The 72,089-nt window shown below is 42.6% G+C and overlaps 3 protein-coding genes across 3 annotated transcripts; 1 reads left to right on the top strand and 2 right to left on the bottom strand.

The window, feature by feature from the left end:
• Positions 1–19,997: 19,997 nt before the first annotated feature.
• LOC106613849 (RNA exonuclease 1 homolog) lies at positions 19,998–29,817 on the bottom strand. The gene is made up of 16 exons (XM_014216522.3): positions 29,474–29,817; positions 26,993–28,980; positions 26,688–26,789; positions 26,379–26,595; positions 25,901–26,058; positions 25,669–25,806; positions 25,371–25,494; positions 25,040–25,165; positions 24,797–24,934; positions 24,589–24,702; positions 22,829–22,902; positions 22,483–22,593; positions 22,248–22,363; positions 21,992–22,130; positions 21,339–21,459; positions 19,998–21,233 (listed from the first exon to the last, which is right to left on the bottom strand). The coding sequence occupies exons 1-16, from the start codon at positions 29,658–29,660 to the stop codon at positions 21,145–21,147; spliced, it is 3,942 nt and encodes a 1,313-aa protein (XP_014071997.3). The 5' UTR covers positions 29,661–29,817; the 3' UTR covers positions 19,998–21,144.
• A 2,277-nt stretch (positions 29,818–32,094) lies between these two features.
• LOC106614015 (uncharacterized) lies at positions 32,095–42,642 on the top strand. The gene is made up of 3 exons (XM_082956591.1): positions 32,095–32,389; positions 40,352–42,384; positions 42,629–42,642. Exons 1-3 carry the CDS (start codon positions 32,181–32,183, stop codon positions 42,640–42,642), a joined length of 2,256 nt encoding a protein of 751 aa, XP_082812717.1. The 5' UTR covers positions 32,095–32,180.
• An 8,293-nt stretch (positions 42,643–50,935) lies between these two features.
• Positions 50,936–68,301, bottom strand: LOC106613848 (MAP kinase-interacting serine/threonine-protein kinase 2). The gene is made up of 14 exons (XM_014216520.3): positions 68,149–68,301; positions 67,320–67,524; positions 66,767–66,854; positions 66,497–66,598; positions 66,294–66,391; positions 63,853–63,932; positions 63,549–63,622; positions 63,252–63,356; positions 62,795–62,850; positions 62,475–62,570; positions 55,654–55,848; positions 55,252–55,416; positions 55,082–55,122; positions 50,936–54,937 (listed from the first exon to the last, which is right to left on the bottom strand). The coding sequence occupies exons 2-14, from the start codon at positions 67,368–67,370 to the stop codon at positions 54,664–54,666; spliced, it is 1,425 nt and encodes a 474-aa protein (XP_014071995.2). The 5' UTR covers positions 67,371–67,524; positions 68,149–68,301; the 3' UTR covers positions 50,936–54,663.
• Positions 68,302–72,089: the final 3,788 nt, after the last annotated feature.

Here is a 72,089-nt window from a genome sequence, read left to right as displayed (position 1 = left end):
TATCCGTAGAGCTCCGAGACATGATTGTGTGGGAACAGATCTGGGGAAGGGTACCAAAACATTTCTGCAGCATTGAAGGTCCCCAAGAACACAGTGGCCTCCATCATTATTAAATGGACAAATTTTGGAACCACCAAGACTCTTCCTAGAGCTGTCAGCCTGGCCAAACTGAGCAATCGGGAAGAAGGGCCATGGTCAGGGAGGTGACCAAGAACCCGATGGTCACTCTGACAGAGCTCCAGAGTTCCTCTGGGGAGATAGGAGAATCTTCCAGAAGGACAACCATCTCTGCAGCACTCCACCAATCAGGTCTTTATGGTAGAGTGGCCAGACGGAAGCCACTCCTCAGTAAAAGGTACATGATAAGACAATTACTAATATGGAAATCACAGTCCACCTAACAAAGTTTATTTATTCTCTCACCAAAGTCCTGGCATACAGTACCAGTGCATTGTGACCCATTCCAAATTATAAACCGGTGTTTCAAACCCTGAATGCTGATTGGCTGAAAGCCGTGGTATATCAGACCCTATACCACAGGTATGACAAAACATTTTCTTATATTGTTCTAATTACATTGGTAACCAGTTTTATAGCAGTAAGGCACCTCTGGGGTTTGTGGTATATGGCCAATATACCACGGCTAACGGCTGTGTCCAGGCACTCCGCGTTGCTTAGTGCATAAGAACAGCCATTAGCCGTGGTATACTGGCCATATACCGCACCCTCTCGTGCCATATTGCTTAATTATAACACTCTCCAATAAGATCATCTCAAATAACCTAGCTCTAGCTTTTGGCTGAAGGGTTTGTACATGTAAATTCCACTAAGGCCTTGGCAGAGGGTGGAAAGGCAAAGCAATCAGAGTGAGAGATTATGCCACGGGTATCAGTTGTGTCCCAGAGTCTGAGGGTGTTTCACCCTAACACAGGGTTTCACAAACTCAGTCCTGGGGCCCCCCCTGAGTGCACGTTTTGGTTTTTGATGAAGAGTTGGTTATTTTAATCAGCTGTGTAGTGCTAGAGAAAAATCCACCCTGGGAAGGGCGATGGAGGAGGGGGGGCAGAACCAAGTTTGGGAAACCTTAGGCTAACACACACCAAATACATCAGCCAAATACAGTCAGGAGAGGAGAACCCATTACCACAGAAAAAGTACACAGCATATTTGCAGGTGTTAAAATCTTGGTGTTGAGGTATACAGTGTCGTGAGTGTTATATCTGAGTGCTGATTCCAGTGGGGCTAACACCAGTGAGATTGAAATTGACGACACTTGCAGAGAATCAATGAAGTGTTATTTGAATTCACCGTATAATGTTTTTTTCTCAGGTCAGTTGACTGAGAACACATTCTCAGCAACAACCTGGGGAATAGTCACAGAGGAGATGAATGAGCCAATTGTAAGCTGGGGATGATCAGGTGACTATGATGGTATGAGGGCCAGATTGTGAATTTAGCCAGGACACCAGGGTTAACACCCCTACTCTTACAATAAGTGCCATGGGATCTTTTGTGACCACAGAGAGACAGGACACCTGTTCAACATCCCATCTGAAAGACAGAACCCTATACAAGGCCCTGGGGAGTTGGGATATATTTCTTAGGCCAGAGAAAAGGGTGCTTCCTACTCAAATCAAATTTTATTGGCACTCCAACATCACTTCCAACTGCAACTGGTCTCCCACCCAGGGACTGACCAGGACCAACCCTGCTTATCTTCAGAGGCAAGCCAGCAGTGGGATGCAGGGTAGTATGCTGCTGGTTTATATCAACACTTTAACTTCCATTAACTCTTTCAGAGTGAAAAATTAATGGGAGGTGCCTCAAAATCATATTTCCCAGCATGAAACTAAGAAGATGACTCCCAAAGAGTGGCTGGGGGACCAATACACGCATCAACTTCGGGTCACACTTGTGACTTGAATGATGCAAATCAGTTTTCACTTTTAAATACTAAAACAAGCGTGAAATTCAAATGAACAAATACCCCTGTCATTTTACAAAATATAAACCTTAGTAACAGCTAAACATTTAATTTGGGAGGTATTTAATCTGTTACATGTGTCAAATCTCAAAATCAGACAATAACACATGGATGTGGCATATAATTAATCACACCTCTCCATTCTTTTGTATTACCATGCACTAACTCCAAACATATCACAGTGCATGTGAGGCGTGCATGACAACGCAAATGAGGGCAAAGGGGAAGGGACTGATTTTGGTGATAACTAACACAGTCATGGGTGGGTAACTCTAACATTCACTCGAAAGGTACCCTGGGAAATATGCAAATAAGACTTTGCACCATACAGTCTTAAAACAACACTTACTAGAAATACTGTAAGACTACATGTGTTATTCTCTTACACATAGAAATTGTAACTGCATCAGCTCTAATAAAGTGCTAATTTAAGTCGGAATATGCAACACCCACGGTGTTAGGAACCCAGTACTCTGTTAGTTATCAACACTTTGTCACTCCTTGACCTGACCATAGAGGTGTAGTAGGTCAGGGTGTGACTAGGGGGTGTTCTAGTTTATATTTTCTATGTTGGTGTTTTTGTATGGTTCCCAATTAGAGGCAGCTGGTAATCGTTGCCTCTAATTGGGGATCATATTTAGGAAGCCCTTTCTCCCACCTACATTTGTGGGATATTATTTTGTTGAGTGCTGAGGTGCGCTCTGTGCTTCACTTTCGTTGTATGTTTATTGTTTTTTAGTTGAAGTTTCACGGTAATAAATATGTGGAACCCAACACACGCTGTGCCTTGGTCCGTTCTTCAAAATGATCGTGACACACTTTGAAAAGTGTTAGTTCAACACTATATTGTTGAGTCACATATCATTTCTAAGAAAGTGTTGAATTTCACACTGTGGGTGTTACAATTCTGATCTCAAATACAGTGCATTCGGGAAAGTACTCAGCCCCTTGACTTTTTCCACATTTTGTTACGTTACAGCCTTATTCTAAAATTGATTAAATAGTTTTTTCCCCTTGTCAATCTACACACAATACCCCATAATGACAAAGCAAAAACTGTTTTTTAGAAATATCACATTTACATAAGTATTCAGACCCTTTACTCAGTACTTTGTTGTAGCACCTTTAGCAGCGATTACAGCCTTGAATCTTCTTGGTTATGACGCTACAAGCTTGGCACACCTGTATTTGGGGAGTTTCTCCCATTCCTCTCTGCAGATACTCTAAAACTCTGTCAGGTTGGATGGGGAGTGTTGCTGCACAGCTATTTTCAGGTCTCTCCAGAGATGTTAGATCGGGTTCAAATCCGGGCTCTGGCTGGGCCATTCAAGGACATTCAGAGACTTGTTCCGAAGCCACTCTTGCATTGTCTTGGCTGTGTGCTTACGGTCATTGTCCTATTGGAGGCTGAACCGTCACCCCATTCTGAGTTCCTGAGTGCTCTGGAGCAGGTTTTCATCAAGGATCACTCTGTACATTGCTCCATTAATCTTTGCCTCAACCCTGACTAGTCTCCCAATCCCTGCCGCTGAAAAACATCCCCACAGCATGATGCTGCCACCACCAAGTTTCACTGTAGGGATGGCGCCAGGCTTCCTCCAGACATGACATTCAGGCCAAAGAGTTCAATCTTGGTTTCATCAGACCAGAGAATCTTGTTTATCATGGTCTGAGAGTCTTCAGGTGCCTTTTGGTAAACTCCAAGCGGGCTGTCATGTGCCTTTTACTGAGGAGCGGCTTCCGTCTGGCCACTCTACCATAAAGGCCTGATTGGTGGAGTGCTGCAGAGATGGTTGTCCTTCTGGACATGGTTGTCCTCCCATCTCCACAGAGGAACTCTGGAGCTCTGTCAGAGTGACCATTGGGTTCTTGGTCACCTCCCTGACCAAGGCCCTTCTTCCCGATTGCTCAGTTTGGCAGGGCTGCCAGCTCTAGGAAGAGTCTTGGCGGTTCTGAAATTTGTCCATTTAAGAATGATGGAGGCCACTGTGTTCTTGGGGACCTTCAATGCTGCAGAAATGTTTTGGAACCCTTCCCCAGATCTGTTCCCACACAATCATGTCTCGGAGCTCTACGGATAATTCCTTCGACCTCGTGGCTTGGTTTTTACTCAGACATGCACAACTGTGAGGCCTTATATAGACAGGTGTGTGCCTTTCCAAATCAAATTGATTTATATAGCCCTTCTTACATCAGCTGATATATCAAAGTTCTGTACAGAAACCCAGCCTAAAACCCCAAACAGCAAGCTATGCAGGTGTAGAAGCACGGTGGCTAGGACAAACTCCCTAGAAAGGCCAAAACCTAGGAAGAAACCTAGAGAGGAACCAGGCTATGAGGGGTGGCCAGTCCTCTTCTGGCTGTGCCGGGTGGAGATTATAACAGAACATGGCTAAGATGTTCAAATGTTCATAAATGACCAGCATGGTCAAATAATAGTAATCACAGTGAACAGGTCAGGGTTCCATAGCCGCAGGCAGAACAGTTGAAACTGGAGCAGCAGCACGGCCAGGTGGACTGGGGACAACAAGGAGTCATCATGCCAGGTAGTCCTGAGGCATGGTCCTAGGGCTCAGGTCCTTCGAGAGAGAGAAAGAAAGAGAGAATTAGAGAGAGCATACTTAAATTCACACAGGACACCGGATAAGACAGGAGAAATACTCCAGATATAACAGACTGACCCTTGCCACCCGACACATAAACTACTGCAGCATAAATACTGGAGGCTGAGACAGGAGGGGTCAGGAGACACTGTGGCCCCATCCGATGATACCCCCGGACAGGGCCAAACAGGCAGGATATAACCCCACCCACTTTGCCAAAGCACAGCCCCCACACCACTAGAGGGATATCTTCAACCACCAACTTACCATCCTGAGACAAGGCCAAGTATAGCCCACGAAGATCTCCGCCATGGCACAACCCAAGGGGGGCGCCAACCCAGACAGGAAGACTCAACCCACTCAAGTGACGCACCCCTCCTAGGGACGGCATGGAAGAGCACCAGTAAGCCAGTGACTCAGCCCCTGTAATAGGGTTAGAGGCAGAGAATCCCAGTGGAGCGAGGGGAACCGGTCAGGCAGAGACATCAAGGGCGGTTCGTTGCTCCAGTGCCTTTCTGTTCACCTTCACACTCCTGGGCCAGACTACACTCAATCATAGGACCTACTGAAGAGATGAGTCTTCAATAAAGACTTAATGGTTGAGACCGAGTCTGCGTCTCTCACATGGGTAGGCAGACCATTCCATAAAAATTTAGCTCTATAAGAGAAAGCCCTGCCTCTACCTGTTTGCTTAGAAATTATAGGGACAATTAGGAGGCCTGCGTCTTGTGACCGTAGCTTACGTGTAGGTATGTACGGCAGGACCAAATCGGAAAGATAGGTAGGAGCAAGCCCATTTAATGCTTTGTAGGTTAGCAGTAAAACCTTGAAATCAGCCATTGCCTTAACAGGAAGCCAGTGTAGGGAGGCTAGCACTGGAGTAATATGATCAAATATTTGGGTTCTAGTCAGGATTCTAGCAGCCGTATTTAGCACTAACTAAAGTTTATTTAGTGCTTTATCCTGGTAGCCGGAAAGTAGAGCATTGCAGTAGTCTAATCTAGAAGTAACAAAAGCATGGATTAATTTTGTGTTACGTAAATGGAAAAAAGCTGTCCTTGAAACAGTCTTGATATGTTCGTCAAAAGAGAGATCAGGGTCCAGAGTAACGCCGAGGTCCTTCACAGTTTAATTTGAGACGACTGTACAACCATCAAGATTAATTGTCAGATTCAACAGAAGATATTTGTTTCTTGGGACCTAGAACAAGCATCTCTGTTTTGTCCTAGTTTAAAAGTAGAAAGTTTGCAGCCATCCACTTCCTTATGTCTGAAACACAGGCTTCCAGCGAGGGCAATTTTGGGGCTTCACCATCTTTCATTGAAATGTACAGCTGTGTGTCATCCGCATAGCAGTGAAAGTTAACATTATGTTTTCGAATGACATCCCCAAGAGGTAAAATATATAGTGAAAACAATAGTGGTCCTAAAACGTAACCTTGAGGAACACCAAAATGTACAATTGATTTGTCAGAGGACAAACCATTCACAGAGACAAACTGATATCTTTCTGACAGATCAGATCTAAACCAGGCCAGAACCTGTCCGTGTAGACCAAATTTGGTTTCCAATCTCTCCAAAAGAATGTGGTGATCGATGGTATCAAAAGCAGCACTAAGGTCTAGGAGCACGAGAACAGATGCAGAGCCATTAAAAGGTAATTTACCACCTTCACAAGTGCAGTCTCAGTGCTATGATGGGGTCTAAAACCAGACTGAAGCATTTCATATACATTGTTTGTCTTCAGGAAGGCAGTGAGTTGCTGCACAACGGCTTTTTCTCAAATTTTGGAGAGGATTGGGAGATTCGATATAGGACAATAGTTTTTTATATTTTCTGGGTCAAGGTTTGGCTTTTTCAAGAGAGGGTTTATTACTGCCACTTTTAGTGAGTTTGGTACACATCCGGTGGATAGAGAGCCGTTTATTATGTTCAACATAGGAGGGCCAAGCACAGGAAGCAGCTCTTTCAGTAGTTTAGTTGGAATAGGGTCCAGTATGCAGCTTGAAGGTTTAGAGGCCATGATTATTTTCATCGTTGTGTCAAGAGATATAGTAGTAAAACACTTGAGTGTCTCCCTTGATCCTAGGTCCTGGCAGAGTTGTGCAGACTCAGGATAACTGAGCTTTGGAGGAATATGCAGATTTAAAGAGGAGTCTGTAATTTGCTTTCTAATGATCATGATCTTTTCCTCAAAGAAGTTCATTAATTTATTACTGCTGAAGTGAAAGCCATCCTCTCTTGGGGAATGCTGCTTTTTAGTTAGCTTTGCGACAGCATCAAAAGGACATTTCTGATTGTTCTTATTTTCCTCAATTAAGTTGGAAAAATAGGATGATCAAGCAGCAGTGAGGGCTCTTCGATACTGCACGGTACTGTCTTTCCAAGCTAGTCGGAAGACTTCCAGTTTGGTGTGGCACCATTTCCGTTCCAATTTTCTGGAAGCTTGCTTCAGAGCTCGGGTATTTTCTTTATACCAGGGAGCTAGTTTCTTATGACAAATGTTTTTAGTTTTTAGGGGTGCAACTACATCTAGGGTATTGCGCAAGGTTAAATTGAGTTCCTCAGTTAGGTGGTTAACTGATTTTTGTCCTCTGATGTCCTTGGGTAGGCAGAGGGAGTCTGGAAGGGCATCAAGGAATCTTTGGGTTGTCTTAGAATTTATAGCACAACTTTTGATGCTCCTTGGTTGGGGTCTGAGCAGATTATTTGTTGCGATTGCAAACGTAATAAAATGGTGTTCCGATAGTCCTGGATTATGAGGAAAGACATTAAGATCCACAACATTTATTTCATGGGACAAAAGTAGGTCCAGAGTATGACTGTGGCAGTGAGTAGGTCCGGAGACATGTTGGACAAAACCCACTGAGTCGATGATGGCTCCGAAAGCCTTTTGGAGTGGGTCTGTGGACTTTTCCATGTGAATATTAAAGTCACCAAAAATAAGAATATTATCTGCTATGACTACAAGGTCCGATAGGAATTCAGGGAACTCAGTGAGGAATGCTGTATATGGCCCAGGAGGCCTGTAAACAGTAGCTATAAAAAGTGATTGAGTAGGCTGCATAGATTTCATGACTAGAAGCTCAAAAGACGGGGTTTTTGTCAATTGAAATTTGCTATCGTAAATGTTAGCAACACCTCCGCCTTTGCGGGATGTGTGGGGGATATGGTCACTAGTGTAACCAGGAGGTGAGGCCTCATTTAACACAGTAAATTCATCAGGCTTAAGCCATGATTCAGTCAGGCCAATCACATCAAGATTATGATCAGTGATTACTTCATTGACTATAACTGCCTTGGGAGTGAGGGATCTAACATTAAGTAGCCCTATTTTGAGACGTGAGGTATCACGATCTCTTTCAATAATGGCAGGAATGGAGGAGGTCTTTATTCTAGTGAGATTGCTAAGGCGAACACCGCCATGTTTAGTTTTGCCCAACCTAGGTCGAGGCACAGACACGGTCTCAATGGGGATAGCTGAGCTGACTACACTGACTGTGCTAGTGGCAGACTCCACTAAGCTGACAGGCTGGCTAACAGCCTGCTGTCTGGCCTGCACCCTATCTCATTGTGGAGCAAGTGGAGTTAGAGCCCTGTCTATGTTCGTAGATAAGATGAGAGCACCCCTCCAGCTAGGATGGAGTCCGTCACTCCTCAACAGGCCAGGCTTGGTCCTGTTTGTGGGTGAGTCCCAGAAAGAGGGCCAATTATCTACAAATTCTATCTTTTGGGAGGGGCAGAAAACAGTTTTCAACCAGTGATTGAGTTGTGAGACTCTGCTGTAGAGCTCATCACTCCCCCTAACTGGGAGGGGGCCAGAGACAATTACTCGATGCCGACACATCTTTCTAGCTGATTTACACGCTGAAGCTATGTTGCGCTTGGTGACCTCTGACTGTTTCATCCTAACACCGTTGGTGCCGATGTGGATAACAAAATCCCTATACTCTCTACACTTGCCAATTTTAGCTTTAGCCAGCACCATCTTCAGATTAGCCTTAATGTCGGTAGCCCTGCCCCTTGGTAAACAGTGTATGATCGCTGGATGATTCGTTTTAAGTCTAATACTGCGGGTAATGGAGTCGCCAATGACTAGGGTTTTCAATTTGTCAGAGCTAATGGTGGGAGGCTTCGGCGTCTCAGACCCGTAACGGGAGGAGTAGAGACCAGAGAAGGCTCGGCCTCTGACTCCGACTCGCTGCTTAATGGGGAGAACCGGTTGAAAGTTTCTGTCGGCTGAATGAGAGACACTGGTTGAGCATTCCTACAGCATTTCCCTCCAGAAGCCATGAGAAAGTTGTCCAGCTGCGGGGACCGTGCGAGGGGATTTATACTACTATCTGTACTTACTGGTGGCACAGACGCTGTTTCATCCTTTCCTACACTGAAATTACCCTTGCCTAATGACTGCGTCTGAAGCTGGGCTTGCAGCACAGCTATCCTCGCCGTAAGGCGATCGTTCTCCTGTATATTATGAGTACAGCGACTGCAATTAGAAGGCATCATGTTAATGTTACTACTTCGCTTCGGCTGTTGGAGGTCCTGACAAACCATGTCCAGATAAAGCGTCCGGAGTGAAAAAGTTGAATGAAAAAAAGTTGAGTGAGGGAAAAACTAAAAATATAAACGGTAATTAAAAAGTAAAAACCGTAAAGTTGTCAGGTTAGCAACAAAACGCACAGCAGCACGTAAACAAGTCTGCAAATCAAGTCTCTCAAATCGTGTCCAATCAATTAATTTACCACAGGTGGACTCCAATCAAATTGTAGAAACAACTCAAGGATGATCAATGGAGACAGGATGCACCTGAGCTCAATTTCGAGTCTTATAGGAAAGGGTCTGAATACTTACAGTTGATGTCGGAAGTTTACATACACCTTAGCCACATTTAAACTTAGTTTTTCACAATTCCTGACATTTAATCCTAGTAAAAATCCCTGTCTTAGTTCAGTTAGGATCACCACTTTATTTTAAGAATGTGAAATGTCAGAATAATAGTAGAGAAAATGATTTATTTCAGCTTTTATTTCTTTCATCACATTCCCAGTGGGTCAGAGGTTTACATACACTCAATTAGTATTTGGTAGCATTGCCTTTAAATTGTTTAACTTGGGTCAAACGTTTCGGGTAGCCTTCCACAAGCTACCCACAATAAGTTGGGTGAATTTTGCCCATTCCTCCTGACAGAGCTGGTGTAACTGAGTCAGGTTTGTAGGCCTCCTTGCTCGCACACACTTTTTCAGTTCTGCCCACACATTTTCTATAGGATTGAGGTCAGGGCTTTGTGATGGCCACTCCAATACCTTGACTTTGTTGTCCTTAAGCCATTTTGCCACAACTTTGGAAGTATGCTTGGGGTCATTGTCCATTTGAAAGACCCATTTGCAACCAAGCATTAACTTCCTGACTGATGTCTTGAGATGTTGCTTCAATATATCCACATCATTTTCCTGCCTCATGATACCATCTATTTAGTGAAGTGCACAAGTCCCTCCTGTAGCAAAGCACCCCCACAACATGATACTGCCACCCCCGTGCTTCACGGTTGGGATGGTGTTCTTCGGCTTGCAAGCCTCATCCTTTCTCCTCCAAACATAACGATGGTCATTATGGCCAAACAGTTCTATTTTTGTTTCATCAGACCAGAGGACATTTCTTCAAAAAGTATGATCTTTGTCCCCATGTGCAGTTGCAAACCATAATCTGGCTTTTTTATGGCGGTTTTGGAGCAGTGGCTTCTTCTTTGCTGAGCGGCCTTTCAGGTTATGTTGATATAGGACTCGTTTTACTGTGGATATAGATACTTTTGTACCTGTTTCCTCCAGCATCTTCACAAGGTCCTTTGCTGTTGTTCTGGGATTGATTTGCACTTTTCGCACCAAAGTATGTTCATCTCTAGGAGACAGAACATCTCTAGGAGACAGAATACGTCTCCTTCCTGAGCGGTACGACGGCTGCGTGGTCCCATGGTTTTTATACTTGCGTACTATCGTTTGTACAGATGAACGTGGTACCTGCAGGCGTTTGGAAATTGCTCCCAAGGATGAACCAGGTCTACAATTCTTTTCTCTGAGGTCTTGGCTGATTCCTTTTTATTTTCCCATGATGTCAAGCAAAGAGGCACTGAGTTTGAAGGTAGGCCTTAAAATACATCCACAGGTACACCTCCAATTGACTCAAATGATGTCAATTAGCCTATCAGAAGCTTCTAAAGCCATGACATCATTTTCTGGAATTTTCCGAGCTGTTTAAAGGCACAGTCAACTTAGTGTATGTAAACTTCTGACCCACTGGAATTGTGATACAGTGAGTTATAAGTGAAATAATCTGTCTGTAAACAATTGTTGGAAAATTACTTGTGTCATGTACAAGGTAGATGTCCTAACCGACTTGCCAAAACTATAGTTTGTTAACAAGAAATTTGTGGAGTGGTTGAAAAACGAGTTTTAATGACTCTAAGTGTATGTAAACTTCCGAGTCCAACTGAATGTTAATAAGGTATTTCTGTTTTTATGTTTGATATATTTGCAAACATTTATAAAAACCTGTTTTCGCTTTGTCATTATGGGGTGTTCTGTGTAGATTGCTGAGGGGAAAACAATTAATTCATTTTAAAATAAGGCTGTAACGTAACAAAAGTCAAGGGGTCTGAATACTTTCCAAAGGCACTGTATGCTGTGTGAAAGTCTGGGACACTGATAAACATTTAAAGAAGTATGTTTTCGTTATTGCACTTGATTCCACTATTTGTGTAGGCTTTGAATTGCCTAATGACCTGATTTTACCTGAATAGATTTCTCATACCTCTTGGCTGGTTCCCTCACTATCAGGCATGTTTCTGTTCTAATTTCTGCTGAATATTTTCAGTGACCCACATAGTCAGTCTCAGAGGTCACACAATCCCTTTTATTATGAGCTCCACTACCCTATCTTGCTTATAGCCTATCATGCACTACACAAAATATTACATCCTTATCTGCCTAAAAAGGTTGTTGTGAACAAATGCACATATTCTGTGTAGATAAGCATTTCAATTTGACAGAAAATGTAAATGTTTTGTTCATACTTGTACACCATCCAGATTCCTAAAATATGTGAAATCTTTTCTATTTTCTTACCCCTTGCTTTTCTCTGTTCTTGGCTGTCAAGCTATATTAGTGTCTGATAAAAATAAGTCATTTAGAACAGGCTCTGTAGGCCAGCCCCTGAACCCCACTAAAAGCTCCAGGATTAGGTCCCAGAGGCCTTTGTCTCCTCAGCCCGCAGGATTAGGGGAGATTTACTGCTAAGAAAAAAAGTAGTTATTTCATGGCACTTTCATGATGAAACCTGGCCAAAGCCGTGTTGGCTGGGGGGATTAAAGGCACACAAAGACTCTGGTTGTGTGCCACCCCCTCCCCATAGCCACCACCCTAACTCACTGTCCCCCTGGAAACCTTCCCCTCCACAGGCACACCTCCTCCCCTTGTCACCACCACCACTTCCCAGGCACCACCACAGCACTGTGGGTCCACTCTAAATTAGTGATGCCCTTACTGATTCCTCCCACCGTTCCAAGTCATTAAAAGTGCTCCTCACTGATTGCTTTGTTTGTCTTAAACCCCACACACCACCCACTAAGTAGTAGGACGATAGAACTTGAAGAATACACAGTACTGATGTCCAATGACATTTGCGTCTCTAAGCAATGACTCAAAATTCATAATTTGAGACTGGATTTATCATGATTCATTATGATTCACATGCTACTTCTTTTCAACACAGTTGAGATTATTATTTCAGCAAATAACCTGGATTACTGTAAATAAATTACTGACTTGCAGTCCCTCGTTTAAAAGGGCTTAAGAGAGTTATACTCTTCCTGGTGGATCCACTTACACATGCACAGATTACTAGCACTAAAAGACAAAGGTTATCTTTAGTAAGTCACATCACAATGGTCTCACCATCAAGCAGGTAAGTCTTTGCAGACCGAAATTAGGTTTAATAACTGTAGTGGATAGACATGGTATTACTGGGAATTTGGATACTGATTGGGTCGAAAAATACTGTTGGAAGGGTGAAAAATATAACCACTGACAAAACATTAAAACATTTTCCTGTTGCATGGAATGTTGCATGCAAAGAAAGTACCAAAAAGTTTTTTTTTAAGTAAAATTGTGTGGAAAAGGTCACAAGAAATGATTGTGTTGTAAAAGCAAAATGTTTACTTTCATATTTTCATGGTAATCTTATCAAAAGAAGACAGAGCAAGTTCATAACTCCTGATATCAGACACATTGAAGCAGGAACCGTTTGAAGAACAAAAAACTATCCGTTTATACAATGTTTCTTTTATCTCGCCCATCCACTGAATTGTGTTTTAATATTCTTCAGATTGGTAAAAACTACAGGGGAGCCAGAGAGGGCGGAGGGGGCAGGTTTTGTCTTCTAAGTGTTTTTGTTCATGTCTCCTGTTTAACAGATGTTTCAGTTGGAGAGCAGCAGTCAGAGGAGCACCCCCTAAAGCACCGCTTTCTCTTTTTCCCTGTCTTTAATTACTTATCAATAGTGGACATTTGTATTGACAAGCACCTGTCAAGAGGCAAGCTTTGTAGTTGTCAGTTATCTGTGGGAGAGCTGCTCAAAGGAGAGGCCCTTTGGACACCAACTGGATCGATCGGCACGCAAACACAATACAGAGGCTTTCAGGCCTGCCTTGTCAGGGCTGTGGCATGAGGACCAGAGGAGAGCGGGGAAGGGGCTAAAGACTTCTTCATTGGAGGAAATCGATGGGGCCGGCTGCCCTTTGACCCATAGGGGACAGGAATAGCGAGCGGCGGGTCAGTAGCCCTTCTTAAGCCCCAGTGAGTGTTAGGATCATGCTGTGAGCCCTGACACTAGCTATGACACACACACACACACAGCTTAGACTGACAATGACCTCACATACACACCTAATAATGGAGCTATAGGGGCATCTGTGTTGTCCCTGTAACATAGGATTACTGCTTTAGAATAGAACTTGACTAAAACTTATGTGGAGTAATACTGAATGCTCAGGACATAGAACCAGAACAGCATATCTTGATGCCAATGCAAAGTTTTGCAAACCTCTGCGGGCTGATTCCTACCAGTTGCTCTCAAATTGTCCAACCAGCCTCTAACCAATCTATCATTCTCATCTAATAGATCTACAGTTGCGCATTGAGATCTCTGAAACTCATTGATTTTGGTAAACTGGCCACTAGTAATTCCATTCTTATGAAGCCTAGAGACATTAACTTCATATGATCTCCACCCAAACCCTAGGGAGCTTTGCCAGAGGCAGCTCATCTGACAGATCAATATGAGAGACTGAATAAAGAACAGTCACTTAGTTGGGCAGCATGAGTCTGAGTTAATGAACCGAGAGCGGGACAAGCGGCTGCTAGGCCGTCTGGGGGGTCAAGGGCAGGAACGGAGGGCCGGCTAGAGGCTGGCTAGGACCAAAGAGAGCACACAAGTGACCTTTTAAATGGACTCGCCTATTATGGGCTATAATCCAAACTCTCAACAAAGGCTTCAGTCAACTTGCAAGCAGCCGCTATGATTCATACAGATTTGGAAAAAGAATTGAAATTATATTTTTCAGTTTCTGTGCACAAGTCATTTCACTGTATGAGACAATTGAAATTGCTAGCTTTTCGTTCAATATGAAATTCTAATTCACAAAAGCTTGACCCCTTTTTAGTCTTCAGCACCAACACAAATATGCTGCCGTCACGATATGTGCAATTCCACAGTAACAGAGTGATGCTGAGACTCAGATTTTTCACTTGTATGCCAAACAAAAATTTGTTTTGCAAAGTTAAACAAACCATACAACTCTATGCACAAGGACTACTGATGACGGCACAAACAGCACAAACTGTCATTCTGTTAACAAATTTTGCATCTGCACTATTCTTCAAGTAAACGTGTTTTTGTAAAATCTTCAGGAAATTGTTAAAAGTAGGTCTTGTGCGTAGAGTTGTATGGTTTGTTAAACTTTGCAATCACTGTTTTTTGTTTGGCATACATTTTAAAGTGAAAGATACGAGTCTCAGCATCATTCCATTACTGTGGAATTGCCCATTATGTTCTTGATGCACAGTAGAACTGGCATAATACAGGAATATGTTATACGAAGTAATATTTTTATAGATATATGGAAACCTAACCAAAGTTGATGAAATGTTTAAAACCAGTAAGAGTGAGAGGGATGTGGTCAGTAGTTTACCTTGAGGGCAAACCCAGCTTTATCCCAGCATGGGGTCATGTGTGTGCTCCCGCAAGCAGTCGCCAACCCCGGCACCAAGCGACCCCCAGCAGTCAAAGGTGATCAGAGAGCACGCACTGATCGATTTTGATAATGAAGAAGACCTCTAAGCTGCTTCGCCCCACATGCTCAAATCGCTGCCACACTCAAACACTAGGAATCTCCTCCCTGTCACTAGAACATTGTGTGGTTATTGATCTGTGCTAACTGGGTCTTTAATACCTGGGGACTAGAAGATCTCTGGCCTGAGTTGGGGAAATGCATGCTGACACGTGACGGGAGAAGCTCAATAGGCAAACATGCAGAGCCTGGTGAAAAAGAAAGGATGGGCCTCTCCATTTAGCATTTTTGTCCCGTTTTGTATCCCACACAATCATCTGCTAAGAAAAGGAGACTTAATACCAGCGCACCTGCCGTAAGAGTATACACAAAAGGAAGAGACTTATACTGTACAGTGCCTTCAGAAAGCACACCCTGTGACCTTTTCCACATTTTGTTGTGTTACAGCCTGTCATAGGCGTCGTAAGGGACAGACCAAGGCGCAGCAGGTATAGTGCTCATCTTCCTTCTTTATTAGAGAGAACACTCAAACAAAATAAACAAACGACCAAACAGTTCCGTAAGGCACACGGCTATACAGAAAACAACCACCCACAAACCCAAAGGAAAACAGGCTGCCTAAGTATGGCTTCCAATCAGAGACAACGAAAGACACCTCTGCCTTTGATTGGAAACCATACTCGGCCACACATAGAAAACGAACATAGAAAATGAAAACTAGAACAAATCCCCTCTAAATAAACCAACCGCAAAACACACAAAAACAACACCCCCTGCCACGCCCTGACCATACTACAATAACAAATGACCCCTTTACTGGTCAGGACGTGACACAGCCCAAATGTTTTATTAACTGAATTGAGATTTTGTGTCACTGGCCTTCACACAACAACCCCATCACGTCAAAGAGGAATTATATTTCGATTTTTTAAATGTATTATTAATTAAAAATTAAATGCTGAAATGTCACTAAGTCAATAAGTACACAACCCCTTTATTATGGCAAGCCTAAATATGTTATAGTCATATACAGTTGAAGTTGGAAGTTTACATACACTTAGGTTGGAGTCATTAAAACTCGTTTTTCAACCACTCCACAAATTTCTTGTTAACAAACTATAGTTTTGGCAAGTCGGTTAGGACATCTACTTCGTGCATGACACAAGTAATTTTTCCAACAATTATTTACAGACAGATTATTTCACTTATAATTCACTGTATCACAATTCCAGTGGGGCAGAGGTTTACATACACCAAGTTGACTGTGCCTTTAAACAGCTTTGAAAATTCCAGAAAATGATGTCATGGCTTTAGAAGCTTCTGATAGGCTAATTGACATAATTTCAGTCAATTGGAGGTGTACCTGTGGAAGTATTGTAAGACCTACCTTCAAACTCAGTGCCTCTTTCCTTGACATCATGGGAAAATCTAAAGATATCAGCCAAGACCTCAGAAAAGAATTGTAGACCTCCACAAGTCTGATTCATCCTTGGAAGCAATTTCCAAACACCTGAAGGTACAAAAAGTGAAAATCAATCCCAGAACAACAGCAAAGGACCTTGTGAAGATGCTGGAGGAAACAGGTACAAAAGTATCAATATCCACAGTAAAACGAATCCTATATCGACATAACCTGAAAGGCCGCTCAGCAAGGAAGAAGCCACTGCTCCAAAACTGCCATAAAAAAAGCCAGACTATGGTTTGCAACTGCACATGGGGACAAAGATCGTACTTTTTGGAGAAATGTCCTCTGGTCTGATGAAACAAAAATAGAACTGTTTGGCTATAATGACCATCGTTATGTTTGGAGGAAAAAGGATGAGGCTTGCAAGCCGAAGAACACCATCCCAACCGTGAAGCACGGGGGTGGCAGCATCATGTTGTGGGTGTGCTTTGCTGCAGGAGGGACTGGTGCACTTCACTAAATAGATGGTATCATGAGGCAGGAAAATGATGTGGATATATTGAAGCAACATCTCAAGACATCAGTCAGGAAGTTAAAGCTTGGTCGTAAATGGGTCTTCCAAATGAACAATGACCCCAAGCATACTTCCAAAGTTGTGGCAAAATGGCTTAAGGACAACAAAGTCAAGGTATTGGAGTGGCCATCACAAAGCCCTGACCTCATTCCCATTGAACATTTGTGGGCAGAACTGAAAAAGTGTGTGCGAGCAAGGAGGCCTACAAACCTGACTCAGTTACACCAGCTCTGTCAGGAGGAATGGGCCGAAATTCACCCAACTTATTGTGGGTAGCTTGTGGAAGGCTACCCAAAACGTTTGACCCAAGTTAAACAATTTAAAGGCAATGCTACCAAATACCAACTTCTGACCCACTGGGAATGTGATGAAAGAAAGAAAAGCTGAAATACATCATTCTCTCTAATAATTCTGACATTTCACATTCTTAAAATGAGGTGGTGATCCTAACTGACCTAAAACAGGGAATTTTTACTTGGATTAAATGTCAGGAATTGTGAAAAACTGAGTTTAAATGTATTTGGCAAAGGTGTATGTAAACTTTCCATGGACTCACTCTGTGTGCAATAATAGTGTTTAACATGACTAGCTGATCTCTGTACCCCACACATAATTGTCTGTAAGGTACCCCAGTAGAGCAGTGAATTTCAAACACAGATTCAACTACATAGTCCAGGGAGGTTTGCCAATGCCTCGCAAAGAAGGGCACCTATGGGTAGATGGGTAAAAAGGATGGTGTATCAATACACCCAGTCACTACAAAGATACAGGTGTCCTTCCTAACTCCATTGCTGCAGAGGAAGGACACCAATCAGGGATTTCACCATTAGACCAATGGTGACTAAATAAGTTACAGAGTTGTTGGCTGTGATAGGAGAAAACTGAGGATGGATCAACATTGTAGTTACTCCACAATAATAACCTAAATGACAGAGTGAAAAGAAGGAAGCCTGTACAGAATAAATAATATTCCAAAACATGCATCCTGTTTGCAATAAGGAACTAAAACTGACAAAGAAATTAAATGTATGTCCTGAGTACTAAGTGTTATGTTTGGGGCAAATCCATCACATCACTCTTCATATTTTCAAGCATGGTGGTGGCTGCATCATGTTATGGGTATGCTTATCATCGGCAAGGACTAGTGAGTTTTTTTATGATAAAAATAAATGGAATAGAGCTAAGCACAAGCAAAATCCTAGAGAAAAACCTGGTTCAGTCTGCTTTCCAACAAACACTGGGATACAAAGTCATATTTCAGTAGGACAATAACCTAAAACACAAAGCCAAATATACAGTTGAAGTCAAAAGTTTACATACACCTTAGCCAAATACATTTAAACTCAGTTTTTCACAATTCCTGACATTTAATCCTAGTAAAAATGCCCTGTCTTAGGTCAGTTAGGATCACCACTTTATTTTAAGAATATGAAATGTCACTTAGTATTTGGTAGCATTGCCTTTAAATTGTTTAATTTGGGTCAAACGTTTCGGGTAGCCTTCCACAAGCTTCCCACAATAAGTTAGGTGAATGTTGGCCCACTCCTCCTGACAGAGCTGGTGTAACTGAGTCAGGTTTGTAGGCCTCCTTGCTCAGACACGCTTTATCAGTTCTGCCCACAAATGTTCTATAGGATTGAAGTGGTCATTATGGCCAAATAGTTCTATTTTTGTTTCATCAGACCAGAGGACATTTCTCCAAGAAGTATGATCTTTGTCCACATGTGCAGTTGCAAACCGTAGTCTGGCTTTTTTATGGCGGTTTTGGAACAGTGGCTTCTTCCTTGCTGAGCGGCCTTTCAGGTTATGTCGATATACGACTAATTTTACTGTGGATATAGATACTTTTGTACCTGTTTCCTCCAGCATATTCACAAGGTCCTTTGCTGTTATTCTGGGATTGATTTGCACTTCTCGCACCAAAGTATGTTCATCTCTAGGAGACTGAACGTGTCTCCTTCCTGAGCGGTATGACGGCTGCGTGGTCCCATGGTGTTTATACTTGTATAATATTGTTTGTACAGATGAACGTGGTACCTTCAGGTGTTGGGAAATTGCTCCCAAGGATGAACCAGACTTGTGGAGGTCTACAATTTTTTTTCCTGAGGTCTTGGCTCCATGATGTCAAGCAAAGAGGCACTGAGTTTGAAGGTAGGCCTTGAAATACATCCACAGGTACACCTCCAATTGACTCAAATTATGTCAATTAGCCTACCAAAAGCTTCTAAAGCCATGACATAATTTTCTGGAATTTTCCAAGCTTTTTAAAGGCACAGTCAACTTAGTGTATGTAAACTTCTGACCCACTGGAATTGTGATACACTGAATTATAAGTGAAATCTGTCTGTAAACAATTGTTGGAAAAATTACTTGTGTCGTGCACAAAGTAGGTGTCCTAACCGACTTGCCAAAACTATAGTTTGTTAACAAGAAATTTGTGGAGTGGTTGAGAAACTAGTTTTAATGACTCCAACCTAAGTGTATGTAAACTTCCAACTTCAACTGTACACTGGAGTTGCTTACCAAGAGGACATTGAATGTTCCTGGGTGGCCTAGTTACAGTTTTGACTTAAATCTGCTTGAAAATGTATGACAAGACTTGAAAATGGCTGTTTAGCAATGATCAACAACCTTGAGCTTGAATAATATAAAAAAATAATGTGCAAATATTGTACAATCCAGGTGTGCAAAGCTCTTAGAAACTTACCCAGAAAGACTCACATCGCTGTCAAAGGTGATTCTGACATGTATTGACTCAGGAGGTTGAATACTTATCTAATCAAGATATATTAGAGTTCAATTGTTTTTTTGTATTTTTTTATTTTTTACAAATGTTTAGAATTTTTCTTCCACTTTGACAGAGTATTTTGTGTAGATCGTTGACAAATTGTTTAACAATTAAATCCATTTTAACCCCACTTTAACACAACAAAATGTGGGAAAAGTCAAGGGGTGCGAATATTTTCTGAAGGCACTGTATATGTACAGGATAGGCACTAATATTTAAGTAAACCACCTACATTTGGTCAACTATACACAATGTTTATTATGCTTTGACATTGGCAGCAAAAATAAATTACATAAACCAGATCTTTTCAATCTTTTTAATAGAAAAAGATAAACCCCCCCCAAAAAATACAAAAAGGAAACAACTTACAGCATATATACAGCACAAGTTTTTTTTACCCTCATATGTTATACCATATTTAACACAAAATTATAGCCGTTAGCTACTATAAACAATTTGATATCTGTCTGCATTGAATAACTAATTGTTGCATAATGTGGACATAGTTTTCTACATACCCTGGGAGTAATAGGTTCTATCTGTGTGGCTATAAAAATAGCCCAAGTTCACTTTCATGCAGTGCACAGGACACAGAGATAGCTAGTGAGTTTTGATGGTCAAGCTATTCAACACAATATCTCTAATCAACCATACCAGGACAATTTTAGACACATAAATATTTCTGTTTTGGGGTCTGACCGTCATGCTTAATCAAGTTTGAGAGCCGACAAAATACTAAGAGATTGACCACATTTCATCTAACAGCACAGATGTGGTACAAACCCCAACACCGAGTGCATGTATGGTGGCACCGTTCCATGACTGAGAATAACCATGTTTAGACAACGATGTAGCAAGTTCTTCAGTACCAAGTCTTCAGTACTGTATTCATTCAACACAGATGAGGTACTTTAGCCCAATAGAGAAGAGAGCATTTCTATAGTGCAAGTTGGGCCAAGGATGCAGCTCAGCAGCAATAGAATTTTGTCTTCGTTCACATAACATACTGTGAACAAGAACCCCCCGTCTTTCAGAGTTAGATCGCCAGAGGAGAAGAATACATACCAACAAAAACTGGTGACAATCATGATCATGGATTTTCTAAATAAAACAGGAACAGTAAATGAAAACACTGTTGATTTCTGCCTTTTACCAACTCACTCTATCGAGGGCTCTGGCTCTGCTGGCACTCCAATGTACTCCAGCAGAACCTGTCCACTATGGCCCACCTGACCAGGCAACACAGTGACTTGGCCATCCCTGCAGATCTCTTTAGAGGAGCACATTCTCAGCATCTTGCGCTCTGTCACTGCCAAGGTCCCACCACAGTAGAAAAGTGCTGGGCTGTTGGCCTCTCAGACAGACAGCTCTCTCCAGGGCCCTCAGCTTCCCTTCTCTCCCCCTCCCTGTCCGTCTCTCTACAGCGGTCCGGTCAGAGGGGAGCAAAAGTCATCTCTTTACCTTGGCGTCTTCTCGGATCTTCCATATCATGAGCTCCATGCAGGCGCAGGCGTCCTCACTGGAGTCATGACCTTCAACTGAAACCAGAGAGGGAAATGGCCTACTAGTGATTTGTTGACATGTGACCAATGTATATCATACAGAGGAACAATAAACAGTGTAATGAGGGCTTAGCTGCTCACCGCTGTCCTGTATGATGCGTTTGAGGTGGTCTGCCATGAGGTTCCTCAGGGCCCGCTTGTATGGCAAGCCCAGGCGATGGGGGAACACGATGGCTGTGTCCACTATAGTGCCGTGTATGACCTACAAAGACAGCATGAGATACAGAGTGAGGGCCATTACACAGACACACCTACCTACGTCGTACTATACTTGTGAGGATTGATTCCCATTCAAAATCCTATTTTCCATAACCCCTTAACCTAATCCCTAAACAGCCTTATTTTGGTATTTTACCACTTTTCTCCCCAATTTCGATCTTGCCTCATCGCTGCAACTCTCCAATGGGCTCGGGAGACGCGAAAGTCAAGTCATGCGTCCTAGTGATGGCCATGGGACTCCCGGTCACGGCCGGTCGTGACACAGTCCGGGATTGAACCCGGGTCTGTAGTGACGCCTCAAGCACTGCAGTGCCTTAGACCACTGCGCCACTCAGGAGGCCCCACTAAAATAGCTTTTTTACAACTGAGGACTGTCAAAATGTCCAAACTTCTCTGAATTGTTATTGGTTTTCTATTCGTGTAAGGACTTCTGGTACTCACACGAATAGTATAGTAAAACACACACACGTAATGACCAGAGGGCAATCAGATTAGGGGAGTGTGTGCGTGTGTACCTTGAGGGCGAAGAGGTCACTCTCCAGGCTGTGTCCTATGAGGATGGACTCAGTGCTGAACATGTTGAGGATCACAGCCTGCACGTCTCGCAGGGTGATGGTCGCATTCTCCAGGTCCTCCTCTGTTACACCCGAAAACCTGCGCAAACCATGATGAAAACGTATTTCTTATTTGTCCTAGCGTGTGTACGCGCATATGCTAGATATTGTACATCTCCACACTCAAGATTGAAAAAAGTTTCTCTCGATCCCTTACCGTGTGTTGTAGTCAACCACTTTGCTTTCGGGTTTGACAAACGTGTCATAGATGACTTTCAGCTCAGAGTTGATAACAGTCACCCTGGTCAGCTCCAGACCCTGCTTTGTGTAACACTGTTACCGAGGAGAAAGAGAGCGACAAAGACGACACATTATATAGGGTATTAAGAGGCCCTCTCAGCACTCATACAGCTAATTCTGCCCAAAGAAAAGCAGTGCAGCAGCAAGCTCACCATCTCACAGTCCAGGGCGTAGACTCCACCGTTGCCGTCTGGGGGCAGCTGCTTATCAAAGGTCTGAACATAGCCGTCCAATGATTCTTTGCGTCCGTCCTGAACGTGTTGCTGTGGACAGACAGGAGGCAAGGTGAAAAATCAAATGGCAGGTATTAGTTGATTCTTAAAATGTAACATAAACAGAGAAAGTATTCTGCTTTGAATGGAAGTCATCAAGCTCAATAAGTAGCTGTCACGATGTGCCTTGCACAACACTGCCCCCTTGTGTTCCCATATGTTTCTCAGTTGAAACTCAGTATTGACATTATTACTGATCACACAGCAGAACTGTTAGGTGTGTTACCTTAGACACAGAGCAGCCAGGAGAGCCCACAGGCCCTGAGCAGCAGTTGTAGTTATTCTCCCAGCCTCCCGACACTGTTTACCACAGACACACAGAAGCTCTTGCTAGTCCAATTCAAAATATGACACTACATTCAAATCCTAACATTCCTTTTACAACATGCACAAATTCAATAACTGCAAAAGTTCATAGACAGACAAATACAGTAAGCTCCAAAAGTATTGGGAGAGTGACACCATTTTTGTTGTTCTGGCTCTGTACTCCAGCACTTTGGATTTGAAATGATACAATGACTATGATGTTAGTGCAGACGGTCAGCTTTCATTTGAGGGTATTTTCATCCATATCTGTGAACTGCACTTTTTGTACATAGTCCCCCCATTTAAGTTTGTTTTGGTTGTGTTACAGATATATTTGTGCCCAATAGAAATGAATGGTAAATAATGTGTCATTTTGGTGTCACTTTTATTGTAAATAAGAATATAATACAATAAAACAGGGAAGGTTAGCATTTTTGGGGGGATATGATATTTGTGCTTGTAACGTTCTTACTCATCATTATTCATTCAGGACTATCCGTAATCATGGTAGCAGCCACATGAATCTAGAAATGTTTAGGAACATATTCTATTCTTATTTTCAATAAAAGTGACTCCAAGATGACAATACATTATTTAGGAATATGGGACCAAATACCGAACTTTTGACTACTTTAACACACACAAGTGAATTTGTCCCAATACATTTGGTGCCCTAAAATGGGGGGAAGACTATGCACAAAAAGTGCTGTAATTTCTAAACGGTTCACCCGATATGGATGAAAATTACCCTCAAATGAAAGCTGCACTTTAACCCCAGTCATTGTTCCATTTCAAAGTGCTGAAGTACAGAGCCAAAACAAAAAAATTGTCACTAACCACATTTCCACCCAGCCATTTCATGCGGATGAATTACCAGGAAAGGGCCTTCCCCAAACTGTTGCCACAATGTTAGAAGTACAGAAACATTTAGAATGTCATTGTATGCTGTAGCGTTAAGATTTCCCTTCACTGGAACTAAGGGACCTAGCCCGAACCATGAAAAACAGCCCCAGACCATTATTCCTCCTCCACCAAACATTACAGTTGGCACTATGCATTTGGGCAGATAGAGTTATCCTGGCATCTGCCAAACCCAGATTTGTCAGTCAGACTGACATATGGTGGAACTTGATTCATCACTCCAGAGAACACGTTTCCACTGGTCCAGAGTCCAATGGCAGCGAGCTTTACACCACTCAAGCCGACGCTTGGCATTGCGCATGGTGATCTTAGGCTATAGCTGAGACTGAGTTAATGGAAAACAGACAGAACGTTTTCACTTCATTGGAAAAATTGTCTTCTCTAAGAGCAGTGGATTCATATCACAGAAAGTGGACCCTGTTACCTGCCTTCTCCTGCCATCCCCATCGCCAATGGCTGTGTGTTCGATTTTATACACCTGTCAGCAACGGGTGTGGCTGAAATAGCCAAATCCACAAATTTGAAGGGGAGTCCACTTGCTTTTGTATATATAGTGTATTTTTATGTGCACTACGTCATCACGCACAGCCTTTTATCCGCAAAAAGTAAGTTTGCTCGAAACATCTCTGGTGGGAAATGCCAATATTGTTTTATGCAGATTTTAGAATATTTGCATGAAAATCTGTTGGAAATTGGATGGAAACCTAGCTAGTATCCAAATACTTTTGAAACTCACTGTATACATACAGACAGACCTACCTTTATGTCTGCGCAGACGGCCCCAGTGATGATTACACTCCTCCTTGCGAACACAGTTGCCGTTGGCGTTGATCTTATACTCGGCCCCACATCGACAGCACACCTTGGCAAAAGCTTTGAATAAATCAAAATATCTGTTAGTCTGGCAGAGAAGGACTTGATCCAAAACAGACTGAGGAGGGTGTGTGTAGGTGCTTTGTAGACTTACGGTCAACATTCTTCTTTTCTGGGATGTTGTGGACCACGGCTCGACCTGAGCGCTCAGGGTGTGGCCTGGGGTATCCATGCTCCTGCAGCTGCTCCTCCGTCATCAGATAGTCCCTCAGCTTCCTGTACAGCCTGACACCTGCAGCCGTGCAGAAACATAGCTAGAATACAAAGCCCCTCCTGCCTAATCAAACATCTACTGCCTGTAATACCAGCTCCAACCAGAGGAGGACTAGCTACTAACCACTGAGTTTCTCCTCCTGTTGCTTGCCAGTCCTGTTGATGGTGAAGCTGGTCTTGGCAGCGAGGCGTCCCCCCAGCACTTCCTCATGGGACTGGGCCTTCCTGTTCCCCACCACTGCAGGGCTCCCTGAAAGAAGACAAGCAGGATGATTAGACTCTGATCTAACTCAGTTTGGTTCTTTTTCACCTAAAGGTAAAAGGTTGCCATTTTTGGAGGGAGATTTTATCCTAGATCTGTGCAAAAGGGCAACGACTTACAGAAGCGCTGCAACTACACCAAACACCATCTGTTTGTAATTGCTACATAGTTAATGTATGTGTCAGTGACATACTGGCAACGGGTGAGGTGGGGGAGCTGCTCTTGCTGCGTAGCTTCTTCAGTGTGTTGACTGCCACGTTGAGGTAGATGTTCTTACTGCTGCTCCGGTCATACACCACCTTCTCCTCCTCCAGGGCCTAGAGAGACAGTCCACTGTTAGAACTTCAACTCACATCAAATATTTCACAAACATAACTCATCCACCCTTTTCTAAAATGGGATACCACTAGCAGTGCTATGAGCACACATCCTTAACTGTAGACATGGATAGATTAAATGATGAATCAATTCAACCCTGTGTGGTCTCATACCATTTGGAAGGCCAAGTCTTCAGAGGGGCAGAACTTCATACACTCATCTATAAAGTTGTTGAGGTATCGCTGGCGGACGTTGGTGGGCACTTTGGCTCCAAACTCAGTGGGAATCACTGGGCGCTTCATTGCAGAGCTCTGAGAAGAACATAAAAAATAATGTCAACTAAATAGACACAAATATTATGTTTTCATGATAATGTTCTGACATACTATAAATTCCTGCCGTTACCTTCATTGTGGGAGTGTGTGCCACCCTCTTCTGTGCAATAGTGGTGGTGGTCTTTGACAAGATGCCGGCTGATGTCTGGGCCTTCACAGAGACACCTCCTGGGAGGGTCCTGGTGGGCGACAACACTCTGCTGCCTGCTAGCTTTGCCTCGACAAGACCTGCAGCCAGATAAAGAAAGTTTTCTCAACAACACAGTCCTTAAATGACACTTTTCTGGTCTCATATTTTTGTGCTATCGTAATGCATACAAACTCCGTGTTAGATCAGGGTTTCCCAAACTCAGTCCTGGGGCCCCCGTGTGCACGTTTTGGTTTTTGCCCTAGCACTACAAAGCTGATTCAAATAACCAACTCATCATTAAGCTTTGATTACTTGAAAAAGGCAGGGGGGGCAGAACTGAGTTTGGGAAACCCTGTGTTAGATGACATGACCATATATGGGGTGAACGATAGAAAGACCTTAGGCCAAGCATTCTTACCAGACTTGGAGGAGGATGGTAAAGGGATGGGGCGGTGGGCTACTCTCTTCCTCTCCCCAGGGAAGGGGCTGAGGCTTGGCCTGGGTCTGGGTGTAGAGGCAGTCTTCACGGCTGCTGCAAGCTGAGAGGCCTGCTGCTGGGCAATCTGCATGCGCTGGTAACAGATCTCCTGGGCAGTCAGTCTCCTGTACGGTGGAGGCTTTGGCGTTGCCTCAGTCTGAAACACAGAATCCAGTTTGTATTCAATGAAAGGCTTTTTGCTATGGTGGTTACCATAGAGATGGGGTAAATTCCAGAGAACAAACTCACACTTCCTTTGGCGGAGAAATGTGAAACCCTCTTCTTCTGCCCAGGAAAGAGAGTAGTTTGATTGCTGTCTGTGGCATCCTCATCATCAGAATCTTTAGAGGGCTGGGAAGGGAAAGGAAAAACTGAGCAGATTTACATTTCACACAATATTTCATGAACAGAATATTGGAAACAGTGCCATTCTAAAATCAATTACACACATTTTTACTGACCTGTATGAACAGCATAAACTGCAGTGAATGGTAACCTAAGGAAATATTGTACAAAACAACTTACAATGAAGGGAGATGGCAATCTATGGGTACCTTGGCTTGCCTTCCCTTGTCCTCCGTCTTCACATCCTTGGATTCATTGAAGATCCGTAAGCACTCCTCCATTGGGTCATCATCCAGGTCAAAGTCCATGTCCACCTGCAGACCGGAGTAGTCCACCCCACCACCATCCATGTCATCATAGCCTCTGTCATCCTCTGGACCAATGTCATCATCCTCTGAGGATGAGGGGGTGAGCTCTGAGGCATTCCTCTTATTCAAATGCCCCCTCTTGAAAGCAGCAGCTGACTTCCTCACAATTTTCTCCTCCTCGTCATCCTCCTCGCGTTTCTCCTCTGCACTCTCATCCCCAAACAGATCTACGTGACTCAGAGATCTTTGTTTCACCTTTCCTGTTTTGCCATCCGAGAAGCTTCTGCTGTTTTTCTTCACCTTGTCTTTACTGCTGTTAGAACTCCCTTTGCTAACTTTATTGGAGCCCTTTTCTCTTCCACTGCTGTCATGTTTACCATTCTTGTGTCCTTTAAACTTAGAAGAGTCCTTTTCCTTGTCTGAAGTCTTCAGTTTTTTACTATCCCCACCCCCCTTTTCTCTCTCACTCTTGCTTGACGCCCCTTTTACTTTGTCTGTCCTTAGCTTACTCTTTCCATTACTTCTCTTTTCTTCCTGTCCCTCCTTGCCTTTGTCTATGGATTTATCCTTTATCTTGCTTTTCTCCTCTTCTTTCTTTCCCTGATTCTTGCTGTCCTTCTTTGCAGTTTCTTGGCTTGATTTCTTTGAATCACTTATTTTCTTACCATCCACTGCTCCTTTTTCTTTACTACCACCACCACCACTCTTTTTACTGGACTCCTTTTCAGATTTATGCACCTTCTCTACTTTGATGCTCTTCATGTGGCTGGTTTTACCTGCCACTTTTTCAGTCTCTGGCTTGTCTTTTTGCCTTGCTACTTCCTGGTTCTCTGAGTCTTCCTGCTCTTTAGCCTCCCGACTCCTCTGTTGTTTCGGCCCACCTAGAGCTCTTTCTGTCCTCTCTCCTTTTCCTGGACCAGAGGCTTCCTCCACTGACCCACTGCTGCTCTTCCTCCTCTGCAGACGGCTGAGAGAGGTGGGTCGATACTCTGTCCCAGAGCTCTCCTCAGACTCAGAGAAACTGGCAGTGTACTTCAGTGGGTCTGGTATCACCTGTCGAGGCTTCTTGGTGGTTGGCACATATTCCTCATCCGTTGACAGCTTTCCTGTCCCTGACAGGTGAGGTCTTTTTTTCCCTTCTCCCTTAGAAGCACCTGTCCTCTGGTCTTTCTTATCCTTGACAGCAATTTTAGCTGAATAGTTGGAGAGAGGGTCATATTCCATGTCTGTGGATGGTTTAGAATTATCCACTGTGTACTTGTTCTTGGAGAAGGCCGCATTATTGGAGTACTTAGGACTAGTAGGGGGAGAGGGTAGATGAGGAGATCGTGTTCGAGCAGGCTTTTTCAAAGCTGTTTTGGTAACCGAGGTGGGCACATATTCCATGGAGCTGGCATGGTTGTCCTTGCTGTCAGAGTCCAAGGTGTACTTACTGGAGCGAGGGGTGGGATTGTAATCAGCTGTTGTAGTCATCTGATAACTGCCTGGGTCATACGCCAAATGGGATGCCACGGCCTGTGGTTTTGGCCAGTTAGCCATCACTTTGGGGGAACTGGCAGTGGGATCATATTCCTGGTCCCCAGTTCGTGAGAGTGGTTTTGACAACACCTTGGGGGACCTGGCAGTAGGGTCATATTTCTGGTCTCCACTTTGTGAGAGTGGTTTCAGCAACACTTTAGGAGAACTGGCAGAAGGGTCATATTCCAGGTCCCCGATTTGTGAGAGCTTCTTCTTTTCCCGCTCCACCTCACTGCGTACCGCCTCGATGGCACGGTTGACCAACTCAAGCTCGAGGGCACCCATGTCCACTGTTGCAGCAGCAGGCTCCCCATTCTGTTGCTCCTCTGGTCTTACTACCTCTGGGTTGAATGGGTCATAGCCACCTTGCTCTGAAAGAAGCCATTAGATACCAATTAGGATTAGCAAATTGTCAAGCATGTTCTACGGTAAGTATAATGCACAGTTTTACAGTACTCTAACAGTTCAGTTGAATGTTATTTTCTGTCCCTACCTTGCATATAAATAAGGTTTCAAATGCCATTGTCAACAAACCTGACTTGTCACAACACGCAGAACCTTTGAATTCAACGGGTTAACATAATGACACCCCCTTACCTCACTCTGACTTTACTAGCTAACAGTTAACATGTACTAGCTAGCTAATGCAGCCACACAGTAAAGCCGATTGAGGATTTATTTAATGTACAAGATGTGATGTTATCAACCCCTCAGTAAGGCGAAATATATTTTTATATTTCACAATGGTTAAAATATTTAGCTAAACACTGTAGCTAACGTTATGCAGCCACTGCGACATAAACAAACACTGGAAAGCTAGCTAACATAGTTAAGCTAGAGGAATACAAAATAAATGTAAGTCACCCTTTTGTGTGGAGTAAAGTTCTTTTGATGTTCTAGTGTCATTTGAGCCATAAGACGCACGTCTATGTTTGCTGTGTCTGAAGTGACAGTATGGTCTGTTGCACCCATATTTGCCGCTTTTCCCATTGCAACTATCCGTGTAAAACGGGCAGTCAATTCCACGGAAGAAACCGGTGGATCTCAGCATAGTCTTCCTAGACCTCTCATACCCGCAGAATCGAGACTGACAATTTGGTCTAGTTCGTTTTTTAGTTGTAATAAATCGAGAGGAATCCACTTGTCACATAGCTAGGTACATGTAAAACAACAATACAGCATCCCTACGACGCCATGTTGGATGGCCAAAAAAAGCTATCGCGAGAAGCCCACGTCGCACATATAGACGTCACTGAGAATACCACGTACTTGCCTGTGGAAATTCAGTCCAAGGCCATGAGAGCACGTGGGTGTAAGAAAGCTACCCACAGCATATTTGCGTTCAAAAATGTGTCGTTTCGTTTTCATTTTGAAACGTTAATTTGCCATCTCATTGTATAAACGTGACTAAGGACTTACGAAAGTGACTGAACATTAACAGTTCACCCTGATATCGCAGCCTTATACTAGCTACCTCACGCTTCTGCAAAGTGGTAACACGCATTAGATTGGCCTTTGAAGTCTGTGTAGTCAGTGTGTGCAATGAGTTGAGGCCCAGTAGTCAGGTCCTAGGTTAGCCTAATGTGTTCAGTTTCCTCCTGGCGTTTACACAGGCAGCCAGATGCTGGTTTTTTCCTTCACTAATTGGTCTATTGCCCAATCAGAGCTGGATAAAAAAAATCTGTGATTTGTCAAAAGACCAATGCGTGCGCACGCGTGTGTGTGTGTGGGTGTGGGGGTGGTTCACGATTAAAGAAACCAGACAAAGGTTTATTACACATAGTATTTTTTTCAGTCCTTATGGTAATCAGAACAGCTGACATCTTGATGAGAAACTGCACTCATCCTAATCAAACATGTAGGTAGGGCTATAGAAGAACGAAACATTTGTTTACCAGAATTGCACTGATTTGAGAGATTGAACGTGGTAACATCTGTATCAAGCAAACTTTAAATGGATATATATCACAAAATACACCCATTTACTTTTAGACTGATTGTTCAATTTTGTTGCCAAAATGGTACTCAGAATTTTGGCCAAATGAGTTTAGACCTAATACGACGCCAGTTAAGGATAGGAGTCTATAAAATCAATAGAACCATAAACAAATAACATCCCCGCTTAACAAAAATAAAAAGCCGACATAATGGTCATGCACGCAGTAACCCAACCATACCTTCCTGAGCTGAACCTCAAAGTCACCGACTCGCATACGAACCAAGCTCTGCCCTTTAATACATGTTCTTCACCTGTTGCGCACAGCTGATCAATTAAACCAATCAATTATGCAAATTGTTTGCTAAAGCCAGCCTTACAAGACATTTGTCCAAACTAGAGTAGGGCAAATGTGAACCTTGATCATATTTTGTGTCTATAAAAAGCGCTATGGGCTATAATAATAATAAATTAGAACGTATGAAACTTTTATAGAGCTTTTATAGAGCTATGCTTAGGCTATTAACCCTCCTGCTGTGTTCTGGTCGAATTGGACCGATGTACAAGTTTTCTCTGAAAAATGTAGTTCATTTAATTTGATTGTCATAAGGCTCCATGACTTTGTCCACACAGGGCATCTGAACACACAAAATACATTTGATGATTTTCATAAAAATGGGGGTGTTTTATTTGACTTTTGTACACCTGTGGTGTTCCAGGTCAAAATGACCAGTCATTAGAAATGAATAGGTGAGACTACAATTAGTGTATAAAATTGAGTTCAGGCACATGCCCATTCATCAGATGGACACACTTCCTCTCCCAGACCCCCACATGCATGTGTGTTTGAGCGCACGCACACACACACACACACACACACACACACACACACACACACACACACACACACACACACACACACACACACACCACTCACACCTCACTTCCCTTCTTGGCTTCCATGGCAACGGGAAGGCTCTTGTGAGGCTCTTGATCATATCTTTGATCATGACACTGGTGAGGAGGAGAGAGGCCAGGAAACTGACAGTGAAGATGCATTAGAGGAGAAAGTAGTCTGGAATAAATAGCACAATATGTTTCATCTGAGTATTTGTTATAGTCAAAATAATCCATATATTATATTTTTTTTCAACTCAAAAACAAGTTGTATGAGCTCAGGTCAATGAGGCCTACAGGCCATAAATAGCAAAAAGAAGTTCAAAACGTATAATGTTCACAAGAACTTAAGTTGATAAAAATATCTAACACAACATTAGGTGATAATATATGGATTGTTATGGATTTATAATCAGCTATAAACTATAATCATTTTGGAGCGGGAACATAGAATTAATTAACATGAAACGAGCACAATAGGACTATAAGGAACAAACACTTTCTATCATGATAGACATTCAAGTAAATAAGTCGTTTAAAAGCAAATGCATGCATTTTATTACTATGTATAGTTGTCTTTGACTTTGCTTGAAATAGTTGCGCGTCTACTGTGTCACAAATAAGAACGCAATACGCAATCGTTTATGACGCTTGGAGCGCTCCAATGTTCTTGCCGAATTTTCCAAACTCACCATTAATGGGGGAAATTCTGAACACAAAATGTAATAGGCCAGCTAGATGATGGTTTCCATCGCCAATATGTTTGCTACCGCAAATAATGATTTCAGCAACGGTGTGAATGTCTCTTCTCGGCCTCCATTCCTGGGTCTTGATGTGGCAATCCTTATCAAGACCGTTGTGTTTTCATTCTGCTCGGGCCTCATACTGTGGTGCTTATGGGATCTATGGAGAAGAAAGGATGAAGACTTCGACGACACAGATTTGTTGTAAGTTTAGAAACATGTTTGTTTGCGTGTGTGTTTGTGAGAGAGAGAGAGAGACCCCATTTGCCTCCCTAGACACAACTACAACAACATAACAAACAAAAACGTGTCACAACGCCTGCAGCTCTGTCGGGACGCTGGGTATGTACATAGTCAATGGTAGGCTTCGAGAGGACTCCTACGGTAGGTACACCTATAGCTCATCTCTTGACAGTAATACTGTAGACTACTTTATCACTGACCTCAACCCAGAGTCTATCAGATCACAGCAAAATCGCACTCCACCTGAACAGAGCTATGCTCAATCATGAGGCATCAAAGCCTAAGGAACTGAATAATATTAAGAAATGCAATGGGTGGAAGAAAAGTAGTGTGGAAATCTACAACAACAACAAAAAATTGCAACAACAAATTCAATCCCTTCTAGACAATTTCCTGGACAAAATGTTTCACTGTAATAGTGAAGGTGCAAACATGGCAGTAGAAAACCTAAACAGTATATTTGACCTCTCAGCTTCCCTATCAAAACATTTCAAGCAGACAACCTAAGAAAATTAACAACAATGACAAATTGTTTGATGAAGAATGCAAAAACCTAAAAGATATTGAGAAACCTATCCAACCTAAAACATAGAGACCCAGAAAACCTGAGCATATGCCTTCACTATGGTGAACCACTAAAATAATAAACAACAACACAAAGAGTTATCTATCCAAAATGGAGATGTATGGATAAACCACTTCTCCAATCGTTTGGGCTCTATAACAAAGAACAAACAACAAAAACATATACATGATCAAATACAAATCTTAGAGTCAGCTATTAAAGACTACCAGAACCCACTGGATTCTCTAATTATATTTAATGAACTACAGGACAAAATACAAACCCTCCAACCCAAAAAGGCCTATAGGGTTGATGATATCTGAAATGAAATGATAAAATATACAGACCACAAATTCCAATTGGCTATACTAAACTCTTTAACATCATCCTCAGCTCTGGCATATTCCCCAATATTTGAAACCAAGGAAAGATCACCCCAAACCACAAAAGTGGAGACAAATTTGACCCCAATAATTACCGTGGGATATGCGTCAACAGCAACCTTGGGAAAATCCTCTGCATTATAATTAACAGCAGACTCGTACATTTCCTCAGTGAAAACAATATACTGAGCAAATGTCAAATTGGAAAACATACAACATTATAAAATCCATATACACAAACAACAAGTGTGTCGTTAAAATTGGCAAAAAACACACACATTTCTTTCCACAGGGCCGGTGGGTGAGACAGGGATGCAGCTTAAGACCTACCCTCTTCAACATATACAGTACCAGTGAAAAGTTTTTTACTATTTTCTACATTGTAGAATAATAAACTATGGAATCATGTAGTAACCAAAAAAAGTGTTAAACAAATCAAAATATATTTTATATTCTTCAAAATAGCCACACTTTGCCTTGATGACAGCTTTGAAGGAGTTCCCACATATACTGAGCACTTGTTGGATGCTTTTCCTTCACTCTGCAGTCCAACTCATCCCAAACCATCTCAATTGGGTTAAGGTCAGCTGATTGTGCAGGCCAGGTCATCTGATGCAGCTCTCCATCACTCTCCATCTTGGTCAAATAGGCCTTACACAGCCTGGAGGTGTGTTGGGTCATGATCCTGTTGAAAAACAAATGATAGTCCCACTATTTTGCTCTTTTGCACCCCAGTATTTCTACTTTGCACACTCATCTACTGTCAAATCTACCATTCCAGTGTTTTAATTGCTATATTGTATTTACTTCGCCACCATGGCCTATTTATTGCCTTTACCTCCCTTATCTCACCTCATTTGCTTACATTGTATAAAGACTTATTTTTCTACTGTATTACTCCATGTGTAACTCTGTGTTGTTATATGTATTGAACTGCTTTGCTTTATCTTGGCCAGGTCGCAGTTGTAAATGAGAACTTGTTCTCAACTTGCCTACCTGGTTAAATAAAGGTGAAAAAAAAAAAAGTGCAAACCAGATGGGATGGCGTATTGCTGAAGAATGCTGTGGTAGCCATGCTGGTTAAGTGTGCCTTGATATTTAAATAAATCACAGAGAGTGTCACCAGCAAAGCACCATCACACCTCCTCCTCCATGCTTCAGGGTAAGAATTACACATGCTGAGATCATCTGTTCACCTACTGTGTGTCTCACAAAGACATGGCAGTTGGAACAAAAAATCTCAAATTTGGTCTCATCAGACCAAAGGACAGATATCCACCGGTCTAATGTCCATTGCTCGTGTTTCTTGGCCCAAGCAAGTCTCTTCTTCTTATTGGTATCCTTTAGTGGTTTCTTTGCAGCAATTCATCCATAAAGGCCTGATTCACGCAGTATCCTCTGAACAGTTGATGTTGAGATGTGTCTGTTACTTGAACTCTGTGAAGCTTTTATTTGGGATGTAATTTCTGAGGCTGGTAACGCTAATTAACTTATCCTCTGCAGCAGAGGTAACTGTGGGTCTTCCTTTCCTGTGGCGGTCCTCATAAGAGCCAGTTTCATCAAAGCACTTGATGGTTTTTGTGACTGCACTTGAAGAAACTTTCAAAGTTCTTGAAATTTTCCGGATTGACTGACCTTCATGTTTTAAAGTAATGATGGACTGTCGTTTCTCTTTGCTTATTTGAGCTATTCTTGCCATAAAATGGACTTGGTCTTTTACCAAATAGGCCTATCTTCTGTATACCGCCCCTACCTTGTCACAACGCAACTGATCGGCTCAAATGCATTAAGAAGGAAATAAATTCCACAAATTAACTTTTAACAAGGCACACCGGTTAATAGAAATGCATTCCAGGTGAATACCTCAGGAAGCTGCCTGTGAATGCCAAGAGTGTGCAAAGTTGTCCTCAAGGCAAAGGGTGGCTACTTTGAAGAATCTCAAACATAAAATATATTTACATTTGTTTAACACTTTTTTTAGTTTACTACATGATTCCATATGTGTTATTTCATAGTTTAAGTCTTCACCATCATTCTACAATGTAGAAAATAGTCAAAAAAAAAGAAAAACCCTTGAATGAGTAGGTGTGTCCAAACTTAAAACCGGTACTGTATATCAATGAATTGGCTAGGGCACTAGAACAGTCTGCAGCACCTGGCCTCACCCTACTAGAAAGTCAAATGTCGACTGTTTGCTGATGATCTGGTGCTTCTGTCCCCAACCAAGGAGGGCCTACAGAAGCACCTAGATCTTCTGCACATATTCTGTCAGACCTGGGCCCTGACAGTAAATCTCAGTAAGACAACAATAATGGTGTTCCAAAAAAGGTTCAGTTGCCAGGACCACGAATACAAATTCCATCTAGACACTGTTTCCCTAGAGCACACAAAAAACTATACATACCTCGACCTAAACATCAGCACCACAGGTAACTTCCACAAAGCTGTGAACGATCTGAGAGACAAGGCAAGAAGGGCCTTCTATGCCATCAAAAGGAACTTAAAATCCGACATACCAATTAGGATCTGGCTAAAAATACTTGAATCAGTTATACAGTGGCTTGCGAAGTATTCACCCCCTTGGCATTTTTCCTATTGTATTGCCTTACAACCTGGAATGAAAATAGATTTTTGGGGGGTTTGTATCATTTGATTTACATAACATGCCTACCACTTTTGAAGATGCAAAATATTTTTTATTGTGAAACAAACAAGAAATAAGACAAAAAAACCCTGAAAACTTGAGCATGCATACCTATTCACCCCCCTAAGTCAATACTTTCCAGCAGTTACAGCTGCAAGTCTCTTGGGGTATGTCTCTATAGGCTTGGCACATCTAGCCACTAGGGTTTTTGCCCATTCTTCAATGCAAACTGCTCTAGCTCCTTCAAGTTGGATGGGTTCCACTGGTGTACAGCAATCTTTAAGTCGTACCACAGATTCTCAGTTGGATTGAGGTCTGGGCTTTGAGTAGGCCATTCCAAGACATTTAAATGTTTCCCCTTAAACCACTCGAGTGTTGCTTTAGCAGTATGCTTAGGGTCATTGTCCTGCTGGAAGGTGAACCTCCATCCCAGTCTCAAATCTCTGGAAGACTGAAACAGGTTTCCCTCAAGAATTTCCCTGTATTTAGCACCATCCATCATTCCTTAAATTCTGACGAGTTTCCCAGTCCCTGCCAATGAAAAACATCCCCACAGCATGATGCTGCCACCACCATGCTTCACTGTGGGGATGGCGTTATCAGGGTGATGAGAGGTGTTGGGTTTTCACCAGACATAGCGTTTTCCTTGATGGCCAAGGTACCAGAGTACCTTCTTCCATATGTTTGGGGAGTCTCCCTCTCTTGGCAGGTTTGTTATGGTGCCATATTTTTTCAATTTTTTTATAATGGATTTAATGGTGCTCCATGGGTGTTCAAAGTTTCCGATATTTTTTTATATCCCAACCCTGATCTGTACTTCTCCACAACTTTGTCCCTGACCTGTTTAGAGAGCTCCTTGGTCTTCATGGTGCCGCTTGCATGGTGATGCCCCTTGCTTAGTGGTGTTGCAGACTCTGGGGCCTTTCAGAACAGGTGTATATATACTGAGATCATGTGACAGATCATGTGACACTTAGATTGCACACAGGTGGACTTTATTTAACTAATTGTATGACTTCTGAAGGTAATTGGTTGCACCAGATCTTATTTAGGGGCTTCATAGCAAAGAGGATGAATAAAGTTGAAGTCGGAAGTTTACCTAAATCCTATAGAAAATTTGTGGGCAAAACTGAAAAAGCGTGTGCGAGCAAGGAGGCCTACAAACCTGACTCAGTTACACCAGCTCTGTCTGGAGGAATAGGCCAAAATTCACCCAATTTATTGTTGGAAGCTTGTGGAAGGCTATCCGAAAAATGTTTGACCCAAGTTAAACAATTTAAAGGCAATGCTACCAAATACTAATTGAGTGTATGTAAACTTCTGACCCACTGGTAATGTGATGAAAGAAATAAAAACAAAGAAATAATTCTCTCTACCATTATACGGACCTTTCACATTCTTAAAATAAAGTGGTTAAGCCAAATATATTTAAACTCAGTTTTTCACAATTCCTGACATTTAATCAGAGTAAAAAATCCCTGTCTTAGGTCAGTTAGGAACACCACTTTATTTTAAGAATGTGAAATGTCCGTATAATGGTAGAGAGAATTATTTATTTCAGCTTTTATTTCTTTCATCACATTCCCAGTGGGTCAGAAGTTTACATACACTCAATTAGTATTTGGTAGCATTGCCTTTAAATTGTTTAACTTGGGTCAAACATTTTTCGGATAGCCTTCCACAAGCTTCCAACAATAAATTGGGTGAATTTTGGCCTATTCCTCCAGACAGAGCTGGTGTAACTGAGTCAGGTTTGTAGGCCTCCTTGCTCACACACGCTTTTTCAGTTTTGCCCACAAATTTTCTATAGGATTGAGGTCAGGGCATTGTGATGGCCACTCCAATACCTTGTCTTTGTTGTCCTTAAGCCATTTTGCCACAACTTTGGAAGTATGCTTGGGGTCATTGTCCATTTGGAAGACCCATTTGCGACCAAGCTTTAACTTCCTGACTGATGTCTTGAGATGTTGCTTGAATATATCCACAGAATTTTCCTTCCTCATGATGCCATCTATTTTGTGAAGTGCACCAGTCGCTCCTGCAGCAAAGCACCCCCACAACATGATGCTGCCACCCCCGTGCTTCATGGTTGGGATGGTGTTCTTCGGTTTGCAAGCCTCCCCCTTTTCCCTCCAAACATAACAATGGTCATTATGGCCAAACAGTTATATTTTTGTTTCATCAGACCAGAGGACATTTCTCCAAAAAGTATGATCTTTGTCCCCATGTGCAGTTCAAACTGTAGTCTGGCTTTTTATGGCGGTTTTGGAGCAGTGGCTTCTTCCTTGCTGAGCGGCCTTTCAGGTTATGTCAATATAGGACTCGTTTTACTGTGGATATATATACTTTTGTACCTGTTTCCTCCAGCATCTTCACAAGGTCCTTTGCTGTTGTTCTGCGATTGATTTGCCCTTTTCGCACCAAAGTACGTTCATCTCTAGGAGACAGAACGTGTCTCCTCCCTGAGCGGTATGACGGCCGCGTGGTCCCATGGTGTTTATACTTGCGTACAATTGTTTGTACAGATGACCGTGGTACCTTCAGGCATTTGGAAATTGCTCCCAAGGATGAACCAGACTTGTGGAGGTCTACAATTGATTAATTTATTTTGATTTTCCCATGATGTCAAGCAAAGAGGCACTGAGTTTGAAGGTAGGCCTTGAAATACATTCACAGGTACACCTCCAATTTACACAAATGATGTCAGTTAGCCTATCAGAAGCTTCTAAAGCCATGACATCATTTTCTGGAATTTTCCAAGCTGTTTAAAGGCACAGTCAACTTAGTGTATGTAAACTTCTGACCCACTGGAATTGTGATACACTGAATTACAAGTGAAATAATCTGTCTGTAAACAATTGTTGGACAAATTACTTGTGTCATGCACGAAGTAGATGTCCTAACCAAATTGCCAAAACTATAGTTTGTTAACAAGACATTTGTGGAGTGGTTGAAAGACAAGTTTTAATGACTCCAACCTAAGTGTATGTAAACTTCCGACTTCAACTGAACATACAGTATGCACGCACCACTTTTCCAGAATTGTTTTTTCATAATTTTTTTAGACAAGTAATTTTTTTTCTTCTTCAATTCACCAATTTGGACTGTTTAGTGTATGTCCATTACATGAAATCCAAATAAATGTAAATTACAGGTTGTAATGTAACAAAATAGGAAAAACGCCAAGGGGGATGAATACTTTTGCAAGGCACTGTAGAACCCTGTGCCCTTTATGATTGTGAGGTCAGGGGTCTGCTCACCAACCAAGATTTCACAAAATGGGACAAACACCAAATTGAGACTCTGCATGCAGAATTCTGCAAAAATATCCTCCAGTGTACAACGTAAAAAAACAAATAATGCATGCAGAGCAGAATTCGTCCAATACCCACTAATTATCACAATCCAGAAAAGAGACGTTAAATTCTACAACCACCTAAAAGGAAGCGATTCCCAAACCTTCCATAACAAAGCCATCACCTACAGAGAAATGAACCCGGAGAAGAGCCCCCTAAGCAAGCTGGTCCTGGGGCTCTGTTCACAAACACAAACAGACCCCACAGAGCCCCAGGGCAGCAACACAATTAGACCCAACCAAATCATGAGAAAACAACACATTGGAAAGAATTTACAAAAAAACCCAGAGCAAACTAGAATGCTATTTGGCCCTAAACAGAGAGCACACAGTGACAGGATACCTACAATTAAGGAAATCTTTGACTATGTAGACTCAGTGAGCATAGTCTTGCTATTGAGAAAGGCAGCTGAAGGCAGACCTGGCTCTCAAGAGAAGACAGGCTATGTGCACACTGCCCACAAAATGAGGTGGAAACTGAGCTGCACTTCCTAACCTCCTGCCAAATGTAAGACCATATTAGAGACACATATTTCCTTCAGATTACACAGACCCACAAAGAATTAGAAAAAAAATTCAATTTGATAAACTCCCATACATATTGGGTGAAATACCACAGTGTGCAATCGGAGCAGCAAGATTTGTGACCTGTTGTCACAAGAAAAGGTCAACCAGTGAAGAACAAACACCATTGTAAATACAACCTATTTACACATCATTACAACACTGTATACATTCTTTTGGAACTTTTTGTAAACTTTTGTAATGTTTCCTGTACATTTTTTATTGTTTATTTCACTTTTGTTTATTATCTATTTCACTTGCTTTGGCAATGTAAATATATGTTTCCCATACCAATAAAGAGAGAGAGAGAGAGAGAGAGAGAGTGTGTGTGTGTGCTCTAGCCAACCCTTAAGTAATTTCATACATTTCAAAAAATGTTTTTACAAATATCAGTGGTATCTTTTCTCACAAGGGACATGCTGAAGGATTTGACCACCCAGAGCTACACCCTATACAGTAGCTGCTTAGACCATGTGAGTGAACTGGATGATCTGCTGGAGAACAGATCTGTGCACAAGGTCAGCTGTAGGAGCAGAAGACAGAGGAAGCCAAGGTGGCAGCGGTCTCCAGATTCCTATGTTGACTCAAGCTCAGGTTATAGCCTTACTACTGAATATGACTCTGAATTTGACTCTTTCTACGACATGGCAAGTGAATTGGATACAAAGGGAAAACCTTCATTTTCCTCCAAATGTCATGTCGAGTTACCGTCTGACTGCAAACAGTGCAGGTCTATGCACCTGTGTAACAACGATGGTGGCAGGTGCGTCGACATCAGGGTGGACACTCCAGATTCCAGAAACGAAACCACCACCAGCAGTAAGACTGAGTACAGCTTTTGGCCTCTGAGCATTATGGGGTCATCTGATTTTATCAGCTCATTTAACTCCTGGTCCTCCCTCAGCTCCTCAACATCCAGTCTATCCGCTCTTGTGTCTGTAAGATCTGAGATGAGTGAATCGATCCATGCTCCCCCAGTGGTTTCCAAGGATGAGCCATGCTCTACTAACAAAGGTCCTGCTGGCAGGTCAGAGTTGAATAACCCACTGCCAGTAAAATTGCAGGGGATGCACAGTCTAGAGAACAGTATCTGGAAAGAGGCCACAAAGAGGATTCCTGAGCTTGTTGTCAACGTTGAAGAGGAAAAACATCGAACTATGGTGTGTGACAAAGTTACAGAACCCGAACAGCAAAATGCAAAGACCCCATTTCAAAAAAGTCTTGCCATGTTTGAATATCTTATCAAAATCAAGGAAAAATCTTTTGGCAAATTATCAAAAATGAACTCTACTGATATATCCCGGGTAGCCTTCAATGATCAGAAAGATCAGAAATGGGAAAAGAGGGACCTCTTGTCTAAGCCACAGGGAAATGCTTGTCCTAACAGGTTAGTGAAGAAGCTAGTCGGACCAGGTATTTGCATTCCTATACCCAGAGTGAAACATGTTTTATTCATGGGAAAGGCATCCATTCAACTTCTTGAGATGAACCTGAAACAGAAGCGTTTGGCAAATGTATTTGGAGCGCCCACCATCTTCAGCAAGTCCATGGAACTGATCACACCCGAAGAAACTTCTCAGCCTAAGGAAGTGACATCATCAGAGGTAGAGTTGGAATTGAATTGCTCTAAGACACTTTTCATCAGCAAAGAAATTAGAGACAAGCTAGAGTTCCACATCAAGCGCAAGAAAATCCAACACCTCTGGGGTCTGCCTCATGTGGTGACAAAGTCTATTGATGCCCTTATTCCCAAGGCACCAAAGATAGACCATAGCAGAGTTTCCCCAAAGCCCAAGTATGACATAGAGGTGATGACAAGTGACTTGCCATTTTTGACTGACGAACAGAAAGAGGTTTTAGAGGGCAATGTGAGGAAAAAGAAGGCTCACAAAAACTGGGGTTACCCAAAACGGATAATGGACTCTCTGAAGGCATTTGAGGTTCCTGAGGGTGTAGCCAAAGACCTGTACAAGAGACATCGCCCTGGAGCCAAAGTCCAACACCCCCAAGCGGCCTCTAAGATTAAGGATATCCCTGTGGAGCCCAAAGAGCCTCAGACATCAGCTACATCCCAAACTAACAACCTCAAAGAAATGAGTAATAAACAACAGAACAACCAGAACAACTCCCATAGCCTATCAGAATCCAGCACCGCTGAGAGTCAAGAAAGAGGATTTCCCAAAGTCACTTTTGGGCCTTTTTCTAGGAAGTGTTTCCATTCCGAGTATCCAGTACTCACAACGTGTTTGAAATGTGGATCCAATCAAAATAAATATTCACTACACAAAGGCTCCAACGTGCACAGAGAGTTGATAGCAAGGAGCACTGAAGGGGAGGGAAGAGACAATGCATCCCCATCTCCACAGACACAGACTACCTGTCTGTCAGACCAGCCCTCAGTGTCAACTAGTAGACCCTGCAGGAAGGAACATATTTTTTATCACTGTGAGTACCAACATAAAAAATGTACTATATGGCTGATACAATGCAATGTTATCATTCAAAGATATTTGCACTTTTAGTAATAATTTCTTATTTTCCCTCAACAGGAGTCCTGAAGGAAGAAACGTTTATTTCCCTCAACAGGAGTCCTCTTTCTGAAGAAATAATCATTTATTTTGACCAACATCAAATAAATACAGATATTATTATTTTGCATTTATCCCTTAATTCTGTGCAATATTTTTAGGCGAGCTGGAGTAGTTTCAGAAAGTAAACACTAGGGGGACACATTCTCTTAGGATTTGAGCACTGATCTAAATGTACTAAACCAGATTATATATTTTTTTACTTTACCTTTTATTTAACTAGGCAAGTCAGTTAAGAACAAATTCTTATTTTCAATGACGGCCTAGGAATAGTGGGTTAACTGCCTTGTTCAGGGGCAGAACAACAGATTTTTACCTAGTCAGCTTGGGGATTCGATCTTACAACCTTTCGGTTACTAGTCCAACACTCTAACCACAAGGCAACCTGACGCCCCAAATATATAATATAAGATATAAACTCTCCTACAAATTTATTTGGACAGCAGTGCTTAACTTGGACTGAAATTGGTACCGGTACTCATTTTGGGTGCCGGTACTATATATATCTAGTCCCCCCCATTTGAAGGTGTCATAAGTATTTGGACAAATTCCCTTATAGTGTATTTATTTTAGTCAAAAGTTTAGTATTTGGTCCCATATTCCTAGCACGCAATGACTGCACCAAGCTTGTGACTCTACAAACTTGTTGGATGCATTTGCATTGTTTTGGTTGGAAAATTGGGCCTTTTATAAACGCATTTCATGTAATTCTATATCATTTTACATGACTGGAGACTTTAGCAGAATGTTTTTTAATACCGCACAAATGATTGAAATGTCTGGCTACTTTGACACTGACAAACTGAAAATGTGAGATCATTAAAAACGACCTAGTCTTGAATCCATCAATAGCCTAGTCCTAAATGTGTGGAGGAGAAACACATATTGTACAATATGAGGGGAAAATTATAGTCCTAAAAAGCTTTTAGCACTATAATATATAGGGTTAGTATAGACTAACCCAATGATACGCAGCTCAGTCACCGGCGATGGCCGATGCACTCGTGCCAAAATCCTATCGCTCTCCTTTTATATTGAACAAAAATATAAACGCAACATGCGACAATTTTAACGATTTTATTGAGTTACATGACTGGGCAGGGGTGCAGCCATGGTGGCCCACCTACTTGCGAACCAGGCCCAGCCAATCAAAATTAGTTTTTCCCACAAAAGTGCTTTTTTAAAGACAGAAATACTCTGCAGTTTTATCAGCTGTCCAGGTGGCTGGTCTCAGACGACCCTTCAGGGGAAGATGCCGCATGTGGAGGTCCTGGGCTGGCGTGTTACACGTGGTCTGCAGTTGTGAGGCCAGTTGGACATACTGCCAAACCAGTGTGCAAGGGCCGCGGTTTATGTGAAGCGATAGGTAACGATGCTTCGTGTGCGGCAGTTGTTGATGTGTGCAGAGTGTCTCTGGTTCGAGCCCAGGTAGGGGCGAGGAGAGGGACGGAAGCAAAACTGTTACACCAAATTCTCAAAAAAATGTAACATTGGTAAAGAAATAAACATTTAATTCTCTGGCAACAGCTCTGGTATACATTTCTACAGTTAGCATGCCAATTGCATGCTCCCTCAAAACTTGAGACATCTGTGTAATGATCACGCTGTTTATTCAGCTTCTTGATATGCCACACCTGTCAAGTGGATGGATTATCTTGGCAAAGGAAAAATGCTCACTAGCAGGGATGTAAACAAATGTGTGCTCCACATTTGAGAGAAATAAGCTTTTTGTGCATTTGGAAAAATTCTGGGATCTTTTATTTCAGCTAATAAAACATGGGACCAACACTTTACAAGTTTAATTTATATACCTCCACTCCTCTAGTCTAGACCACTCCACAAATGCAATGATATGCAATGCTTTATTATAAATGGGATGTTCCGGTACCTCAGAGATCTCCATGTCACCCCCCTCTCGTGCTCACTTTATGTTCTTGCCTCCCAATTTACAAATTAAGCACTGTTTAGCTCCAAAGTATTGTGGCGCTCCTGCACCTAAATATATAAAGTGCTTTCATTTCTAAAGATAAAACAGATAGGCCAATGTATGAAAATATCTTCAAATAAAAGGTGACATTCTGTACTGTCGTCTCTGTAAAATATTTGATCTCAAATCCAAAATGCTGGACTACAGAACCAAATTAAACGTTTTAGCCTCACTGTCCAAATAAATATGTAGTGGAGTGTAGCTCAACCCTAAGCAAACTAGCATTGCTAATGTCTCATTTCCTCGAGACCCATTTGCTCAACAAGAAATTTGGGCAATGCAAGGTTAGCAGTGTATCTGTTACATAATACAAGATATATGATAGAGACCTAGGAGGACATTCCTTTTTGTATGATGTTGAGCAATTGGGAAAGTACCGTATCAGATTCAGAGCATATGACTTGTGTGTGCTGACTGAGTATTTGCAGGCATTTAGTGTCCCCAGCCCCTGGAATGGTAAGCAACACTGCCAGATCTCCTGGGGAAACATTAGGTGGCAGCTCTTACAGCGAGCTGCATCAGTTTCTTAATGTGAATAGACAGTCATGAATCCTTAACACCTCTGACTAGGGATGAAACCATTACGTGTGACTAGGTCGATAACTAATATTTACTAACCACCCCCAAGCCAAGGTCAAACAAGCCCTTTACTCAGGTGTGGACAAAAGTTTTGAGAATGACACAAATATTAATTTAGACAAAGTCTGCTGCCTCAGTTTGTATGATGGCAATTTGCATATACTCCAGAATGTTATGAAGAGTGATCAGATGAATTGCAATTAATTGCAAAGTCCCTCTTTGCCATGCAAATTAACTGAATCCCCAAAAAACATTTCCACTGCATTTCATCCCTGCCACAAAAGGACCAGCTGACATCATGTCAGTGATTCTCTCGTTAACACAGGTGTGAGTGTTGACGAGGACAAGGCTGGAGATCACTCTGTCATGCTGATTGAGTTCGAATAATAGACTGGAAGCTTCAAAAGGAGGGTGGTGCTTGGAATCATTGTTCTTCCTCTGTCAACCATGGTTTCCTGCAAGGAAACACGTGCCGTCATCATTGCTTTGCACAAAAAAAGGCTTCACAGGCAAGGATATTGCTGCCAGTAAGATTGCACCTAAATCAACCATTTATCAAATCATCAAGAACTTTAAGTAGAGCGGTTCAAATTGTTGTGAAGAAGGCTTCAGGGTGTCCAGGAAGCACCAGGACCATCTCCTAAAGTTGATTCAGCTGCGGGATCGGGGCACCACCAGTACAGAGCTTGCTCAAGAATGGCAGCAGGCAGGTGTGAGTGCATCTGCACGCACAGTGAGGCAAAGACTTTTGGAGGGTGGCCTGGTGTCAAGAAGGGCAGCAAAGAAGCCACTTCTCTCCAGGAAAAACATCAGGGACAGACTGATATTCTGCAAAAGGTACAGGGATTGGACTGCTGAGGACTGGGGTACTGGAGTCATTTGGAGTCATTTTCTCTGATGAATCCCCTTTCTGATTGTTTGGGGCATCTGGAAAAAAGCTTGTCCGGAAAAGACAAGGTGAGCACTACCATCAGTCCTGTGTCATGCCAACAGTAAAGCATCCTGAGACCATTCATGTGTGGGGTTGCTTCTCAGCCAAGGGAGTGGGCTCACTCACAATTTTGCCTAAGAACACAGCCATGAATAAAGAATGGTACCAACACATCCTCCGAGAGCAACTTCTCCCAACCATCCAGGAACAGTTTGGTGAAGAACAATGCCTTTTCCAGCATGATGGAGCACCTTGCCAAAAGGCAAAAGTGATAACTAAGTGGCTCGGGGAACAAAACATTGATATATTGGGTCCATGGCCAGGAAACTCCCCAGACCTTAATCCCATTGAGACCTTGTGGTCAATCCTCAAGAGGCGGGTGGAAAATCAAAAACCCACAAATTCTGACAAACTCCAAGCATTGATTATGCAAGAATGGGCTGCCATCAGTCAGGATGTGGCCCAGAAGTTAATTGACAGCATGCCAGGGCGGATTGCAGAGGTCTTGAAAAAGAAGGGTCAACACTGCAAATATTGACTCGTTGCATCAACTTCATGTAATTGTCAATAAAAGCCTATGACACTTATGAAATGCTTGTAATTATACTTCAGTATTCCATAGTAACATCTGACAAAAATATCTAAAGACACAGAGGCAGCAGACAGTGAAAATTAATATTTGTGTCATTCTCAAAACTTTTGGCCACGACTGTACACTATATTCAGTTGGTCGGAAGTTGACATAAACCTTAGCCAAAAACATTTAAACTCAGTTTTTCACAATTCCTGACATTTAATCCAAGTAAACATTCCCTGTTTTAGGTCAGTTAGGATCACCGCTTTATTTTAAGAATGTGAAATGTCACAATAATAGTAGAGAGAATGATTTATTTCAGCTTTTATTTATTTAATTACATTTACATTTAAGTCATTTAGCAGACGCTCTTATCCAGAGCGACTTACAAATTGGTGGATTCACATTCCCAGTGGGTCAGAAGTTTACATACACCCAATTAGTGTTTGGTAGCATTGCCTTTAAATTGTTTAACTTGGGTCAAACATTTCGGGTAGCCTTCCACAAGCTTCCCACAATAAGTTGGGTGAATTTTGGCCCATTCCTCCTGACAGAGCTGGTGTAACTGAGTCAGGTTTGTAGGCCTCCTTGCTTGCACACACTTTTTCAGTTCTACCCACCAAGCTTTAACTTCCTGACTGATGTCTTGAGATGTTGCTTGAATATATCGACAGAATTTTCCTGCCTCATGATGCCATCTATTTTGTGAAGTGCACCAGTCCCTCCTGCAGCAAAGCACCCCCACAACATGATGCTGCCACCCCCGTGCTTCATGGTTGGGATGGTGTTCTTCGGCTTGCAAGCCTCCCCCTTTTTCCTCCAAACAAAACGATGGTCATTAATAATGGCCAAACAGTTATATTTTTGTTTCATTAGACCAGAGGACATTTCTCCAAAAAAGTACAATCTTTGTCCCCATGTGCAGTTGCAAACCGTTGTCTGGCTTTTTTATGGCGGTTTTGGAGCAGTGGCTTCTTCCTTGCTGAGCAGCCTTTCAGGTTATGTCGATATAGGACTCGTTTTACTGTGGATATAGATACTTTTGTACCTGTTTCCTCCAGCATCTTCACAAGGTCCTTTGTTGTTGTTCTGGGATTGATTTGCAATTTTTGCACCAAAGTACGTTCATCTCTAGGAGACAGAACGCGTCTCCTTCCTGAGCGGTATGACGGCTGCATGGTCCCATGGTATTTATACTTGCGTACTAGTGTTTGTACAGATGAACGTGGTACCTTCAGGCATTTGGAAATTGCTCCCAAGGATGAACCAGACTTGTGGAGGTCTACAATTGATTAATTTATTTTTATTTTCCAGACTTGTGGAGGTCTACAACTTTTTTCTGAGGTCTTGGCTGACTTCTTTTGATTTTCCCATGATGTCAAGCAAAGAGGCACTGAGTTTGAAGGTGGGCCTTGAAATACATCCACAGGTACACCTCCAATTGACTCAAATGATGTCAATTAGCCTATCAGAAGCTTCTAAAGCCACAACATCATTTTATGGAATTTTCCAAGCTGTTTAAAGGCACAGTCAACTTAGTGTATGTAAACTTCTGACCCACTGGAATTGTGATACAGTGACTTATAAGTGAAATAATCTGTCTGTAAACAATTGTTGGAAAAATTACTTGTGTCATGCACAAAGTAGATGTCCTAACCAACTTGCCAAAACTATAGTTTGTTAACAAGAAATTTGTGGAGGTTGAAAGACGAGTTTTAATGACTCCAACCTAAGTGTATGTAAACTTCCGACTTCAACTGTATATGTTGCCTGTCCTGCCCGCCTGTCCTGCATCACTACTCTGGACGGTTCTGACTTAGAATGTGTGGACAACTACAAATACCTAGGTGTCTGGTTAGACTGTAAACTCTCCTTCCAGACTCACATCAAACATCTCCAATCCAAAGTTAAATCAAGAATTGGCTTCCTATTTTGCAACAAAGCATCCTTCTCTCATGCTGCCAAACATACCCTCGTAAAACTGACCATCCTACCGATCCTCGACTTTGGCGATGTCATTTACAAAATAGCCTCCAATACCCTACTCAACAAACTGGATGCAGTCTATCACAGTGCCATCCGTTTTGTCACCAAAGCCCCATATACTACCCACCACTGCGACCTGTACATTCTCGTTGGCTGGCCTTCGCTTCATAATCGTCGCCAAACCCACAAGGCTCCAGGTCATCTACAAGACCCTGCTAGGTAAAGTCCCCCCTTATCTCCGCTCACTGGTCACCATAGCAGCACTCACCTGTAGCACGCGCTCCAGCAGGTATATCTCTCTGGTCACCCCCAAAGCCAATTCCTCCTTTGGCCGTCTCTCTTTCCAGTTCTCTGCTGCCAATGACTGGAACGAACTACAAAAATCTCTGAAACTGGAAACACTTATCTCCCTCACTAGCTTTAAGCACCAGCTGTCAGAGCAGCTCACAGATCACTGCACCTGTACATAGCCCATCTATAAATTAGCCCAAACAACTACCTCTTCCCCTACTGTATTTATTTATTTTATTTTGCTCCTTTGCACCCCATTATCTCTATTTCTACTTTGCACTTTCTTCTACTACAAATCTACCATTCCAGTGTTTCACTTGCTATATTGTATTTACTTTGCCACCATGGACTTTTTTTTGCCTTTACCTCCCTTATCTCACCTCATTTGCTCACATTGTACATAGACTTATTTTTCTACTGTATTATTGACTGTATATTTGTTTTACTCCATGTGTAACTCTGTGTTGTTGTATGTTGTCGAACTGCTTTGCTTTATCTTGGCCAGGTCGCAATTGTAAATGAGAACTTGTTCTCAACTTGCCTACCTGGTTAAATAAAGGTGAAATAAAAAAATAAAAAAATATGAAAGTATGTGGATAGCCCTTGAAATTAGTGGATTCGGCTATTTCAGACACATGTTGCTGACAGGAGTATAAAATCAAGCACACAGCCATGCAATCTCCATAGACAAACATTGGCAGTAGAATGGCCTTACTAAAGAGCTCAGTAACTTTCAACAAGGCACCATCATAGGATGCTACCTTTCCAACAAGTCAGTTCGTCAAATTTCTGTCCTGCTAGAGCTGACCCAGTGAACTGTAAGTGCTGCTACTGTGAAGTGAACACATCTAGAAGCAACAACAGCTCAGCCACAAAGTTGTAGGTCACACAAGCTCACAGAACGGGACCACTAAGTGCTGAAGCGCATAAAAATCTTCTGTCCTCGGTTGCAACACTCACTACCGAGTTCCAAACTGCCTCTGGAAGCAACGTCAGCACAAGAGCTGTTCGTCGGGAGCTTCATGAAATGGGTTTCCATAGCTGAGCATCCGCACACAAGCCTAAGGTCACCATGCACAATGCCAAGCGTCGGCAGGAGTGGTGTGAAGCTTGCCGCCATTGGACTCTGGAGCACTGGAATAACGTTCTCTGGAGTGATGAATCACGCTTCACCATCTGGCAGTCCGACAGACAAATCTGGGTTTGGCGGATGCCAGGAGAATGCTATTTGCCAGAATGAATAGTGCCAACTGTAAAGTTTGGTGGAAGAGGAATAATGGTCTGGGACTGGTTTTCATGGGTCGGGCTAGGCCCCTTAGTTCCAGTTAAGGGAAATCTTAACGCTACAGCATACAATGACATTCTAGACGATTCTGTGCTTCCAACATTGTGGCAACAGTTTGGGGAACACCCTTTCCTGTTTCAGCATGACAATGCCCCTGTGTGCAGAAAGCGAGGTCCATACAGATATGGTTCGTCAAGATCGGTGTGGAAGAACTTGACTGGCCTGCATAGAGCCGACCTCAACCCCATCAAACACCTTTGGGATGAATTGAAATGCGGACTGCTCGACCTCAGTAATGCTCTTATGGCTGAATGGAAGTAAGTCCCCGCACCTAGTGGAAAGCCTTCCAAGAAGACTAGAGGCCATTATAGCAAAGGGGCGGGACCAACTCCTTATTAATGCCCATGATTTCAGAATGAGATGTTCGACGAGGTGTCCACATACACTACATAACCAAAAGAATGTGTGGGGTACAGGGATGAGGTAGTCATTCAAAAATCATGTTAAACACTATTATTGCACATTTTCTCTTGAACTTATTTAAGATTGCCATAACAAAGGGGTTGAATACTTGACTCAAGACTAACTGTTCATTTTAAATTAAAAACGTAATTCCACTTTAACATTATGGGGTATTGTGTAAATTCGCTCTCCTCTTTAATACATTTTAAAATTCAGGCTGTAACAAACATTTTGAAAAACTCAAGGGGTGTGCATTTTCTGAAGGCATTAAGTATTCTTAACAGAAGAAAAAAAAAAAAAAAGCAACAAAAAGTGGTTCAAAGCATTTTTATTGTATCTTTAGAAAAACACAAAATTCTGCAACAGTCAAATGTTGCTTTACGTGAACTGCAAAATCAGTCACATGGTACAGTAAAGTGCTTATTTAAAATCAATGTTTGTCTGATGTAATATGTACTTTCCAACATTTTTCCCCATCAATATTTTTGGGCTGGGAGAGGTTAAAAACAAGTATCAACAACACTCAAGAGAAGCCTCAAGGCTTGAGGATATCATAACCACATGGTAGAAAAACAAATCTACATGTTACCTCCCTCAAACGCAACTATTTATAAAAAAAAAATATTTAATGTGAATGTAAAAAAAATGCATTGCTGGTGGGCTACATTCAAATTGTGGGGAAGTGGATTATGGCTCTCCAGTTGACTTTATAAAAGGTCTTACAAAAAGCTAAAAAAAAACAACAAATATTTAAAAAGCTAGGCATAGCTTGTATTCATTCTCTCCAAATAAAAAGGCAGTCCAAAACTACTGCATTGGGTAAAAGTAGAAATGATTATGACGAAGGCAACTCATACCTTAATTATATCTAAAGAGTACTTCCCAAGTCTTTGTGCATTTCTGAGAATCCCAACAAAACGTAGAGAAAAACATTAGATACTTTTTTTAAAAGTAGAAACTGAATTGAATATGTATTTTGAAAACCCTAAAGACCGCCTTACTTAGCTTAATGCTTTTGTTCAGATTCTTGATAGCAAGGTAGTTTCACAAACAAAGAAAACAGCTGCATACACATTCAAGTAAGTCTTACTATAAGACATAAAACCCCCACAAAGATGCATTGGTAGAAGGTTTCTTTAAAAGATTACAATCAGTGTCCTATTATGAGCATAATGGGTCATTCCTCCCCCCCCCCCCCCTCCAAGAGTTCCACACTGCGGTGCTGGCAACACATGGACATTCATGAGTTTAGTAGTTTCTTACTCCTTGAGAATGCGTGCTCGTGTCAAAAACCTGTGAGAAACCTCAGATCAAAACACTTGTTTTCATGACTTTTACCCTCTTTGGCAAATGGCTACAGTGTCTTGAGACCATCACCGTAAAATAATTGTTACATTTCAGAAAGAGCCTAACTTGTTTCCAAACAGATAGTTACCAACACTTTCACATACAAAACAGTAAAAGCCTTCACTGGGCATTAATTATTTCGCTCCAGATACAAATAAATGTTTAATAAAAAAAAAAATTAAACTACTTTTCCTCATCTCACATCCTCTTGTACATTCAACACTTTAGAAAAAACATCCGGTGTTCCACCTGAACGCCACATGCAGGTCGACATAAAACTAAAATATCAGTGGCACATTTAAACATTGACATGGAGTTAAACATAAATAAAGTAAACTTTTAAAATAACTGATTAATTACAGCTACATAGCATCAGAACACTTTTTCTTCGGAATGCTTTTCCATTTTGTAATAATTTTTTCTCCTCAATAGTCTCCTTCACCATGTTTTATGCAAAGTTATGATGCAGTTTAGAAGCATTCTGAGAGGGTGTGTGTCACATTATAGAGGACAGTATCAGGTTACCCTGTTAACGGAAAAGCCTGATTGGATTTGAAACCTGATCTCGGAACAAATACAATAGCTAAGTCACAGCGGCCAAAATGTGCTTTTCTAACCCTGCTATGCTTGACAGGTTATGACAGCCATGGCATAGAATTACTTCACACTAACCAGCAGTCAAATTACTTAAAATGTATTAGATGTGAACATCTAAATGGTCTAATGACCAGGGTAGCGTCAGGCAAACCCCTTTGAAGTGTCGGCGGCGTATACAACTAAGCTGGATCAAGGAGTTAGCCAGCTAACGTGCCTAAATGTTCAGAAATTACTTTTTTTTTTTTTTAAAGAGAAGCTTGAAATGGAAAGTCTCATTAGCTAGGTTTCCATCCAATTAGCGACAGATTTTCATGTAAATATTCGGAAACTTTGCAGAAAAACAAATACGCGCATTTTCTCCAGAGATGGGTTTCCATCAAGTTGACCTGTTGAGGATAAAATGCTGTACGTGATGACGTAGTGCACATACAAATAACTTTTGCGGTTAAATTCCCATGTACCAAATACAAGTTTCCATCGCATTTGCAATTGATGGTTTTGTCAACAAAATAAAAAATGGTGTTGTATTGCAAATATGCCCACTGGTCTTGGTACATGTGCTCTAGTCAACAGCTTGCAGATACAATGCTGGTAGGATAGCCTACATGAGATTATGGACAAAATAGCAAGATGTGTCAAAAAGCAGCCAAGCACGATCATCATGTTTCCAGAATAAGACCCTCGATATTTATTGGAAAGGAGCAATCAAAATTACTGAATGTGCTTTCGCCACCTTGTGATGTTAATTTATGTCATCTGTAGCCTAATAAACGACATTCTTGGAGTCGTAGTGGGCGGACCACAACATATCGCATGACTCCAAGTTTACTACAATATGTTATATCAATATTTGCGCATAAAAAGGCATTTGCGTCGCCATTTCCTCACATAATAAATTGTACTGACAAATCTCACCTTATCTATCATATTTTGTTTAAACATTTGTTAAAGTTCACTGACAAATTTGCCGTTTCCGTAAGGCCTGCCGTGACATTTATCAGACATGCAATTAAAAGGGGAAAAAAAGAAATTGCATAAAAAGTCTGGATGGAAACATGGTTAGTGACTAATCCAAAAAACATTATGTTTAGCTTTCTTAATGAACAAGAAATCAAGTAATTTCTGGTTTTTAATCCAAGTTAGTGGGCTAATTTATTTATCCTGCCTTGTAGTATACCTATCTGGTATCAAATTAGTTACATGCACCAAGAACTTTGGGTTGGTGCATAAAGCCTCTTGCAGAGGCAGGCGAAACAAATGTAATTCAACCCCTACTGCATCGTAGAAATTCAGGAGGAATGGATGTTGAATGATGCATGGCCAGTGCTAGTTTAAATTAATTATGCCAATCTATGAAACTGAATTGGTAGACATTGCAGCGTAATAAGGGCTGGTTATAGATACACATTCTCTGGTACTAGAGGCTCAAGTGCACAGACACAAGGTTTTGTACTGTGGGCATAACTTTCTACAGAGGAGGCTTAGTTGAAGAGGAATGTATCCATTAAGATAATGCAAAAGAATCTGAAAGCTTTGAAAGTCCCAGCCAAACAATGGACTACACCAGGACCTAACAGCATCCGCTTCCAGCATTCTGAACTCTACACTGAAACCCTCCACATCATCTTGGCTATTGCATAAGCATGTATGCATCTGCTGATGGGGCATTCATGCATACAGGCAAAGAGAACATTCCAGGTAAACTTAAGTCACAGTTGATCTAGTTATAACGTGAAAGCAGCACAACAGGTAGTCCTTTGGTGTCTGAGCTTGGTTCAAACTTTCTGCCTTAAACGTAACGAAATGAAAACAGAACTTGAAGAGCGCTCCCATCCACCTCCCAGTCCCTAGCAGACCCAGCAGCATGGATGTGCATGTGTATGCATGCCCTGGCTGATGTGCTTTATAAGTGCTGTTGTGGGGCAGAAGGCAGTTAGGAAACAGACAGCAGGCATGGTAGCGGTCTCCTGTTAATGATGGGGACATGCCTGCAGTCAGTGTGGCTGAAGAGCTGCGGTCAGGTAGCGGCCAGGCTGAGCAGTCGTCTAGAGATCTGAGTTGGGGGGGGGGGGGGGGGGGGGGGGCAAAGGTGGTGGTTTAGGCACATGATGATGTGATGACGAGGGGGGTGAGGAGCTGACTGAGCTCGGAGGCAGAGACGGGCCCAGTCTTCAAGAGGCTGCCCCTCTGCCTGCGCTTGGCCAGCTTTGAGTTGGATGGAGGGGAGAGGCGCATGGAGGTGGAGCTGGCTGTGATGACCATGGGAGCCTCGTCAAGCTGCTGCTGCTCCTCCATCACAGCCTGCTCAGCCAATTGCCGGTTCATGGCCACCGCCTTGCCAGCAAAGAACGTCAGGTCCTTGGCACTGTTTCTGATAGGATGAGACCAAATATAGACATTAACAATGCAGAAGGTGGCACTCCATTTTCAATAGTTGTAATTTCCTATAATGAGTTGATCAGGATACACTACACATACCCCATATCCCCCAGGAACTCTGAAAAGATGAACTCACCTTTGATGTAGGATGGATGTTGGCAGAGTGTCAGAGAAGCCCTATAAAAAAAATATATATATATTTTTTTTAAAGCAGAGGGACCCATTTTGGACAAAAAAAAACCCCAGACCCATTCTACCCACTGAAATGTGTGTCAACGAGTGGGAGGGAGAGCGCGTGAGACTTACCCCCTGCACCCAGGGGTGCTGCAGAACCTGGCCAGCACTCAGGCGGTTCTTGGCGTCCCGAACTAGCAGTTTGGAGATCAGGTCTTTGGCACTTGAGGAGATGTGAGCCCAGTCCTTCTCAGGAAACTCATACTTCCCTTCCTGGATACTCTCGAACAACGTGTTCTGGAGAAGAAATAAGCGCTTTCTTTACCGTCACATAGTAAGGAACGTACAGCTTGAATTTTACAATTGTGCGCAAGCCACAGGTGTCCTATAAATGTACACATGCGTCTAGGACTACTATACTCCCTACTAAACAAACAGAATACAGTTTCAGGAGCACACATGATAAATAAAAGGGAGACAAAGCTAGAGCGAGAATCTGATGCACCCGGAGGTGGTCTTTGCGTCCTTTCTTACCTGGCATGTGTGGCATGGTTCTCCCATATCCCAGCCACAGTCACTGCCGCAGCGGCCCACAAAGGGCGGGTAGCCGCTCAGCAGGATGTAAAGGATGACCCCCAGGCTCCACAGGTCACAGCGCTTGTCATAGTTGGTGGCCTCCTCACTGAAGGCCTCCACCACCTCAGGGGCCATGTACTCTGCTGAGCCACACTGTAGGAAACAGACAGATTGCAGGGTTAGTTAGCTCTGGTCTGGGAACAGTCAACTCCCACCTGAGGCTACTGCTGCAGCTATATAAAACAGCTGAATGTAATATGCGAGTTCAACAGTGAAAAGGAAAAACAAGTCTATGCTGTCCAACGTCCCTGAACAAAACATTTCTGCCTGCTCTATTTAGCTGACGTCTCTGCACAGAAGAATAAGCCTGTATGAGAGTCACATGGTAGACAGCAGCTCTGGGCTAAACTACAGATGGGCTCAAGGGGGGGGGGGGATTATCCACACTGATGAATATCTTTAAGTCCCCCTGCTTTCCAAAACATCTCTGCAGAAAATGTAATGAGGCATGAAGAACATTATGTGCAGTGGGCTGGGAGGTGAGGGCAGTGATGAGTGGGCCATGATCTCAGCACTCGGCTCAAAGCCCACGGTGGACCGACTGATCAGGCTACAGGCTCAGCGTGACTGTGGGATGTGAAACTAGGCCAAACACTGAGCTAGGAAAAGAGGATTGTCGGTGGGTCAGTCTAAGAAAGCCTAGCACAGTTGCATAACTCCGTCAAACAAACACCCTATGGTGTTTTAATACTTTGAGCAGGGATGAAGGAATGTGTGGGTTGCTAGTTCAGCAGGACAGGAGAACAAAGTCATTCCTTAGGAGTTGGCTGCCCTCAGTGCCCTGCTCAGATTTAATTAGCTTCTCTTCTGTTTACCTTCAGAGAAACTGAACAACCTCTTGGCAAATAGTACATCTGACTTCCATGTCAAGCAAGCAGTGTGTTAAGAAGCAGTGCGGCTTGGCGGGTCATGTTTCGGAGGATGCATGTCTCGACCTTCACTTCTCCAGAGACTGCTGAAGCGATGAGACAATTGGATATCACAAAACTGCGGTAAAAATTACAATAATCAACAAACATGATGATTCCTCAATCTGTGGAGTTAGATTGACCAGACCATAGAAACTAAACCCAGAGCTCAGGTCAGGACAAGTATCAAGGACACCCTTTCAACACTCCTGATTGGCTAGCTAGCTTTATCATGAATGGTGCTTTGGTTGAAGGAGACACCAAGATAACCTCTGGTAAACCAAATGTTCATAAAACCCAAACAACTTGAGCCTGCTGCAACACCATGGCTCTGAACAGCTGTTTTTGTGGGGGGGGGGGTGTTTAAAGCTGACACAGGGGTGTACGTTTACTTCAAAATCACATTCCTCTAGCCGAGGAGAGGCTGGAGTGGTCTGTTTGCACACAGCTAGCCTCTATTGTGAGCCCTGGTCCAGCTGTCACCCCAGCTCTGTCCCACTGCACTTTATGGAATGTAAATTCACAGTGCAGGACTCAGCAGACAAAGCCTAGTCTGTTGGCCAGCAAGCCCCAACCCCTGCACAGCTGGTTGCCTTCCTTAACACTCCCAGATTCAGGTCAAATCCAACCCTCATGGAAAAACCACCACACTGCCAGCTAAAACACAACAGCATCATGGAAAAAAATATATTTCTGTCCACCAAGGTGCTTTAGAGGAGTAATGGGATTATGATCATCAAGAGTACTCATGTTTCAGAGCTCCCTTCAAAAACATGGCTAAGCCCAGCAGTCAGAGATAGGCTGGCTAGACTATGACTGCTCAAGGCACTGATAAGGGTGTGGGGCAGCTAAAGGGGGTAAAATGAGAGCTCAGCTCAACTGATACCTGTACAGCTGCAGGTTTCTAGAGTTGCTAAACATAACCATGCTGGTGCAATACTGCTGAAGACTTGCATCAGTCTCAAACCATCCTGCTGTGACACAGATAGTGGTTAATCAGCTGACGTCTGTAGATTTGTTGGTGAACTCAACCTGGGGCTTTCCTAACCATGTGACCAGTCAGCCCATACAGTCATGTGACAACACAGCGGTTGTTTGAGGACTGCTTACAGAAAGAGGAGTTGGTCTTTCATCAGCACCTCAGCTGCACCAGAGTGCCTGACAAACCTATGACAACTTCTGTGAATTCCCCTTAAGGTGCAGCACAGGCCTGTGTGTGTGTGTGTGTGTGTTCATACTGCTACACAGCCCCATGCCAATCTGTTTTCACCACTAAGTTCTCAGGAAACCACGAACATGATTCTCAGAAAAGAGACCAGCTCTTCCCTAAAATTCACCCCCCTTGCCACCTGAAGTCTTTCAACCTCTACAAGTACAGTAAACAAATTGTCTTAGTGTGCCTTTTATCAAATTAAATTTACTCAAGCACATGAAAAATATGTAAGTATTATGAAACTAATATATATATATGAGAATAACATGGCCTAAGTGCAGACATGCGGGGGGGGGGGGGGGGGGGGGGGTGAGGAAGAGAAATGAAAATCAGATAACATTGCCCCTGCGATGAGGCGAAAGAAAAACAAGGGCGAGCGTATGAGCAGCTCTGGGCACACACACACGTCACTCCCCCCCCCCCCCCCCCCCCCCCACTCCCCCTGGCTCAGCCAATCAAAGCACAGTTGCTAGGTACAAGGGCAAGACTCAATTTCTATAGCTTCAGACATGGGGCTTTTGTTTCATGAACACAAAGAGAAATGCAGGCTTGCACAAATGTGGTGAGAGAAAGTGGGTGGCAATTACAGTGAGAAGAGACCGGAGGGTGGGTAGCAATGTTATTTCTGTTTCTGCATGTTACAGCTCAAGTGATACCAGAGAAATGCAGCAGAGGCTCAGTGAAGGGAGACATTGTTTTGTTCCAATTACCGTTCCAAGGAAAATAAGGTTCTCATTCAGCCACTTCCACATACCATAGTTTAGCCTCGCTGTCTGTGCAATCTGTTCCCTGTAGCCTTAATCCTACAAGGATATTACATCTAGTTCTTTCCACAGGAATGACAAAATACCTTAATTTTTAAAAAGGCTGACCCGACCCAGGGCAATCTCTTAGATAAAGACCAGGCGCTTGTTGAAACCAGAGGTGGATGCAGGCAAGGTGAGGGAGAGAGCAGAGACCCAACATCATAGAGGGGGAGACCACTCAGCACTCACGCCACCTAGTCGGTCTCCAACATTGGCCAAATGTGCGAGTGTGACCCACCCCATCACACCACAGACTAAACCCATGAGACCCCTGGCCCCACAACTATTCTACCAAGGGGCCAGGGCAGAGCTGGCCCACCAACAGGCTGCTAAAGCTAGGTCAGGTTCCAATGCAAAATCCACCACCCCCTACATTTCTCCTCTTGCTAGCCTGGACAGGCTAACACCCATATCCCTTCCTCTGACAGCTATGGGAAAAGGGGCAAATAATGAGATGGGTTCCCTTTACATTTTAATCATTCCAATAACTGCCATTCCGGGTTCAAAATAGTTATTTTGACAAAACGTGGGGTTAAACCATCATAACCCCATGTGCCTCACCATTTCCACTGATAAGTAGAAGGATGTGGACATTAGACTTCTGGGAATTCGAATGGAGCAATCCAGATATCCAAGCCTAGGAGCTGCCAGATAGGAGAGCGCACCGGGGGGGGTTGGGTTGGTACACACACACTGCCTGAGAGTCAAATCCCCAGGTGACACCACTGGGGAGCGGCATCATAAAAACACCCTGCATATTATCTACCTGCCTCAGGGAAACAGCCAGCGGCAGAGCATGTGACCGACTAACCTCACCGGGGCTTTGTGCCACGTCCTATAAATCACACCTGCCTTTTAGGGACGCGCACCGGTCCCTGATTCAAATGTTTCAGATAAGACTGCATCAGTCCGCAAACCCCAAACCGATCCAAATGTAACATGCACCAGTCAGAAAACAAAATAGATTCAATCGCTACAAATTGCTAATTCATTCCAATTACCTTTTTCTACCTTCTGAAAATACCTCATATTTAGTGACAACTGACACATCCTCTCCTTCAGTGTGGAACTAAGCATGTAACTGTGATGACAGTCACTGAGCTACAAGTCACTTTTCATGCCAAACAACCATAGGGAATATCAATAATCTAGTCACAGTGCCCAGCTTTGCACGCTGACCACTGGGAGTCAGGTGCCGGAGACAACTACCAGAGACCACTCATCTGGCTATACCTGCTGAAGGGGGCTTACAATAGAGTGTTCAGGTTCCCCCCATCAGCAATAGTTTTGCTTTAAGCAATCAGTGTAAATGGTCATTTCTCGATATGAAATTATCACATTTTCATTGTATAACAAGGAATCACTTTTGCGAGGTGCACTGCATGGCCAAAGCTGGCGGAGAAAGGAAGCACGACAAACTTTGAACCAGTCAATTTTGAGATGGGGTGAAATCTAATGTTGTGCTATACACTACCGTTCAAAAGTTTGGGGTCACTTAGAAATGTCCTTGTTTTCCATGAAAACATACACAAAATGAAGATGACATGGTTATAAATAATGATTTAATTTAAATAATATTTGTCCTTCAAACTTGGCTTTTGTCAAAGTATCCTCCATTTGCAGCAGTTACAGCCTTGCAGACCTTTGGCATTCTAGTGTCAATTTGTTGAGGTAATCTGAAGAGATTTCACCCCATGCTTCCTGAAGCACCTCCCACAAGTTGGATTGGCTTGATGGGCACTTCTTACATACCATTCGGTCAAGCTGCTCCCACAACAGCTCAATAGGGTTGAGACCCGGTGACTGTGCCACTCCATTATAGACAGAATACCAGCTGACTCCTTCTTCCCTAAATAGTTCTTGCATAAGGGCGGCAGGGTAGCCTAGTGGTTAGAGCGTTGGGCTAGTAACCCGAAAGGTTGCAAGTTCGAATCCCTAAGCTGTCGTTCTGCCCCTGAACAAGGCAGTTAACCCACTGTTCCTAGGCCGTCATTGAAAATAAGAATTTGTTCTAAACTGACTTGCCTTGTTAAATAAAGGTAAAATAAAAATTGTTTGGAGCTGTGCTTTGGGTCATAAGAGGAAATTGGCTCCAATTAAGTGCCGTCCACAGGGTATGGCATGGCATTGCAAAATGGAGTGAGACCTTCAAGATCCCTTTTACACTGTACAAATCTCCCACTTCACCACCAAAGCACCCCCAGACCATTACATTGCCTCCGCCATGCTTGACAGATGGCGTCAAGCACTCCTCCAGCCTATTTTCATTTTTTCTACATCTCACGAATGTTCTTCTTTTGTAATCCGACCACCTCAAACTTAGATTTGTCTGTCCATAACACTTTTTTCAATTTTCCTTTGTCCAGTGTGTTCTTTTGCCCATCTTAATCTTTTATTTTTTTTTGGCCAGTCTGAGATATGGCTTTTTCTTTGCAACTCTGCCTAGAAGGCCAGCATCCCAAAGTCGCCTCTTCACTGTTGACGTTGAGACTGGTGTTTTGTAGGTACCATTTAATGAAGCTGCCAGTTGAGGACTTGTACGGCATCTGTTTCTCAAACTAGACACTAATGTACTTGTCCTCTTGCTCAGTTGTGCACTGGGCCTCCTTACTCTTCTCCCTATTCTGGTTAGAGCCAGTTTGCGCTGTTCTGTGAAGGGAGTAGTACACAGCGTTGTACTAGATCTTCAGTTTCTTAGCAATTTCTCACATGGAAAAGCCTTCATTTCTCAGAACAAGAATAGACTGACGAGTGTCAGAAGAAAGGTCTTTGTTTCTGGCCATTTTGAGCCTGTAATCAAACCCACAAATGCTGATTCTCCAGATACTCAAAGTCTAAAGCAGGCCAGTTTATTTCTTTAAAAACAGGACAACAGTTTTCAGCTGTGCTAACATAATTGCAAAAGGGTTTTCTAATGATCAATTAGCCTTTTAAAATTATAAACTCGGATTAGCTAACAACGTGCCATTGGAACACAGGAGTGATGGTTGCTGATAATGGGCCTCTGTACGCCCATGTAGATATTCCATTCCATTTTTTTTTTATTTATTTTTTTAAGTCTGCCGTTTCCAGCTACAATAGTCATTTACAACATTAACAATGTCTACACTGCATTTCTGATCTATTTTAAATAGACAAATTTTGCTTTTCTTTCAAAAACAAGGACATACCTAATAGACCCCAAACCTTTGAATGGTAGTGTATGTTCATTGGCTATGTCATAGCTAAATTTGTAAATATCGATACATTACTAGCTCAAACACTTAATCTGCAAAAATGACAAGTTAGAGAGTGATTGTAATTTCAGAACCAAAGTGGGGGGGGGGGGGGCATAGGCTAAATTGCGCCCCCCCCCCCCCCCCCCCCGCAATTTGATAGTGATAGTGTGGTGGTAGATGCCTAGTCTCCCTTATGTCTCAGATGCCTTCAGCATATACACCATAGATATACATAATTTACACCCACACAAGTCAGCACAGACAGATCCAGCTCATGAGCTCCATCAACAGCAGAATTTAGCACAGAAAATGAATATGTTTATGCAACAAATGTCAGTAAATCACATCCATTCGTTCTCTAGTCAAACCAAAATGCACCGAATCGTTTCAAACTAAAATGTACCGTTTTGGAGCCCATGTATTTAGATACGTATCGAATCGTCTTGAAAGGGAACGATGCAGATCCCTACTGCCTTCCATAGAATTTCTGTTTCCCTCCCATACTATTTATACATGCAGTCAAAATGAATCAAGGTGAACTGGACTGGCACAACAGTGTAGTAGACTGACTGACCGGAGTGAGGAGCTCTGGGGTGGAGATGGGTGAGCTGTCGCTGTTCAGTTTGATCCCACTGCCCAGGTCAAAGTCACAGATCTTCACAGGAGAGATCTACAGAGGAAGGCACGTTTTAGATGTTACAAAATCATCCTTTCTTCTGATGCCGCTCAAGAGATTAGTGACCAAAGTTCAGGGTGTTGGTTGTTGTTTATGCCTTTCATTGGGTATGATAGCACTTTAGGAAGGTGACTTACTGGCAATTATACTTAACTTCAGATTAGCGTGCCCTTGTGTCAGTGACTAAAGATATCAGACACCCAGCAATGGAAATGTACCTTGTCCACGTGCTCACACAAGATGTTTTCCGGCTTCAGATCTCTATGTGCCATTCCTTTAAAAAGGAAAAAAATAAAATTAAAATAAAAAGTGGTGTCATTCTGAGGTATGGTGAATTAAACAGTACGGGTGGGTTGTATTTTGGCATGTGTCAAATGACCAGCATGGGCCACTGCTAGGAATCACAGGGGCCCTATGGCTGACCTTTGACCCAACAGCCCAGGTGTGGAACAGACACACGAGACCTTAAGCCCATTTATTATACCCAGGAGTACAGTGGGCCGAGCCTTACAACCATCTGCTGAAACCAGATCAGATAGTTGCAGTGCAAAGCCCTCGTGAGACACGCCAGCCCATCTCCAGGCCCTTCCCAGTACCAATGTGAAACCCAATCCTCCCCCTTGGCCTGGCAGGCAAGCCCTGGGCTGTAGCTCGACCCTGCTGGAGGACGCTTACCTTTGTTATGCAGGAAGTCCAGAGCGCTGGCGATGTCCTGCACCACAACGCAGGCTTCCTGCTCGCTAAAGTGTTGTCTCCTGTGGATGTGAGCCAGGACCGAACCTGTGGGTCAACAAGACTTACTACTCTGCTCCCTTACATTGTCTTGTTTAAAAAGTGTCTGTATTAAGCTACACCGACCAATTCAATGAGACGCATGCAAGAGGAAATGGTGCATTTTACTATAGCATTACATTAGCCCCTGAGACTGGTGGTGAGTGTTCAGAGCATTTAAGCCTGGTTAGAAGCACTCACCTCCTCTTAGCATTTCAAACACCAAGTAAAACTTGTCTTCCTCCTCGAAGAACTCCACCAGCTCCAGGATGTTTCTGCAGTGAAGGAAACAGGACACAGTCATTATGTGGTCACACAATTATAACCATTACTAAAAAAAATATATCAGTCTGGAAATATTTGTATTTAATAGCTGGAAATACTTGACGCAGAGCATTACTCATTTAGTGCCAAGAGCATTTTGTGAAGTAAGGTACACTGCTTTCTACAACAACAAAAGTGTCAGAAGTCAGCCATGTGGTTGACATTTAGGCAGTAATCTTACCTGTGACCCTGGCACTGGTACAGCATCTCCACCTCCCTGAAGACGCGACTGCGGCTGTGACCAGGTCTCTTCTCAATGATCTGGAGTGGAGGAGTCTGGGTTAGGGGAATAGGCTTCCAACCACCATGTATGTATCATACTGTGCCCTTAGCCCCACTTCCCCCTCACCACTTTAGGCACAGCTAGGACGAAGGGTTAACCTAATTCTGAGGTTGCCTAGTGCCTACCCACCCAGACAGCCAATAGATTAAGAATCACAGCACCACACCTCTAAACATAGTACAAGTGTGTAACCTATATTGCAAAAAGGGGCAAAGGGTTCATCCCATCCATCACAGGCAGCCAGTTCCCAGTTGCATCAACAGAGTGGAGACTAAATTTAGCTGTAGTACCGTTGTAGGCTGCTGCCTGGCAGTCCAGCTTGTTGCAAAGCCAAAAGAGACTGCTGACACTAAAAGCAAATGCCTAAATTTTCCAGCTGCCCCCTCTTATTGTCTGAGGGTGTACGTGACGCTCTTCCTGCTAGCTGGATTAGAGCTGCCATTGAAACGCACCGGGCCAGAGCACAATGTTTCTAGGATTAGAGGCCTGTGTTGACCAAAGCTTTCTCCTGAACACAACTTCCAATGAGTAGCCTCCAAGTAGCAGACACTAGTATTAATTAACTGACAATGGGAGAATTGATAGATGGCTAAATGAATAGCCAACGCATGGGGTGAGCCTCTTTTATCCCTATAGAGGGCTGTGGGGGTTTTACTGTCAGAGATTCACCCAGCAGGGGCTATACATCCCTGCAGCCTGGCCTCATTGAGTCATACTGCAGCTCTGTAAATAAACCCAGACATGTGAATTCCCAGGCAGCCCAGGAGCACTCAGTATGCTGTGCCCCAGGATGGAGCTAGCCAGGCAGGAAAGAAGGCAAGCAGATAGGAGGCCGGCCCCTTCAGTTTGTTTTCCTGCAGCTCTAGCTTTCGTTCTAGTGTTGCAACACTAGAACGTCCAGACGTCGGGAGGGGGAGGGGTAGTTGATGAGGACATCTGGTGTGGGCAGTCAGACCCCTCCAAGCCTCAACTGACCTTCAGACACTGGTTCTCCCACACCCCACCCCCTAGAACCTCCCCATAGGACCCCTCTTAAGTTAACAACTATTACTAGAAAGATCTGAGGGGAACAAATATCATTAATATACTGGATGCAAAAGTAATGTTTGTCTTACAGCATCCCAAGAATCCATACAAAATGTGGAACAAACTAAATCTTACAACACTTCTGCAAAAATGAAAAACATACCAAATTGAATTTCACAACATTTACCTCAAGGCAAAAGGAGGGAGAATGAGTCACAGGAATCTAACAACTGTTTTTCAAACCACACCCCATTTTGTAAGGGGGGGCCAGTGGTGCTAGATGAACAAAAAAAATGTGATAGATGAACAAAAAAAATATAAATAAAGTGAACACGCCAGGTCAAAATCCTTACCCGGGTTTATGCGGGAAATGGCCCCCGACAGAGAGGGCTGCCTCGCTTCTAGTCCTACAAGCATTTCGTTACACCCACAATAACATCTGCTAAACACGTGTATGTAAACAAAAAAATGGTTTTATGTTTTGGCACTGCTGCCAGCACACACACCTCCCACCACTAAGAGCCTGGCTGACGAATGAGAGCAAAGAGAGGGGGTGGAAGTAGCCTTTGGCTGGCTCTTATTGGATGGCGGAGCCAGAAAAACACAGTAAGGGGGAGTTTCTGTGATAGCAGTAGCTAGGTACCCAGTGCCCATTAAAACTACAGCAGCAGCAAAACACTGACAGAGCCTCAGACATCTGTTAAACAGAACAAAAATGATAAAGTCTGTCTTGAAATGTCCAAAACAAGGTTACAAGAGTACAGTCCACAAATGTAGATGCCAGAGAAGACTGGGTAAAGAGGGGCAGCAGGTAGCCTAGTAGTGAGTGTTGGGCCTGTAAGTTAAAGGTTGCTAGATCAAATCCCCAAGCTGACAAGATAAAAATCTGTTGTTCTGCCCCTGAACAAGGCAGTTAACCCACGGTTCCTAGGCCGTCATTGTAAATAAGAATCTGTTCTTCACTCACTTGCCTAGTTAAATAAAGTTAAATAAAAGGAGCAATGCCTTCCTGTGCACAATTCACAGCCTGTGGCTAATGATCAATGTACCATTCCTATATTGAGCGCAAGCCAAGACCCAAACAGCAAAGTAGTGAGACGATAGCAGTCACAGGCCCATGTCAGGAGTGACGCACACTTCAGACACTACCCTCTGAAGTTGGCAATATCCTGGGAAAGCCTTCAATAACCTTTCCTATAAAAATGGGCACATTCCCAAATTCTATACAAACCACTCATTACAATAACAGTCAGGCACTCAATGATATTGGGGTTTCTTTTCAAAGAACTTGTGCAGCATGAGAAAGATCTTACCTTCACAGCATATTCTTTATTGGTAATGAGGTTGATGCAGGTCTGCACTCTTGCATATGCCCCCTCTCCAAGAACCTCTGCCTGCAGCCTGTAGACATCTAGTAGGACACATTAACAAAACATTAAAACTGTAAAAAAATTGCTTTATTTTGTACTATAAACTACAGAATCTGTCCTTTACATGACATAAGAAAATTACTCACCTTCAAATCGGCCAGAGAAGCTGTCAGTTGCCCTGCAACGCTTTTTCTTCTTATTTCTCTTCTTGGCATCAGGGATGTCAATAGGTTGGCTGGAGGGAATATCTACAAAATCACAAAAATATGTAAGAATAATATAGAATTACAGCATGCTACTTAACATAGGAAATGGTACTACAGAGTTTGTGTCTCCCAGGATGCCGTTCTTGACCTATTGGAGTAAGATGAGAACTTCAGAGTTATGGGTTCAGTACAACAAAGGAATGCACTTACCATGTCTATTCGACGACTCAAAATTGAAGTCGGAATCAAGGAGGGATCCATTTTCTGTGAATTCATCAGTCTCAAAGGGATTTTGGCCCTAGATGAGCAGAACAAACCAGTGAATTGAAACTAAAAGTTAGGCCTTGCTCAAAATAACCCACACAATTTATGGTAAAATTAGCAACCTATTTGCTACAGTGGCCATGGTCTCATCCATCACAATATTGAATCAAGCTTCAAGAATTTCACAGCTGATACTGTATCCAGTGTACAATTCTGTGCACTGCCCACTTGTACCCAGGCTTCATATATACAATAACATCTGAACCAATCTGTGCTGTTATGCCATTTAAAAACATTGTCCAAGTAGGCCAGCTTAACAGTCTCCCTCTAACTCAATTAGTCATTATCCATATCTGCATGTGTGCACTATAAACATTGGTAGCAAGGACACACGTTTGTCACCCAGTGTGAAGACATGTAGTTAAATATAGCAAGATGGAGTCTGGTCTCACTTTTCCCATCTTGTAACCAATGCAATCTAATAGAAACACTCATTCACCTTGAAAGAGTTATGGAATCCAGTGACTTCGCTGATCATATTTTGCACCATTCTGTTTTGATGAGGGACTGATGGCGACTGCAGCGTTTATGTGGTATCAAATTACACTCTCCCAAAACAAAATGTTTCTTTTAGAGAGAATGCAGCAAATTATCGCTGGGCTGTCTGGTCAAGATGATGCTGTGCTTTCAACCAGACGGGAGCACTGTGGTAAAAAAAAAATTATATATATATATATATATATATATATATATATATATATATATATATATATATATATATATATATATATATATATATATATATATATATATATATATATATATAAACATTACACAACAATCGGGAATATTTTACAACAATAGCCTAGTTAGGCCTATCAAGCTAGACATGGGGTGAAACATGGGAAAAAATATTTCGTTACGTTAACGAGTAGCTGTAATATTACATTAAAAAAAAAAATAGTACACCCAATTTAAATAACACAGCTAGACCCGTTGTCTGTTGTCAAAACACGTTTACTGAACCCACGCTGCGCTAGTAGAAGCAAACACTGTCCGTGACTAGCTAGCTAGTTAGTTAATCAATCGCATCAATATCCTGAAATGAATTAACAACGGAGTCAAACGACTAAACAAGCTAAGCGTGAAGAAATATGTAAATGGTATTTTAAATCAATGAATCGATTTGGCTAGCCAAATAGCTAGTTAACTGTTAGTTACTTATGCTGACGCGCTGTCAACCATCGACAAAGCATTACTTTCGATATAACTCCGTGTAGAAAGGACGTCAAACCAAAGTAACTATCGACAAACTACTTTTAATTTACCCCGTTTTCGTTTTTCACAGCTCCAGTGTTAAAGCCGTTATTTGACCCACTGCTTTCATCAACGCTGCAGAGATGGTCGAGGGGAAGCCAGATCGTGAGTGTGTGGAAGATGGAACGAAATGCATCCCGACAAGGCTTTTTAATCTCACGACTGTTTCCGCCCACTTCTCGGTTCATCCAGCCCCTTCGGTTACTCGCACCCTAAACACAACAACAGTCCGTTGGTTCATCACATGGGCTGGGATTAGGAATTACGTGTGTTCTCGTTGAGTGGCGCAGCGGTAGAAGACACTGCATCTCAGTGCAATAGGCGTAACGACAGGCCGTGGTTCGAATCCAGGCCGTGATTGGGAGTCCCATAGATTTGTCTCGTTAAATAAAACATATTTCTGATTCCATTTCAGCCAATAGCATCTTTCCTTACACCTTCTCATGAATTAGGTAGGTGTGCAAGCAGACACAGCCTTTCACCACATTGTGGAGATTCTGCCTCGTTGTTTTCTTCTATAAAGCATTTTCAGTGTGCTAGGTTTTAGGAGAGGGGACAAAAATGGAACTGGGTGAGAGTGGATTGCTTTGTTCCCCCTGAGTTCCAGTGAAGAGGCATGCTGGAATGAAGAGGATGTAGACTAGTGTGTGTTTAGGACACAAACAATGATCATGTTTATTCAGGTGTAGGCCTATCGTGTTCTGTCAGACATGGCAAGAGACGCATTTCAGCAATAGCATAAGGCTAAGTATTTTTCACAATCGATTCTGAATAAAAAGTGCCAGCCAGACAGTTATCCTACTCAGGGAATTCTGTTTCTGTGTCCTTACCGAGTGTAACAAAGTTCATCTTACACTGACTGGACTTCTACGGATAATAGCCTATGCATTTCACTAATCCGTATTACTTAGGCAGGCTGGCAATGACAAATTGCAATAGGGATACACGACATAGACTGACCAGGTGAATCCAGGTGAAAGTGATGATCTGTTTTTGATGTCACTTGTTAAATATACTTCAATCAGTGAAGGGGAGGAGACACTTTAAAGATGGAATTTTAAGCCTTGAGACAATTGAGACATGGATTGTGTATGTGTTGAATGGGCAAGACAAAAGATTTATGTGCCTTTGAACGGGGTGTGGTAGTAGGTGTCAGGCGCACCGGTTTGTGTCAAGAACTGAAACAGCGCTGGTTTTTCACACTCACAGTTTCCCGTGTGTATCAAGAATGGTAAGGTGCAACTCAGTATTAGGAAGGTGCTCCTAATGTTTGGTATACTCAGTTTATGTGAATGCACACACACACACACACACACACACACACACACACTAGTTTAGTGCAACATACATGTCATTTACAGGGCTATTCATTGATGGAGACTAGAGGAGGACAGTAAAATATTAGTAGTATAGGACTCTTCATCCAGTGGCAATTTTAGCATGTAAATCTTGGTGGGGTAAACAAAAAACAAACATTTGGGATACATGCCAGCAAAGCCACTACACAACACTAAACAAAACATTAATTGCACTATAACGGTGACAAACGGTGCACACAAACGGTTAAGGCCTACATAAAGCTGTCCCAACAGCAGAGTCCCAACAGCAGTGCCAACACCTTACCACTGCTACACTTGGCTTACAGCTGAGCCTTGTCTGGCAGCGAAACAGTTCATTCAGCCTCATTTACTGCCTTTTAAAAAAACATAGCTGATATGGCTGACTTGCTTAAACAAATGTGGTTCCTACTGACAATTGAGATGTACAAACTATGGTATAAAGGGACAACAAGCGGATAAGTGGCAATCCATAATTTCGATTAAGACATTAATGAGCGAGCTAAGACGGACTTAGTCAATATAACTATTTGTTCAGCACTGACATAGACAGCGACAGAATTCAGAACATGGGCCGTTCTTACAGTGTTCTCCCTGTACACCAAGTCAGAACCATAGGATAAATAAAGGGGGCATATAAGCAAACAATGAAAGCTCTTACAATATTTAATGATTACATTTCTCTAAAACAGGTTATAGGCTACATGTGCATCACTAAGTCAGAACAGTAGGCGAAATTAAGAGGGGAAAATAGACCAAATTATTAGGGTGAGGCACATGGGCTACTAACGGCTTACTACACAACATACACTTAGTATTACTTTCTTTGCTACAGTATACATATCTCCCTGGCATATTACATAATTTATGCAGCAGCATACAATACATTTTTGGACTCACCTTGTTGTGTTGTACTCCCTAGAACAGAAAGGTGGTGCGGCGGTCCTTCGTGGGCAAATTTTGTCATCAAAGTTAGGCATTCTCTGGATTTATAGTGCTTTCAAGACAACTGGGAACTCAGAAAAGAACAAGGTCAAATCATGATGATGATTGTCAGTGATCTTCAGGTCGTAGCTCTAGAAAGAGGCCAGAGTTCCCGAGTTGGTTGACCGTTCAAAACGTATTTTCCCAGTCGGAGCTTGTTTTTTCCCCGAGTTCCCAATTGTCTTGAATTCACTAAAGTCATATTTCCCAGTTCTGAGTTAACAGTTGTTTAATAAAGCGCGGCAGAAATAATGCCGGATTGACAGCATGGCCAATGTTGAATGTTTATCATTTTAAGCTTGGAAAAGATACCCTTAAACCCAGACTTGGGACCACACAGCCACATTTACATTTACATTTAAGTCATTTAGCAGATGCTCTTATCCAGAGCGACTTACAAATTGGTGCATTCACCTTATGATATCCAGTGGAACAACCACTTTACAATAGTGCATCTAAATATTTTAGGAGGGGGGGGGGGAATTAGAAGGATTACTTTATCCTATCCTAGGTATTCCTTAAAGAGGTGGGGTTTCAGGTGTCTCCGGAAGGTGGTGATTGACTCCGCTGTCCTGGCGTCGTGAGGGAGCTTGTTCCACCATAGGGGTGCCAGAGCAGCGAACAGTTTTGACAATAGCAGGCTAGTGATATCTTTGCAATGCTAGCAGTTGGCCACTGATTCCTTCCAAACTAGTCATTGTTGAATTTGCAATTTCCATCATGTTGTGTAATGTTTATGTCCAATGGCCGATGAGCACCGATACGTTTTATCTATAATTTCTATTAATTATTTATCTTCATATGACAAGGATTAAAAGGGATTTGTCAGTAGATTGTTGACTTGATTCATTATGATGACTGCTAGCTAAGATTTTTAAAGTATGATGTTGACATGATCAGTCCAATCAAAGCTACTGTAGATATAATGTGATTTGATTTTTTTCTGTGGCCAATGACCTTGAGCCTTCTTGGATGGGCACTTCTAATGTAACTCTATGGCAGCACCCAAGGGGCTTGAATTTTCGAGCTCTACCCATAGATTTGGCGGTGACGTAGTGTCCCCATGAGTGACAGAACACTGAGTCAATCACGGCGCAACTGGAGAACATTACCAACCCCTTTGCTCCGTATTTTTCTGCTGGCTGCCCCACCATCACAGAAAGCACTGAGCTAGGCTGAAACACCTGCATTTTGGAGCTGCCTTACCCAAGAAATCAAAAAAGAGACCATGTTTGTATGCGGCTTTATTAAGTCAATGATTATATACATTTTTTTACATTGTTTGCAAACTGATATGTGACACGTATTAATGCCAAAATAACATGCAAAACAATATATGTATTTTTTTTAGCTAACAATGTGGGGCTCAAAATGACGCGTCGCCTTCATATCTTCACACTACACATCTATGGCATGTTATCTAGTGAGTCGTGACCTAGCATCGCACGTTTCAGAAATTGCTGAGGAGGTGGTACACAGGCAATCAATTGTCTCTCATTTTCAAATTAGCTACTGTATCTTCCCGTTAGGCCTAAGCAACATTGACACAATGAGTAAAAGAGGGACCCAATTTATTTTGATCATGTGCAATGGATTGCTTTCTCACAATGTTTAAGAACGAGCTTTAGCAA

The sequence above is a fragment of the Salmo salar genome, chromosome 10 (assembly GCF_965601325.2).
Source record: "Salmo salar chromosome 10, fSalSal1, whole genome shotgun sequence".
In the NCBI taxonomy this organism is placed as follows: Eukaryota; Metazoa; Chordata; class Actinopteri; order Salmoniformes; family Salmonidae; genus Salmo; species Salmo salar.
This window is presented reverse-complemented; position numbering and strand designations above follow the sequence as displayed.

Excerpts from the sequence above, each read along its gene's own strand:
- LOC106613848 (XM_014216520.3), bottom strand. The coding sequence starts at position 67,370 with ATGGTGCAAAATATGATCAGCGAAGTCACTGGATTCCATAACTCTTTC. Across the intron at positions 66,392-66,496 it reads CTTCTCTGGCCGATTTGAAG|ATGTCTACAGGCTGCAGGCA; the intron begins GTGAGTAATTTT and ends GTGTCCTACTAG. Across the intron at positions 54,938-55,081 it reads ACATCCATCCTACATCAAAG|AAACAGTGCCAAGGACCTGA; the intron begins GTGAGTTCATCT and ends TCATCCTATCAG.
- LOC106614015 (XM_082956591.1), top strand. The coding sequence starts at position 32,181 with ATGATGGTTTCCATCGCCAATATGTTTGCTACCGCAAATAATGATTTC. Across the intron at positions 32,390-40,351 it reads TTCGACGACACAGATTTGTT|GGACATGCTGAAGGATTTGA; the intron begins GTAAGTTTAGAA and ends TTTTCTCACAAG.
- LOC106613849 (XM_014216522.3), bottom strand. The coding sequence starts at position 29,660 with ATGCTGAGATCCACCGGTTTCTTCCGTGGAATTGACTGCCCGTTTTAC. Across the intron at positions 25,807-25,900 it reads CACACACTCCCACAATGAAG|AGCTCTGCAATGAAGCGCCC; the intron begins GTAACGGCAGGA and ends TGTTCTTCTCAG. Across the intron at positions 22,131-22,247 it reads GTGGTTGACTACAACACACG|GTTTTCGGGTGTAACAGAGG; the intron begins GTAAGGGATCGA and ends TGGTTTGCGCAG.